Here is a 72,089-nt window from a genome sequence, read left to right on the forward strand (position 1 = left end):
TATTATCTGCATATATGCTCACACAAAGTTGTGAATTCATTGGTTTAAGTTACACACTTAATGTTATTTTAACATAGGGATTTTTTTAATGTAATGATATTTAATTTGCATTAGCACAAGTGACATACAATGGATCATGCTATTATCATGATTTATATCAGATGAACTGGCATAAATTCAACATTATAAATTGAGCCTATAAATGAAACTATTATTTTACAGGCATTACTGTAATAGAAAGGCTAAGGACCCTCCAGTCAACCTTAGTCAAACCCACTCTTTAGAGTTCTATATTTTATGCCTGCAATAAATGCTTTTGTGAAAGCCCATAACCCACTAAAAAAAAGTCATTCGAAGTCTATTAATTATAATAATACTATCCAAAAAACTGTGAGGGCTTATTTTTGTGACATCACTCTGATTTCTTACTGCCTTAAATTATCCCTTTGTTGGCTTGCTGAGATTAACAGTCATACTTTTGTCATTAAATATAAGGAGTTTTAAAGCCTGATCCACCTTAGCTCTAATTGATATTGCTTTCATTTGGCAGATAGTGACCTGATTTATAATTTAAATATGCATCATTATATGCATCTCTTCTGTATAATGAAAAAGCAAAGTTACTCTCATCTTTTTCTGCAATGTTAACATCAAGGAAAAGTATCTTTCTTTTTTCCCTTTTATACTCTGAGCCTAATTGAAAACTGTTCATTGAATTTCAACATGATAGAAAAGTCTTTTTATCTCTCAATTTGTCCATTAGCTATTATAATTGAAGTATCTGCTACACAGCTGAATTGATATTGTTCTTGTTTAAATTCTGGATTTCTCTAAATCTTCCATGAGGCATCAACTAAAAAAAAATATGGGTTAGGAGACATTAGCTAGCAATAATGCCTAAATGGGACATTAGACTAGCACTCCACATGTATAAAGCTTCAGAAAGTAGGAAGTCATCTAATTTTGCTGGGGAACGTGTTGCATAATAATCTTAACAGCATGACCGTAAGGATTGCTAATTGCCACATCTGTTTAACATCTGTCAGATGTTTGCCATATGTTGCCATCAATATTCCAACTGAGTACATTACAGGGAGTTTGATTGTCTTCAACTGTTATTTATTTGCCACAGACATTACGAAAGCCAGTGAGTCTATTTATGTTAGATCACTAATTATATTTTAAAAGCTTAATGCAATGTCCAGTTTTTCAGGTTCTCTAGACCCCATTTTTGGGATGTAACCATTAACTTTACTTTTCTGCAACTTTCTGAACTGATTATGAAACTTCAACTTTATGATAGTAAATAATTTTTCCACAAAATAGCTTATTCATGTTATTTTATGCTTTAATAGTGAAGTTTTTAAGATTTGTTAAATATACCACTCATTTACAAAACCCTCTTAATAAAAAAAAGAATAATAATTAACATACTACCTAGATCTTATGTAGTGCTGTTCAGCAGTAGATGTCAAAGGGCTTTACAAAGGAGGTCAGTATTACTATCCTTTGCTGATTTATTAGCTATCATGTCCATAGTTCAGGGATGGAGATAGTTTCATTGTCAAAAAAGAGGGTTTGGTGGTTGGACTCCTGAGTTCTATTCCCATCCCTGAAACTGACTTGTTCTTCTGGAAAGCCTCACAATGACCTTGGATAAATCATGTAACCTCAATTTACCCATCTTTAGGAAAAGTTAACACCTACCTACTCCACAGATGTGACATCAGGACTAATTCATTAATGCTTAACCAGATCCTTGAGTAAAGGGTAACATGGTGCAAAGTGTTATTCATATATTTATATAAAAAGACCAATATGCTTGGTCTTTTAGTGATAATTTAAATTTTTTAAATCTATATATTTTACTGGACTATGCTAAGCAACACAGTACTTTTTTGTTAAATGTTACTATTAACTAGAAAGCAGAGATTGACAGACTGCAAACGAGGCAAAATATGTATGATCTGATTTAATATGAGTTGATAGATGTCACTGATCTTCATTATAAACAGTGTGTGTAAATTCCATATGATGTATTATTTATCCAGAGTAGCTGCCTTTTTGTTTCATTAATAAACCTGGAAATCAGAGATATACAGTTCTGATGATGAGATTTTGGCAATACGAGACATTCTGGTATTTGTCTGCAATTGCTCAATTATTTGCTGATTTTTTTCTTTCTATATAAATTATTTAAAAATGGGATATTTGTTCAAGACTCTTTTGATTTTAGCTCATTTGTCCAGCTGAATTCTTTTTTCTTCTTTAATGAAAAAAGATAGTGCAGTGTAAGGATTTCCACTTTGACCTAAACCATAGCTCCTTTTAAAATTTCCATTCTATTGCACCACATGGGCTATGTTAAACTTGTTTGCATTAGGCTATGAAAGGTCTGATAATCTTAACCAAAGCTCACAGTACAATGAGTCGTCAGCTGAAAATAAATCATCTTTTGGTCAAAAGCACCCAGATGCTACTATACTACCCATAATTAGAAATAGGTAGTAGGATTCCACTAAGGCAGTGTTTACTGATATGCACATTTTGTCCTGTCTGAGGATATTAAAAAAGATACAGATGTCAAACTCTAGAGGGCACCAACAGTAGCAAATGGACATAGTGCACTATCTTAAATCTCATTTTGAAAACTAATAGTTAAACCTAATCTCTGATCTTCACATTTTTAACCCAAATTAATCTGAGAGGAAAGTGTGTCTAATATGTTAAAACGTTAAGGGAAATCTTAATAAAGTTGACATAACTGGAGTAACAAAAGCTTTGGATAAAGTCCCTGATTAGATGGATCACTTGATGATTACCTGTTCTGTTCATTCCCTCTGGGGCACCTGGCATTAGCCTCTGTCAGAAGACAGGATACTGGAATAGATGGATCTTTGGTCTGGCCCAGTATGGCCGTTCTTATGTACTAATCCTATGGGAACTTGCCACTTTCCAGGTGGATATTACCTGGGAGACAGTATATTTCTAAGCTTTTTAATGGGCATTGTTCTGGACTCTGGAAATCTGACAGACATGAATTATTGGAATTTCCTTCCCTTGAAGGAAAACAATTTTGGGAGGGGGGGCGGGTTTATGATAAATAGCTCAGTAAAGTTGTCTGTCCAGTCACAATGTCTGTCCAGCACACCAGTAGTTTAAAAAGTTAATAGGATGCTTGCATGCATTAAAAAAAGGATAGAGTAAAATAACATTTTTAAGTGAATGCAGTGGCATAATACTGAAAATAGGAGGCCTTCTTCTTGAGTTCTCTGGCCATTTTGTGGCTGCCCCACTTAAGGAAGAAACAGTAGACACTGACCGAAAGAAGGCCATTGAAGATGGTTAAGGATATATTGGGGTTTTCTTATGACAAGATATTTAAAATACTCGGGCCAAGATTTTCATAGTAACCTCCCAGTTCCCAAGTCAGTGGGAGCTGTGGGGGTGCTCAACACCTCTGAAAATCCTGCCGCTTTTCATGAGCTGTTGAAGAACCTGATTTTTAGAAGCACTGACTACCAGAAGCGGCTGTTGGGAGTTAATGGCAGTCGTGGATCTTGAGTACCTCTGAAAATCAGGCTTTCTGTATACTTAACTCTTTGCCTCCAAGTGAGAAAATTTTGGCCTAAGTTTATTCAACTGACTGAGGTTTTCAAACGTAAAAAGTGATCAGTACCTTCCATTTAGCCCTTCCCATAAAAGGCAAGCAAAGGAACCCTTGAAGAAATGAAAGGGCAAAACATTTAGAAAAGGCAGGGATGAGACTGCTTTAGGAGCCATCTCATCAAGCTATGTAATCCAATGACCTGGGTGAGGTGGTCAAGACTTTGCTTACACCAGTGAGTTCAGGCAGACCTTTAAAGGGAAAATTTCAAAGACACAGAGAAGAGTTAGGTGCCGACCTGCCATTGAAATCCTCTGGGAACTGGGTACCAAGCTTTCCTGTGTGCCTTTGGAAATCTTCAATCTTAATCATTTAAAATTGATCCATGTTCTCCAGCCAATCTCTTTATTTTCTTCTTACGTGCATTTCTAATGCTGTTTCTAGACAATTCAATTGTGATTTTCTTATCTGTATACCACGGAGAATACCATACAAGACTTTATAAATAGCCATTAAGTTTATCTGCCTGTCACTTGGTTTTCATTATGCCAGATGACAAATGTTCTTGTCAAGGTTCCTTCCCCACTCTGAACTCTAAGGTACAGATGTGGGGACCTGCATGAAAGACCCCCTAAGCTTATTCTTACCAGCTTAGGTTAAAAACTTCCCCAAGGTACAAACTTTGCCTTGTCCTTGAACCCTATGCTGCCACCACCAAGCGTGTTAAACAAAGAACAGGGAAAGAGCCCACTTGGAGACGTCTTCCCCCAAAATATCCCCCCAAGCCCTACACCCCGTTTCCTGGGGAAGGCTTGATAAAAATCCTCACCAATTTGTACAGGTGAACACAGACCCAAACCCTTGGATCCTAAGAACAATGAAAAATCAATCAGATTCTTAAAAGAAGAATTTTAATTAAAGAAAGGGTAAAAGAATCACCTCTGTAAAATCAGGATGGTAAATACCTTACAGGGTAATCAGATTCAAAACACAGAGAATCCCTCTAGGCAAAACCTTAAGTTACAAAAAGACACAAAAACAGGAATATATATTCCATTCCGCACAACTTATTTTACCAGCCATTAAACAAAAGGAAATCTAACGCATTTCTAGCTAGATTACTTACAGACTTTACAGAAGTTTTTGAGACTGCATTCCTGATCTGTTCCCAGCAAAAGCATCACACAGACAGACAGATACCCCCCCAGCTTTGAAAGTATCTTGTCTCCTCATTGGTCATTTTGGTCAGGTGCCAGCCAAGTTATCTTAGCTTCTTAACCCTTTACAGGTGAAAGGGTTCTGCCTCTGTCCAGGAGGGATTTTATAGCACTGTATACAGACAGGTGGTTACCCTTCCCTTTATACTTATGACAGTTCTCATATAGTATGAGAAGACATCATGTGATTGTTTCAAAAAAGGAAAAAAAATACTTGTCAGCATTGTACTTAGCCTTGTAGTGGGTATAACCTCAATAATGCCAGCACAATCTCCATCCTTTTTCCTCCCTGAGGTCCAGGAAGAATGATCTCTATAGCTTTTGGGTGCTTCTTGCTATCCATTCTATTGTGGACAGTGGTGAGCTCCTTATCTGGATTATGGTTATGTGGCCAAAGCATTGCCTCATCTTCAGTTTGATCATTCCTAACCATTCCATGGAGCTTATACACTGAAAAGAGGGATGAGAGGCAATTGTCAACAGTTTGCTCTTTTAAATATGGATAGATATTACTCATGTAATTTGACAGTTCTTGACTCTCAGCTGTATAATGTCAGTGAAATGGTAGGAATTTCAGCAGCCTAACTTCTGTCTTACTTCAAGATAAGTTTATCAACTGTAGCCCGAATCCATGCAACGCATGAGCAAATCAAAACTCATGTCATGTTGAACTGCTGTACTGATGCCTGCTTCTTACTGTTGCTTGACATGTCCGTATGGTCTTAGTTGTGTGGCGGTTTGTAAGTTCATAATTACATTGTAAAGCTTTTGGGGCAGGGATTGGCTCTGATTATGTGTTTATACAATGCATCGTGCAATGAAGCCTTGATCCTGACTAGGGTCTCTGAGTGCTAACGTAGTACACATAGTGTGTAATAAACATGATGACAGGTGATGGTCAATCTTCATAGTCCTTCTACTTTCATCAGTTATGCACTTTGTCTACAATGTGGAGACTCTTTGTAGCATTAAAAGGCTTGTCAAATAATGTGAAAATGATAACTGACATTTATATTATGCTTTTCATTACAGAGATTCTCAAAGAGATATACAAGAATCACTTCACCTTGCCCACATAGGCAACCACCTCTGGAGACTGCTGTGGCAGCTGTTTTCCAGTGTATAGCAACACTACAAAACTGTTTAAGGTAAGTTATGTGTCATTGACCACATTTTCATACATTTTAGTTGCTTGACTGAATGTCTAATTTGTGCATCTGATGTGATGATTGCTATTGCACATCCAATTTGAGGAATGTTATGCAAAAATTACTGATTTTTCTGTTTAATTTTAAAAAATAACATTCGGAGGAAGAAAACACTTAATATTCTAAGACAGTGGTTCCCAGACTTGTTCCGCCGCTTGTGCAGGGAAAGCCCCTGGCGGCGCAGGCCGGTTTGTTTATGTGCCGCTTCCGCAGGTTTGGCCGATCGCGGCTCCCAGTGGCCACGGTTTGCTGCTCCAGGCCAATGGGAGCTGCTGGAAGCAGCAGCCAGTACATCCCTCGGCCTGCGCTGCTTCCAGCAACTCCCATTGGCCTGGAGCAGCAAACCACGGCCACTGGGAGCTGCGATCGGCCGAACCTGTGGACGCGGCAGGTAAACAAACCGGCCCGGCCCGCCAGGGGCTTTCCCTGAACAAGCAGCAGAACAAGTTTGGGAACCACTGTTCTAAGCTGACACCTCTTCTTGGGGTCTCCAAATTCATCTGATCTGTGTCTATCTTGTAAACTCCTCAAAGAGTTTTGTGTCTGTCCAGTGATAAGCACATTGTTGGCACTTAGCAAATAATAATAAATATTAATTAATAAAATGTGTGTACATAAATCAGGTGTGCAGTTGTGTCTTAACAATATGAAAATCTGGACCTATATTCCTTTTCATCATGTATCATTTTCAATATAAATACAAATAATTTTAGATTTCAAGAATATGAAATGTGTACATAAGCTTGTATTATTACCCTGTGTATAAATTTTGATGTAGGTATTTATCGAGTTAAATAAATGTAATTAGGGCCATATTCTCTTAATTGGCAGAGCTGTGCTTGGTACAGGACCAAGTGGGTGGAAGGCAACAGTAGCTTTCAACTATCCTTTTGCCACAATCTTGGGGACAATCTGGGCGTTGCCTGGCCTCCAACATGGGTTTAAACTTACACTAGGCTGCCCAAGACTCCATGGGTTTGTTCTGAGAGCTGGAGATTGCTGGGGCTTAGGCAAGGAGTGGTGCAAAATAAGGTTGAGAATCAGCTTCTTATTTTTTAAAGTGCAGTAATTATATATCCAAGGGCAGAGTTTGATCCAAAATGTATGATGTGTACTAGCGAAATCTCTTTTTTGATTGTTTTGCCATCTTTAGAGTTGGTCAGAAAATGGGCTTTTTCAATAGAAAACTTCAATGTTTCATCAAAAAACTAAAAAAAACCCCCCAAACCTAACACTTTTCAGTTTTCAAGAACCAAAAACTGTAAACATTCACAGAAAACCTGAAAGTGTTTGGCTGAAACCTGCCAAAAACTGAAAAAAATTCTGCTGAAAACTAAAGCTTTTTCAGTTTTTGGCCAAAAAAAAATTGATGTTTAGATTTTCAGTTTTCCAACAAGAAATAAAAAATTTCGGAGTAAAGCAGACTCTTTTCGTAAACATTTTTCTTTTGTTGAAAATGCAGTTTTACAACAGAAACAAATTTCAGTGGAAAATTTTCAGCCAGCCCTTACCACCATCGAATGCCAGGATACAAATAGCTTTGCAGCCTCTGACATTTGGCCTCCAAACTTCTGATACTTTTCAACAAGACAGAACTGGCATCACAGAAATGGCAATTTTAATTAAAACTTTCTCATTCACATACAGTACTGCATATCAGCAACATACCTGAGAAAACAAATACTTCTCAGCATATACAAGTTCAGCAGTTTTGCTGAATACAAATAGGTGATGCTTTATAATAAAGGTGAGTTCCACATAGATCCATTTACCCCCAACAAATTCTAGCAAATTTTGATTGCTTCTCAGCTTTTTCCTATGGTAGCAAAGAATTTCCTGGTGCATTCCAAGACATGATTTTCAAAGTGTGTGAGGTGAGGAAAAAAATCAAATTAATTTTTCCTCACAAGTAAAAGACCTCCGACTACTACCTTCAGTAGCTCAGGTACATGTGCTGCTGGGCTATGCTGTTTCTCATGTGTCAGTGCTATGTACAATTAAATAAATAATCCACAGAGATTACTGAAACTAATTCAGTAATAGCAAATTATAAACACAGGTCTGGAGACCAGGCTTTCCAAGTACAATAATACTCGTAAGGTGGGCAAGAGCAATCTACAAAAACTCTTCCTAATCCTGGTCCAAATTTGGGGCTGAGATTTTTAAAGATGCTGAAGGAATTTAGATGTCTAGTTCTTATTTAATTTTAATGGAATTTCTAGTCTTAATTATTTTAGGAGATTTTTTAAATTTAACTGTAAGCTTTTTGTTTAAAATTATTGTTTTCTTATTATTTTTAAAGCTGTCTTTGCTACCTCTTCTAATGCCCATAAAAATACCTTGTATTTCAATAGCACCTTCCATCTGATGATCTTCAAGTTCCTTACATATTAGTAACTAAGACCTGTGTGAAAAGATACATTATTATCCCTGTTTTACAAATAGGGAAACTGAGGCACAAAAAGCTGCATATAAAATCTATACCTCTTAACTCCCACTCCTATCCCTAAGCCACAAGACCATCCCATCTGCCATTTATTATGGCCATCTACTGATTTCCCAACTGCTCTTTTTTCTACTTCACCTCTCTATTGGACACTTAACCCTACATTTCCAAAGTGGTGCCTGTAGTCTTTCAACTCCCATTTATATCAATCGGAGTTAAGATGCTAACTCCAGTGCACAATTCACCCTTGTACAGAGAGGGGCCAGCACAAGAAGTGGTGCACTATGTTGGCCCGCTACACAGGGTGAAATTTCACCCTCAGTTCATGACAATTTGAAAATGTAAGACATGGGCTGAGTCTGTCTAGATGTGTATGATGTAACTGATGCAGAAGTACTGGCATCTTCCGCAGTAAAGAAATGCATGTGTCATGCTGAAAATGTGTTTCCTGTGGCAAATCTTTGGAAGACCCTAATCTGCTGTAGTCTTTGAGTCTCAAGACACTTCTTAGAATTATCTGAGTAATTTACTAGGGAAGGCATGGCATTAGTGGCATGAGCAGAGAACTGGGAACCTGATATACCTTTCCTTCAAAATTTGACAGTGACTCCCACTGTGGTCGTGAGCAAGTCCCCTTAACCTCTCTCCCTCATTTTCCGCCAATCTGTGACATGGAGATAAAAAAATATTCACCTCCTATGGATCCTATGGGTGCTATGAGGACCAATTAGTTAATGTTTGTCTAGTTCTTTTGAAAATAAAAACGGCTAAGTATGATTATTTGTAGCATATTCTTATTTCTTTGTTTGATTTGGGGGCGGGGAGGAGAGAGGTGCAGTCACAGAAACAGCCTCATGAGACGTACACCTTATTTTCATGAGAGTCCCCAGAGATAGCAGTTATATTACTCAAAAGTTAGCTTTATGTTGTAAAATACAGGTAGCAACCAGTCAAAAGACACAAAGTGTCTCTGGAATTTAAACTTGAGTGTTTTGCTTAATACAGCTGAGCAGAAATTTGTGCTGTCAGTGAAGTTTTCAGAGTCGGGCTATGCTATTTAAAATGGAATTTCACACTAATGAGACTAAAATAAAATAATGTCTGGAAGGAGATTTCAAAGTACACTCAATTGTATCAGTCACCGCATATAAACAGAGAAAATTGCATCCGTAACCAAACAGCATCCTCTGCTGGACAATAACATTTATTCAAATGGCTTTTACCAAAATGTTGACATTTTGTTTTGAAGACAATGTTTGGAGTCATACTGGTCCTGAAGGAAAAGGGGAGAAAGTACGGTGCTATAGATTATACATTTGGCATAAAGAACTACTCTAAACATTAGTCTTTAAAATGGTGCTTCATGTTAAATCTCTAAATCTGGATAGAAAGTTAGACTCCATTTACTCCAAGAGTAGATCTTAGAAGCACAGAATCGTAGGACTGGAAGGGACCTCGAGAAGTCTTCTAGTCCAGTCCCCGGCACTCAAGGAAGGACTAAGTATTCTCTAGACCATCCCTGACAGGTGTTTGTCTAATCTGCTCTTAAAAATCTCTAATGACTGAGATTTCACAGCTGCCCGAGACAATTTATTCCAGGGCTTAACTACCCTGACAGGAAGTTTTTCCCAACGTCCAGCCTAAACTGCCCTTGCTGCAATTTAAGCCCACTGCTTCTTGTCCTATTCATTTTTAGCACATTTTGACTTTATCCTTTCATGTTTTATCATTAATATAATTCCTTTGTGTGCGTGGAGGGGGGGATATTTATCAGACCTGGGTTAATAATTTGTAACAAATAACATTCAACAAATGCACTCGCTCTCTCTGAATAGACTGTAAACAATTTACAATTTTCTCCACTGTATTTTTTTATATAAAAATTTTTGGGAAGGAATTTCTGTAGCTAATTTTTAGTCCATGGTTCTTTTATAAGCAGTTTGTTGCCAGTATTTGATACTCCGTCTGTTCTGAGTAGAGACACTTGGTATGTTTCTGTTCCTTGGATAAACCTAACTCTCATAATCAGGTTTCCAGTGCAAATCTGAAATTAGCTATCAATGTCTATTCTACAATATTCCCTTAAAATTCACTGTTCTTGCCAGTAAACTCATTTGCTACAAGGTTCACAGAAAGCAAACACCGAAGGGAGTGTGACCACAGTCAGAAAGAATTAGAATAAAGAATAAAGTTCAATTAGAATAAAGAATAAAATTCAAATTAATATTAGCTGCATTTTTGCATAGTATTTGCCCAGCTCTAATATTTAACCACAGAAATTGCTCTAAAGGAACATAAGACATTACCCTGCCATATTTGCTATCCTTTAACAATTTCATGCTCCTTTCAACACCTGGACAAATAGACTACTGACAATTTCTTGTGACATGATGTAAACCTTTAGGAAGGATTATTAACTTCGGAGTGCATGGGTGATGCAGAGTTCAAGAACATCCCTGGTGCGGTGCAAAAGCAAAAGAGGCCTTAGGTTAGGACTGAATAAACCAAATGCCCCAGTAATTTAGAGGTTTGTAGTTGAAATTGCTCAGCATGAATGTCAGCTGGGTGTTTTGTAAAACAATCACTATAAACAATTAAAAATGTGTTATCAATAGGGCTCTTTGCAAACCAAACCTGGCAAAAAAGATTTGTACATTGTACAAAAAGGGGCCATAAGACCCCTGTGTAAAAGGGACCATAAGACCTCCTGTGTAAAAGGCCAAAATTAGGATCCCATGCAAACAAGGCTTAGCCTAAATGGCCAGTATGGGATCAAACCTTTGACCTCAGTGTTAGTAGCACTACAGTTTAACCAAATAAGCGAGCCAGCCCACAACAAAAAGCTTTCTCAAAACAAGAGAATGAATGAGAGGCCTTTATATAGTCAGTCTAATGCTCTCCCAGCTGACCTATTTTTTTGTCAGGTGAGTAGGGTCAGTCTATACTGGGATTTATTTCTTAAGGGTTATATTGAGTTTTTAAATTCAGTCCTGGAGGCTGGGGCAGTGCATAGCTGCACTGTTCCTTCCAACTCTGAGACACAATTCCTTCGCTGCTCCACACTTGCTCCAAGGATGAAATGTGCTACTGCAGCCTTTAAAAGAGTCCTGCTTCCTTCACCCCTTGCAGTCAGTCAGCACCACTGGCTGTCACACTGGGAAAATGGGAAGAACCATCATTGCACCAATTTTCTTGTCCATTAAATGTCCATTCTTGTCTGTCATATTAAACATCACAGGTACTAATAACATATAAAAGAGCCTTTACACACATGAATCATCCTATTGAACTCAGTGGGAGCATTTGTATGATTAAGGAATATGGGCATGTGGTTAGGATTTGCAGGTCCAGGCGCTAAGAATGCAGTATACTCCCCACTAGTTTCATAAATGCTTCAAAATTATACAACACAAAATGCATTTTTCCCCAGTCTTATCCATCATCACTATGTCAAGTTGAAGACATCTTTTAATTAAAAAGGTGGGAAGGCTTGATCTCCTATGGCTAATATAGAAGCAGTGATAATTTTTACAGTCATCACACATAGTGAAACACTCTTAATTCCTTTTATTTCTATTTGCACAAATTGGGGTTGGAAGGGGGGCGGAGGAGCCAGAGAGAGTTTTTATTTTATTTTATTTTATATATTTTGTGGAGAGATCAATAGGCATTACCAGTACTTAAATTATGTGGCCTTATCTAAATGCTTGGACTTTATGAAAGATGATAAGATTTGTAGAGAAAAACCTCAAAGAAGAATATTATTCTTGGTAAGCTTTGGTGTGCATGAGTTAATAAATTATAGTTGTTCTGGTCCTTACGAATTCTGTTCTGTCTAAATTTCAGTTTTGGTTTCCACTTTCCCTCCCTGGCGGAGTTGAACCTGGGAATAGCATCACTCAATGGCTCATTAGTTTGATAAACTGGCATAAGTGACTATAGCTACAATAGGTACCTCTAGAACAGAAGCATTTATGGGGCTCACGGGAATTCTGAAAAACACCAGAAAGTCTTTAGGTACTGAATCACAGCCAAGTATTCTGAATCTTTAATTTTTTTATTTTTTTTCTGCAAGAATGTCAGCACTAAAATATGGAATATGCTTTTCCCACTTGGTTTCTATTACTTGTAAAGCATTCAAAAGCTTCTAGAATAGAATTATCTCTGTACCATGCTAGAGAGCAAGCAAAACTCCTCCGAGTATTAAAGGAGTCCCTCTGCTGGGGTTGCTTTCCATTTTCGACCCAATAATATCATAAAAATGACTAAATATTAGTCTTGAGCTGTGCAATTTTGAATCCATCATATATTTGTTAGTTATCATGTTTATCCTAGCAGTGTTTCACCATGCTGCTTTATTTATACAACACATGGCTAAATAAATTTCACAAGATAACTAGTTTATTTTCAGAAGTGACATATCCATCAAAATAACCTGTTAATTATGACATAGCAAACCTTCAGTATAAATTGTTTGTTTTAAAGGTTGTTCAGGTTATGATAGCAGCCAACCAGTATCTAGGAAAAAAAGAGAATTTTAAAAAGAAGCACAAAGCAATAAGAAAAGAAAGAAGGAGTGACAACCACAACAGAGACAGGGCTGGCAAAGATGAAAAGTAAGATGCAGATGCCTTTTTTTAAAAAATCCAACCACTTTAGAATTCTTTGTTGTGGCTCTGAGGAAGCACATACTAAGCTTAAGCATGAATGGGAGTTATGTATGTATTTAAAGTTAGGCATGCAAGTATGTGTTTTGCTGAATAGAGATATATTTAAGCGTATGCTTAAAACTAAGCCTGTGCTTAAATGATTGCTGAATCAGGGCCTGACTGTCCCAAATAGCAAGAGGGAAATTAGCATTCAGTGCATCACTAGTAGGACTCTGGGTTTTCCCAAAGCTACAGACAGCAGATCTAGGCTGCAGAACCAGGGCCGGCTCTTGGAGTTGCCAGGTTTTTTGCCACTCCAAGAGCGCAACTGCCCAAGCAAAAAAAAAAAAAAAAAAAGGGTGGTCGGAATGCTTACTTTGCTGGTGCCTAGAGCCGGTCCTGTGCAGAACCTGTTGAAGAAAATATTGTGAGGATCAATTAATTTGAAGTTTTAGGACCCAGTTTAACTCCCACTGAAGTTGCTGACCACAAGATGCTAGGTACTCAGCACTTTGGAAAACAGGCCACTCATTGAAGTACCTAAATATGAATTTCACCATTTCATTTTACAAAGCTTGACCTGTATCCTGTAAATGCACAATATTTTTCCAAGTTAAATGAAGGTATAAATGGTTTGATATTAGGCCTAGATCTTCAGAATTATATGTTTGTGCACTTAAAACCTAAATCAGGTTGTGCATTTACCACAGCTCTGCATACAATTGGTGCATATGCAAACAGACAGCATATGTGCACGCAAATGATGCAGCTGGTCATTTGTTTGTTCAGCTTCACACACACTGTAATTTAACATGTAAATTCCAAAAAGTGAGGCTGATGAACATTAGTAATAAATCATTGATGTGTGGAAATAAATACGTATAATCAGAAGCTTACCTGGAAACTGAGTTTAATCCAGGATACTTACCCCTAAAATTTCCTAATCATGGCCCTGCATTTTTTATTTTGTGATGGACAACAAAGCTTGATTGCTGCACAAAACCCTGAAAATTTACCCAGCATAGTTTTTAAACCAACTTTCTGACAATGAATAATTAGATATATTACAAGGAAACAAATTGTTATTTGGTTATATTATTCATTTGAGGTATATTCTCTGTTGTCAGTGTGTTATGTGTTAGCACAGTGAATAATATTCACACCGAATTATTTTAGGGTTCATAGAGCAGTAAGAGATATCTTCATTTAATCCGATCGCTTAATCTGAGAAGCACACTTATATTGAAAATATTGTATAAATAGAGAATGTATTTGATGTCAAACTACCTACCTTGCATTATGAATTGAAATGACATTATTTTAAAACATTTGAAAAAGAATTATCGTAATTATACGTTATCATCATGGAGACAGATTACCTATTCTTTTAACATAATTAATTTGATGCACAATGAATTTATGTTGCTGCATATGTCATTATCCATCAATATAATGATGAATTACTAAGAATTATTTTCTAGAATCTTTATTTTAATTGCCCTGTTTATTTTTCTATAAATCCATCCTTCATTTGTCTCTTTCTCCTATCTCTGAAAATTTTAATTACGATTTACATTTATTTTCCTTTTCCCGCACCCACTGGACCTGATTCTCATTTCACATGCAGTGGTTTTACCCCACTGTAAATACACTGGGTACAGGGGAATAAATCCTGATTTACATCAGTGCCTGCAAACTTAGAATGAGGCCATATGCCTTTTTTAATTCCAATAATTTTTACCTTTGTACTTTTCGTAATATTTCTCTTCTCCTACACCCATTCCTTTAATCTGATTTTTTTTCTCTTCCCTGTTAAACCTTTCCCACTCTATCTGGTTTGCAAGACAAATACAACAATAAAAGGTATAATATTTTAGGAGTTTGTCTCACTTTTAGAGCTTTATCTATAGTTCATATAAATTAAAAGGTATCTTTCGGTTTACTTCAGGGGATTTTGGATCAGCTCTCTGGTTTTTCTACGATGGCAAGCTTGGATAACACTGCCCCTGTGTGATCTCAAATGACATAAGGATGTCTGGAATTTTTGTATAAAGGTAATAGTATATGCAGTTCTTGCTGTGCATAAATCCCTTTCCTTGGGAAACGAGTTAGGCCATGATTGTCCAATGCAGTGCTCTGAAATGGCTGTTTAGAATTTCCTGGTTAGGGAACTGTTTACACCCGTATGTTTTTTAAATTCTTCTTTCATGATTGACATTTGTCTTTTTGGGGCCTAGTTCACTTGCACAGCACTTGGAGAGGGTCTGCAGCAGTGTGATATTTTCATTTCAGTCAGGTTAAGGGTGAAAAAGATTACACATGCATACTGATTTATGCCTTATAGATTGGAAATAGCGTCAGGTGTGAGCTCCACAGAGTCTGCTCGGCGGTTCAAGCTCTCAGTCTAGTATTATACTGGCAAAAGTCAATCCTCGTAAAGCAAGGTGCTTTATTTATTATTTATGTAGCGCCAAATGTTCAGTAGGCCCTATAAAGTCAGATATGAAAACCCGGTCTCTGTCCAAAACAGCTTTCAATTTAAATAAAGCCCTAATCCTGCAAACATGATGCACTTGATAAAATTTACTTCTGTGAGTCAAGTTATGCTATGCTTAGTGTTTATAAGAATATTTCTGTAGAAACATCTCATGAACTGGGTGATTCTTTTGAAAGTTAAACATTGTTTAGTGTGGTTAAATATGGAAGTTCGCTGAATTGATCTTCAGCAGTGCTGTAACTCAGAACTGCTTTCTAACATTGCGTGTGAAGTTCCACAGATTAAAGAGTACAAGAGTGCAGCTTCACCCCTTTTTCATTTCAGGAGGTGTTGGCAAATGTCTTTCCTCAGAGTGCCCTCCGTTCTTTCCTTGCAAGCATAGGGAGCTAAGAAGCTCAGGCTGCTATTGACATGCTGGACTGGCCCCAAAATGCTTGTTAGTAGAGAAATGGCAGGAATAAGGGGAAATAAATTCCTTTATGAACTGCCAGCTGTAGGAGTGATGTTTGCCTGCATCTAATGCTATGTCTACACTATGAGTTAGGGATATAGTTCCCAGCTCACATACACATAGTTGCACTAGTCTGATGAGAGCTACCACAAGTATAAATATAGTAGCGTAGCCACGGTAGCATAGCTTAGCCGTGACAAGTACAAACCTGCCTGAACCCCATAAGTAAGTACTCGACAGCTGCACTATTTTATACTTGTACTTCCTATGAGTTAATGTAAGTCTTCTTTTTAATCCTATTCAGCTGACTGAGTATCAAGAGTAAGAGTGATTGTTGGGGAACTGGATGGTTCCAAAGACTGGTAATGCATTGGCTACTGTGCCTTTCACCTCTGTCCACTGGCACTGGAACAGTTTTTCTAGTGGGGGTTCTGAAAGTCATTGAACAAAACCGTAAACCCTGTATATGATGGAAACCACTTCAAGCCACGGGGCGCTGCTGCATCCCCAGCACCCCTAGTTCCAGCGCCTTGGTCTCATTGGTTCAACTCCAGTCTTCACTGGTATCAATTAAAAGTTGTTACCCAAGTGTCTCTGGACATCCAGTCCAAAGGAGAAGGCAGATTAGTGAGTAAATTTTCAATTCTGTTGCCCATGCTGTATCTATTGTGTGGATAAAGGAAGGACTTCAGTCTTCCTGGGTGTCATTCTAGCCCCTTCCACAGGTAATAAATTCAGTGAAAACAAACAAAAACCCAAAACAAATAATGTCTGAGATCTGTAGTATTTTCTAATTGGGTCAGGCTGATGTTCTGATGGAAGGGCAATAACACAGTGAAAACTTATGAAAACAAATTATTCTACACTCCAAAATACAACTGTAGCTGAAATGAATGTACTATTGCAGAAAAAAACAATTTGGTTATATCTACCTTGGATAAAAGTAAATATGCTGGAAAAAATAGTAAAAAGGGTGAGAGCTGATGTTTCAATGATGAAGCCTTCTCTAAACTGTGGAAAAATAGATTAAGGTTGATTGTTATAACTATCCTAACCATGATATATTTTGGACACACTCCAAAGAAAGCGTCATTAGCACTTACCATATTTTCTACTTCTAGGTTGTTTTCATAAACCCATTTTATAGGCAATAACTATATATTTATGCTGACACAATAGAAGGTGTGTTTCCAGAGTTTCAATGGAAATTCTGTAAGTCTAATCTAGTGTGATTTGAGAATCCCAAATGCATTTCTAAAACCATATCAATGTTCAGGATATAATAACCACTGTGGTTTAATTCAACTTTGGGGATTATTCTAAATCATTTTATGGTATTATTTAGACATCATATCTAGAACTGGGATTAAAATGTACCTGTAGTTTCAAAGGGGGATATATGTAGTGTTTTCAATCATCATCCTCCTGTACCTACCATGTGTTATTCAACACATTTGTTCAGCAGGCTCTGCTCTGGAGACCAGAAGTAGGATTTTCCCCTCCTGCATCCTCGTCGGTCCTATGTCTGTAGCATATTGTTTTGGCAAAATAAATCACCAGAGATATCATATAGATGCCACTTTCCCAGGGGAGTAAAACTCTAGTTGTAACATGAACTGTAATTTGAAACTATCCGTTTAGCGTATACACTAAACTGCCAGCATTTATAATTAACTACACACAAAGGACTAGGTGAAAAGAATATTCAGAGTGCAAAGTCAAGCACTCAAAAGTGAGGAAATATCAGAATTAAATTTGCCTGTTCAACCTTAATTTGCCCCCTTTGTGCAACTGCATTAGGATATAGTCTTTAATCACATAATACTTTTCCAATCTGCTCCCTCTATGGTCTTCTCCCCTCTGCATTTGAGGGAAACTGTTTTCCCTTCTATTCTGCCTCGGAACTAGCAGAGGAATCAGTGAGAGCACAGCAAAGAGATTATTCCTCTTTTTACAGTTGATACCTAGTACGCAGTAGCCTACGGAGTAGAGGCACTTAAAAACGAGGAGTCCGGTGGCACCTTAAAGACTAACATTTATTTGGGCATAAGCTTTAGAGGGTAAAAAGACTCCATGCATCTGAAGAAGTGGGTTTGTTACCCATGAAAGCTTATGCCCAAATAAATGTCAGTCTTTAAAGTGCCACCGGATTCCTCGTTGTTTTTGTAGACACAGACTAACAGGGCTACCCCTCTGATACTTGGAGGCACTTAATTTGCCTTGCTGTGCTTGTAAATATCCGAGCTGTGGGAGCAGTCCCGGGTGCGCCGTGTGTGGGATGGGTAAACACGAGCACCCTCTTGTGCAGAGCTGGGGAGAGACAGGCAACAAGCAGCGTGGAGCTGTATGAATAATAACCAGCAAGCCCCAGCCTGCAGACACACACACAGCACCAGCCTGCACCGAGTGCCTATAGAATCCGCAGCAGGCTGCCTGGCGCTGTACAGAGACCCGGCTGCAGCCTGCCCAGCGTAGAGAGACTCTAAACAGGCACCTGCCGAGAGCCGCCCAGAGAGGCGAGGGGCAGCAGCCGCCCCGCTCCCCTGTGTCCCCACGTGCCGCCCCAGAACTAGCAGGTGGGTTCCGGGCCCCGTGAGGGCAGCGGCCTCCGCGGCTGTCACTGAGCATGCTCACAGCGCGCGGGCACGCTCGGCTTGGGCTTCTCCACGTCCGTCCCTGCCCGGGGCGCGGGGGTCCCCGCCGCCGCCAGTGAGCCTCTTGCCCGGGGGGTGGAGCTCCCGGGCCAGGCCGTGCCGCGCGCCATGAACCCGGGCGGCGGGAGGGCGCCGGGCTTCCCGGGCCCCGTGCCGTGTAAGTGCCGAGCGGGCAATGCGCGCTCCGGGGCCCGCGCTGGGGAAGCCGAGCCGAGCCGGGGCCCGGGCAGGCCCCGAAACCTGAGTAGCGCAAGAAGCGGGCGGGAGCCAAGCCCGGGAACGTGGCTCGGGGAGGAACGCGGGGGAGAGCAGCCAGCGGGCTGGGCGGGCTGCCCCGCCGCGCAGCGGGGGCTGGGGGCGGCCGCGGAGAGAGGCTCCCCGGGCGGCCCCGCTTCGGAGTTCCCCCGTCGGGCCGGGGCCTGGGCGAGCAGCAGGTGCCGCCGCCCCAGGCGGGGAGCCGGGGCGCAGCGAGGGGCCGGTCCTCGGAGAGAAGGCGGGCGGCGGCCAGAGCCATCAGCCGCCGCTCAGCGCGGGAGGGCGGACCGCAGCGGGTCCCGGGCTCCGACGCCCCGCCCAGGAAGAAGCCCCTTCTTCCCGGCAGCGGGCGAGAGGCGCTGCCCGGCGGAGATCGACTCTGGTCTGCTGCCGCCCGTCCCCAGCTCTCCTCCTCCGGCCACAGGCTCGCGGAGGAGACGGGCAAGGGGGGTGGAGATCGGGGGTCAGGGAGAAAGAGGGATCTGGGGGGTGAGGGGCGGGAACCGTTCTAGCCCCCCCCTGGGGAGGGGGCGTGAGACGCTTGGGGGGCATTGGGGGCGGGCAGAAGGCTGGGGGCGGCAGGAGTAGGGCACAGAGGTGTGGGGGCAGACAGGGCTGTTAAGGAACAGTAACGGTAAGAAGGAGGAGCTGTGAGTGGGGGAGAAGGCAGGGGAACAGGTCGGGGACTTAGGGATAGGCCACATGGGGCAGTTAGGGATAGGGGAGGCAGGGGAAGAAGTTGGATGTTAAGCAGTAAGGGCAAGGGAGGAGGCGGGGCAGAAGGCGGTGGGAGGAAAGGGCAGAGGGGAAAAGGCCGTCTTGCTGCTTGGGCTCTGCTGGGCAGCACAGAGGATGCCTGCAGGGGAGCCAAGCAAGAGTTACCCTGACACCTCACTCCATTCTGCTTCCAGGACTATCCATGTTCATTAAGGACCCATCCACCCACAATTGGAGCACTGGGCAAGGGGCTACATTTTCTGGGAAAGCTCCCCAGGTGCATAGGGCAAGCCCCCGAGCTTAATGCAAGGAGCAATGGTGTAGGTCCGTTGGTCCAGTTCACAAAGGCATTTTGCAGTAGTGCAAGCCTCCTGGCTGTGAGAGTGTCACTGCGCAGCATGCAAAGATGCAAGTTCCCAGAGCGCAACTGTCATGTAAGCCCCTATAGCCTAGTGAGTAACATGGAAACAGAATGTAACATTATCAGCAACCTAAGGTTCAGCATTGCAGGCATGCAAGTTTCACGAATCAAGTTTCCCAGGAATCTTAGAGTAACTTTTTTTTTTAGGTTAACTATGATCGAATGGCTTTGCACTTCAGGCTGCTCAGCATACTCTGCTCCTACTGAAGTCAGTGCCCAGAAGCTTCATATACCACTAAATATGTTTAGTTTTTCATTGGTTGTAATACCCATGTGCTGTCATCTGCTGAATGCTATGCCTCTTCACATAAAAGACAGTATTTATAGAAAGAAAAGGAGTACTTGTGGCACCTTAGAGACTAACCAATTTATTTGAGCATAAGCTTTCGTGAGCTACAAGCTTATGCTCAAATAAATTGGTTAGTCTCTAAGGTGCCACAAGTACTCCTTTTCTTTTTGCGAAGACAGACTAACACGGCTGTTACTCTGAAACCTGTTAGTATTTACAGAGTTCAGCATCTTGGTTTCACAGTTCCTATTATAGCTCTCCCAATAGTAGGTGAAAGGGAAATGTTGCAGTTATTCAATGAGAAACTGGAATGCATGATATTCTAATTGAGGTGTTGATCCATTTGATAATCTTATTGGAGTCTCTCTTTGCTTTTGTGTAGGAATGTTTTATGTTTTGATTTCATCAGTGTAAATTATTTGATCTCCTTCCATTTTTGTAGTTCCAGGAGGCACCACTGTCCTAGTGGAGCTCACCCCAGATATCCACATTTGTGGCATTTGCAAGCAGCAGTTCAATAACCTCGATGCCTTCGTTGCTCACAAGCAGAGCGGCTGCCAGCTGATCAGTGCAAATGGAACTACTAGTACAGTCCAGTTTGTTTCAGAAGAAACTGTGCCATCAACACAGACTCAAACCACAACCAGAACAATCACTTCAGAGACTCAGACCATCACAGGTATTGCATAGGAATTTGAAAGCACACATCCTATAGAAAATAGAAATGTAAATCCATGTACCCCAGCACATTACGTTAAAACACCAATTTGCACACAAGTATTCACATATGATTTGGTGAGGGAAGGAGAAGCAGTCTGACTACTTTGTTAGCTTTGGTATAACACTATGCACTTAATTTGACAATTAAAACTGTGAATCTGTTTATAGACTGATACAACATGCAGCCAACACTTAATGAAAGGGAAACTGTAATCAGTGGCAGTATTCATGAAAAATACTTAAATTACAGGACATTTTTAGTGGTGCCCTTGTTAACAAACACAGGCTTAGAGTTTTTTTGGTCTTCAGTCCAGGTCCTTCTTATAAGAGAACACTGCACTGGAACAACTGCTCTCACAATTAGTTAGCTAGAAGTATTTACTCAGTATTCCTACCTCTGCAGAGGTTTAAGTTAGGCTGAAGCATATGCAGACCTTTACTTGCATAAAGTTACATGCATGCATGTTTTCAGGCTCAGGGCCTCATTTAGTTTGAATTAATTTGAACAGACACATTAATTTTCAGAGAGATTTGCAGAAACGTTTTGGGATAAAGAATCTGGTATACAAAAGCCTTAAAACTAGTGAAAAGATAGGATAGTCAAGTGGACTGAATTCAGGGCTGGCTGCCAGGAATTTTTGAGTTCTAATCCCTGCCTGTGATTCACTGGATTTTGGATGAATTTCTTAAATTATCTGCCTCTTATTTACTCACCTGTAAAACAAAGGCAATAATACCAATCTATTTGATGTTAGGAAAGCGGTGAGATTTAATCAACTTAAAAGCCATTAATTAGTCTGCGTTAAAATGTTTTTTCTTACTCTGTTTACAGTTGACACCTAAAATTCCTATAACTGAAAGAGATTAGATATTTAAAAAAAAAAAAACCTATATTTTCAGTTTGTTTACTTCATACTTTTGACAGCATTTTGTATAAAGCCAGTTTTGCTGTTTCCCCTGAATACTGATTTAGGGCTTCGATCCTGCTAACATTTAACAACATGTATAACTGTATTTATATAAGTAATCCGTCCCCACACAAACAGCAGAAGAAACTGACTCAGCCCTGAGTCCTGTAATTGGATCCACACCATCACACCCTTGTGCTTGTGTAAAATCCCACGGGTTTCAGTGCAATTTTGTACTGGTGCAAAGGACTTGCAGGATAGGGGCCTTCGTCAGTTTCTTTTTTTGTTTACCTGGGGCTTTCACTTGTAATAGGTGGAGAAAAACATTTTATAAAAGAATAGGCAAATGTGATTGTAAAACTAGAACTAGGTACGGGTGGTGCTTAATAGAATTTGATACGAACTGGAGATGTTTATACTAAGAAAGTGGGCCATTTTTATGTTTTTAGTTTCTGCTCCAGAGTTTGTTTTTGAGCATGGCTACCAAACGTATCTGCCCAGTGAGAGCCGTGAACCTCAGACTGCTGCTGTTGTCTCTCCATCATCAAAAACGCGTTCCAGAAAATCCACTACTGCAGTTGTCCAAAAGAAATTGAACTGCTGCTATCCAGGTTAGGTATTGGCTACGTCGTCCTTTTTTTCTTTCATTTTTGCAATTGGTGGGCTTAAGATAGTTATAAATATGCTAGGCTTGCCTAATTTCATGAAATTAATCTGCACAGAATCTAGAAGACAGCATGATATGCTCCTTTAGGCCTGATCCTACACAATTAAAGTCAGTGGGAGTTTTGCCATTGACTTCAGTGAGTGTTGAATCCAGCCCTCAGACTCTGATCTTGCTCTAATGATGTGTGCTGGCCAGGGTCACTGGGGCTCTACCTGGCTTCCAGGTGTGCTGACACACATCGCTGTAAAAGTATGTCCTGATTTGTATCTTCCTAACTGTGTTCCCAATCTTGCAACTCATGTGAAGAATCCTGAAAGTTATTTGCACTGTATCCACAGCTCTGATGAACCAAAATGTTTGCAAGGATGTACTGATTTTAAATATTGTCAATATTTAAATCATATTAATCAGTGAAGTTACTGTATAAATTCCTGCAAAACAGATGCTTAATTCTTTCATATAGGATTCAGTTCTGCAAGCCTTGGAAGTTAAACTTTCCTCACATGAGTAGTCTTGTTTATTTAAATAGAGTTTACAGTATTGTTTCAAGTCTTTCCTTTACCTGAGAATCTTATTTCACACGCACAGTCTTAGTTTGCACACACACAAACTTTCAGGGCCCTACCCAATATTCTGATCTCAGGCAAAACTCCTGAGAATGAAGGCCCCAATGTGTTAGCTAGGCGCCCACTATCTCTAATCTGAGACTATATATGAAATTAATTAGTCTCCCTGTGTCCCCTGTGTACTGTAGAGTGCATCTCAAAACCCAGGCAGAGATTCCACACAATTTGTTTTAGAGATTACCACGAAAAATTCCAGAATGAGTTAATGCAGAGAATGAATTATCTTCTAGGGAAGCACTAGAAGACTAAAGTTTATAGGTAAGTATAGCTACTTACTTATTGTAAGTAAGTATATGCAAACAAGATGTGGACTTCATTTTCCGGCAATGTTGAATGCCGTCTCTTTATTTTTATACAAACACAGAGCCTTGATATATTTGACAAAGAAATGTTACAGATACATGCCGAGAAAGGCAACATCCTGAATCTGTCAAAGTACATGTCCCCTGTCCCGTTGTCTTGTTAGTTTCTCTTAAATTTAAAAATCTAATTTTTTGTTTGTGGTATCTAATTTATTTTCAGGTTGCCAATTCAAGACATCCTATGGTATGAAAGATGTGGAACGTCATTTAAGAACACACACAGGTAAAATCTAAAGCCATCACCTTCTATTTTTCCTTCTTGTTATTGTCAGTAGATTTTCCAGCAAAATAAGCATCTAGTTTTAAGTGGTACAACCTACATGTTCAAGAGGCACAATCCCTCCCCTAGCTTCTTGGAATGCAAGGACTGTCCTTTTGCATGCCAACTCTCTCATTATGGTACAAACTACTTTAGTGTAGGCCAGTTTGTAACTTAGTCATCTGGCCTTCAGAGTTCAGAACATTAAAAATGATGTATGCTTCACTCATCACTGACACACGAGAACCTCTGTGGCATGAATGGGAAGCTGTTTTTCAGTGCATCACCACATTGTACTATAGATTAGGACAAGAAGTTAAAGAAAATCTAGTTTGACACACTAATTCTAAAAAAATATACAAATCATTTTCAAATGAACTTTCAAAAGCTAGTGTAAGGGGACAATTTTTTCAACGGGTCTTCTGAATTGTAGTTGCAGTGTTTGCATTCCTTACCATCTTTTCTGTGCAGATTAGGAGGAATGGTTAATCTGGAGGTGTTTGAAGGCATAAACATTGGAGTTTAATTAAAGGAGGCCTTTGGAAAATTCAGGCTATTGCGATTTGAAAATTCTATATAGTTTCTTTTTGTTTTGTTAAGTTCCAAGATTGTGTCATTACAAAAATTGTTATTTTGACACTCTTTTGATGGTTTTCAGGAGATAAGCCCCATAAATGTGAGGTGTGTAGCAAGTGCTTCAGTCGCAAAGATAAGCTGAAGATGCACATGCGTTCCCATACTGGGGTGAAACCTTACAAGTGTAAACACTGTGACTATGCAGCTGCTGACAACAGCAGTCTCAACAAGCACCAGCGCATCCACTCAAATGAGCGTCCTTTTAAATGCCAGATCTGTCCTTATGCGAGCCGCAACTCTAGCCAGCTTACTGTCCATCTCAGATCCCATACTGGTAAGTCTAGACTGTAAGACTTCAAAACGTGTTGGGCCATATTTGAGGTATTTTAATGCTAAAAATGTAGATAGGTGCCCAGTGGGATTTTCAGAAGTGCAGAGGTGTCTGACTCCCAATCTGGAGTCAGTTATAGAACAGTTGCAACAGTTTAACTAAATTGATTGAGATATTGAATTAGTTAAACCAGTACAAACTCCAAATGTAGACACCCTAGAACTATTTTAATTTCTCCATAATTCATCTAGTTTACATCTGCAAATGACCAAATTCAGCTAAACCTCCAGAGACCACTGCTGGTGGGTCCCCTCCAGATCAAGGCTGAGGCATGTTAGCAAGACAATAAGAGGAAACTGGCCTTGCTGCTGCCCATGCTATACTTGTTCTGTGAATGGATGATTTCAGTCTCCAGGGTTGTCAGCCCACACACCTTTTGCAAACACTAAACCATAAGTTCTTATAGTTAAATTATTTTCCTAAATTCTCTTTTAATCAGATTTTCTCTTGTAGTTTGTATGCAATTTGCTGTAAAGATAACTGATCTTTTTTGTGACAGTACAGTTATCTCTGACATATGATGCTTTTCACTTATTCTGTCGTATTAGATTGGTTTCCATGCTTTTTACAGGTTTGATAAATTCTGTGAATGTTAGCTGCAAAGCGATTACTATTCAGGGTTTACTATATTAGCTTTGAACCTGCTCTAGGTTCTGATTTTGAATTGAGGTATTACACTGTACATTAGTTCAGATGTAGGCAGTGTGGAATTTATTTCCAGCAGATAAAAGAAATAAATCACATGTGAAATGTGGAGGAGCGGCGGGTCAGACCAATCTGTCCTGAGCAGAGGAGTCTTTTATGCTTCACAAATCTGCTGTGATGCCACAGGCAGGACAACTAGGGAGTTGTTTTACAAGGTTCACCTGTTTCTGCTGCTACATAACAGGATGTGATGGGCAGTAGCAATTGTACATGGGGGAGTCAGATAGTAATGATAGATAGAGTCCAGAGAACACCTGATGTAGATTTACCTCCTCTAATGCAAGTGTGCGCAGGTACATATATGTAAGCTGTAGCAGTTGTGCCTCTTGAAGGATTAATCCATGGAAGAAGGAAAACAGTAGTTTTGTTTTATTCTTCTCCGCTTTTCCACCAGAGTATGGTAGATTTTTCACTGCCACCTGTGAAGACTGGTTTCAGAGTAACAGCCGTGTTAGTCTGTATTCGCATAAAGAAAAGGAGTACTTGTGGCATCTTAGAGACTAACCAATTTATTTGAGCATAAGCTTTCATGAGCTACAGCTCACTTCATCGGATCGGATGCATCCGATGAAGTGAGCTGTGAAGACTGATGAGTTGGCACTTACATATTTTCTGCCACTGGGAGGCCAAGTGGCCCTGATTCGGAAGGGTTCAGCCAGTGAAGAACAAGGAGTGAATAAGCCCTTTGTGATTTTTAGCAGATAAATAGGGTGACATGGGCATGAGAACACAGGCTTGCTTTGCCAGTTTAAAATCACAGCCTTTGTGTCAAGTTACCCTTTCAGGGCCACATGCTCCCCTCTTCCAAATAAATAATTTGACTTGTTATACTAGAACTTGTGGAATTAAAGTGGTCTCTTCCCTGCTGTTCCAGGGTGGATGAGGGAAAGAGGCATGTGCCAGGAGCAGATTCTCTAGGGTCTGCTGAGAAGTCAGCATAGTTCCCAGTTTATCCACATAGAAAAGTTACCCTTCACTTTAGGTTTCATGACTCTTCACTTCATTAGTAGCACAACTCCCTTTGAAACCATGCTGCATTTGCCTTTGCCCTTCCAGGCTTGAAACTAAGATGAATTGCAAACAAAGAGGGGAGTTCTTCAAGTAAGTCTTGTATGGATTACCTCTGGGAACACCTCATTCTGTAGTGGGGATCAGATTTCGTCCCTCCCTCCTATCTATCTCTGGAATGCCTATTCTTGTCCATGGTGGCTAGGAGGCAAGAGGGAATGTGTGTAAGTGTGAGCTGTGTTCCTGTTTCCACAGATTTGAGGTCTTTTCTGACCCCATTACTACTTCCCTTCACTGCTCAGTATGCGATGTCAAGTCTTTAGAGTTTAGTTTCTTGCTCTATCTTTCCCAAGTAAATCTTTTTAGATATGAAGAACTTGTAGGTGTAATTTGTGGCATATAAATACAAAGCTTTAAAAAATGATTACATCCCTATTATTGTTCACTAAGAAATTAAATGGACTGGATTGGGTTAAAAGAAAAATTCAGACAGGTATTCAGGATGCAGGTCCTAATGGTACTGCTCAACCATTCTTTGTACTGCAGGAAATCTGTTAGAAATTCATAGAGGTAAATGTCTTTGTGACCTACAGTAGAACCTCAGTTACGAAAATTTTAGGAATGGAGGTTATTCATAACTCTGAAATGTTTATAACTGAACAAAACCTTATGGTTGTTCTTTCAAAAGTTTACAACTGAACATTGACTTAACACAGTTTTGAAACTTTACTATACAGAAGAAAAATGCTGCTTTCCCTTTATTTTTTTTAGTAGTTTACGTTTAACACTACTGTACTGTATTGGCTTTATTTTTATTTATTTATTTATTCTCTGCTGCTGCCTGATTGCATACTCCTGGTTCCAAATGAAGTGTGTGGTTGACTGGTCAGTTCGTAACTCTGAGGTTCTACTGTGTATAATTTGGAGTCAGATTTTATAAACCCTTGCTAATTTGATTAATTCTTTCATTCTCTTAATTTCAGTGGAACAATTCACATGAGTATTAGTTTTCAGGATCAAGGCCCTGAAGTTCTTTGGTACCTCTGCCAGTGTCAAATTATGCAAGGCCAGTAGTGTAAATATGTATAATAGATCAATCTGCAATTTAAAAAACACATGTATTGCAGAATTTGAGTACAAAAGTAACACTGTCAGTCCATTATATGAAAATTGAGCTATTGAAATATGCACTATGCCTTCATCAGTAAAGTAGGTAAAAATTCAATAACGGAATCTTACAATTCAACTAGAAGAGTATGCAGCTGTGACTGTAAAATAAATAAGCTACACCAGCAACCAGTGTATCTTTGTTAATAAAAATCTTTATCACAAACATAATACGCTATATATCTCAATTATTAAACAGATGTGAGATTTGCACAGTATGCCACAACTTGATTTGAAAAATAAGCAGCTAAATCAATGACATGTAGCTGGATAAACAAATTATGCAAAATTATACAAATATCACAAAGATCTATAAAATATTAACTATTAAAATAAATTAGCCATATGCAGTTTGATTATTAATGAACAAAGCATTGACTGAACTTAGTACATTCCTGCATTTTATTTGTCTTACATAGCACCCTATAGTTCTTTCACTTTTCTCCTTCCATGGCGTGACAGAGTAATAACAAAATGATGTCTTACTGTTCAAGTGGATCAGAGAAGAACTGTTAAGAATGAATAGTATTGTTTTGAAAATGCTATTTACTACAGTCTGCTTCTTCTTTTGTTTTTTAAATCATATTCGGAACGGAGTCATTGTCTTGTAAGTCCATGCCCTGGATTTGATCCACTGATTATGAGTTAAATATATGTGGTTATTTTGGCTGCACATATTGTGACAACCCTACAAATGCAAGAAAATGCAAAGAACAGAGGTTTAGGCCCTGAAGATGCAAATGCTTATACATGTAACTAACTTTACCCATGTGAGTAGTTCCCTTGAAGGAAATGGATTATTCCTGAGGTTAAAGTTGAGTAAATACAAAAACGTTTGCAAGATTTAGCATTTGAATCCTTTGACACAGATTTTCAGCTGCAGCTGTTTCTAGTCTTCATGTGTGTGCCCATAAAAAATTGTGCATGTACATGTACTGTGCAGGCACACATCTCTACGTGCATACTAATTTTAAAAAAATCTTTTAACTGTAGTTTGTGGAAAGTTGGTTGGTAACATCATGCAGAATCCTCCATTTCCAACAGTTGAATTGCATTACAAATTGCAAGACAAAACTATTCACTAAATAGTTCCCTAATGTTACATTTCTATATAAGTAAACTCATATGAACCCACACATCATTATTTATCTTTTGCATGTTTCACTCTTTTTAATTTTTCTTTTCCAATTATTGTGCCCCACTACAATTAAATTTTCCCCATACAAACTGTAGGAAAATCCTATAAATCTGGAGTAACCACTGTATTTTCTGTGCATCCAAGTACATGATAATAAGTGTTGTCCTTCCCTATCACCTTCCCTCTTTGCTTTTTCAACATTTGCTTCAAAAACTGAAAATCTAGCTCAGGGATCGGCAACCTTTGGCACGTGGCTTTGGCAGTTCTCACTGGCCACAGTTCGCTGCTCCAGGCCAATGGGGGCTGCGGGAAGCAGCGGCCAGCACATCCCTCGGCCCGTGTCATTTCCATTGGCCTGGAGTGGTGAACCGCGGCCAATGGGGGCTGCGAGCAGCCGAACCTGCAGACACGGAAGGTAAACAAACCGGTCCGGCCCGCCAGGGGGCTTATTTGAAAAATAAAGGTGCAGATTCTACAAATGTAAGAAATTTGAGCCAAATATCCTAGGGCAAATGTGGCATAGAAGAATAGGAATAGACATGTGTACATTATTTTGGAGGATGATTTTTAATTTGGGTCTTCAGTGGTAAATATTTTATGATCAAAATATTTTAAAAAGATGATTAGCTAGTAATTTAATTCCACATAGTTTGGAACTGATTTAATACTCCATCATGCTTAAGTTCTCAGCATGACTACAGTTATGTGTATATGCTAACGTATATGTTTAGGAAAGGTTTATAATGCATCAAAATCTAGCAAAGAGACAACTTTTTTGTTTTTTAATGTTTATCTCAATTGGTTAAAAGCATTAGTTGAGACGTTCAATCTTATTAATGAAGGAGGATTGAGAATCTTCAGTAGCTTGTTTTGGAACAGTGTTCCACCATTTATACCACTAAAATGAACTAGAAATGGAGAACATCTGGAATACAAATACCAAGAAACTGCAGGGCCTGCAAGCATGCCCACATATTCTCTCTACCCACAAGCACTCTGCGCCAGGAGTGGCTACTATGTTTCCCACACAAAAATGTCTCTGATCAGCTACAGATGAAACAAGAGAATGCAACGTTTGAATTTCAGCTCATTAAAGAATTTAGTGCATTGTGGAAGTATGATGGGAAATTTTAACTGGAACAAATTGAGTTTACGTACCAGTTTAAGTTTATACAGTTAATTGCAACTTTCAGTCTATCCCGGAAGTACTGTAGATTCATGGCTTGACTCCTCTAATTTAAATGCGTGTTTTGTTGACAGGAGATGCTCCGTTTCAGTGTCGGATGTGTAGTGCTAAATTTAAAATCAACTCGGACTTGAAGAGGCACATGCGTGTGCACTCTGGAGAGAAGCCATACAAATGTGAGTTCTGTGATGTCCGCTGTGCCATGAAAGGGAACCTGAAATCGCACATCCGTATCAAGCACAGCATGGAGAACACACTCAAGTGTCCAGAGTGCGAGTTCCAGTGCGGAAACAAAACAACCCTTCGGCATCACTTAAGAGCCCATCAGCCTGAGCAGCCAGTGAAGTGCTCAAAATGCAACTACTCTTGCTCTAACAAGGCAGCTCTCAAGGTGCACGAGAGAATTCACTGCGAGGATCGCCCTTTCAAATGTGACTTTTGTAGCTTTGATACCAAGCAGCGGAGCAATCTGACCACGCACGTGAAGAAAGCCCATGGAGACAAAGTCAAGATCAAAAAGCAAACTACTGAGAAGAAAGAGGGAGATAAGTTAAAGCAGGGCAGCTCCAGGCAAGTAGCCAAATTGGATGCTAAGAAAGCATTTAAATGTGGCCTGTGTGAGGCTTCCTTTGTCCGAGAAGATTCTCTTAGGAGCCATAAGAAACAGCACAGAGAGTATAATGGGACCAAAAGTACTGAACTGGCTGTATTGCAGTTGCACATGGACCCCAGTAGGCAGACCAGTGCCCCAATCACTGTAAGTCACCTTCAAGTCCCCATTCAAGCCACTCAGGTTTCTCCTTACAATGAAGGAAGGGTCAAGATCATTGCTGGCCATCAAGTGCCTCAAGCTAATGGAACAGTTCAGGCTGCTTCAGTGAATGTTATGCCTCCCACATTAGTTGGCCAGAATCAGGAGGACCTATCTGCGAGTAGCCAGTTGCAAATACTGCGCCAAGTCAGTCTACTGGCACCGCCTCATCCCCCTATTTCTCAAAGCGAAGCTGTGTCAGTGGGGCAGCCGGCCGTTCTTCTCACTGCCCAGGACCAAAGTGACAGCAATGCTCTCCACCAGACTTTGATTTCTGCTGCTTCAGTCAGTAGTCACAGGGCTTCAGCAAGCCAGACTTTCATCAATGATTCTGGAATCAGCTGCTCTGACTTGGAAGGGCTCAATGCTTTGATTCAGGAAGGGGCAACGGAAGTGGCTGTGGTTAGTGATGAAGGTCAGAGTATCTCTGTGTCCACTTCAGCTCCCCCTCCTCCCATCTTTTCCTCATCCTCTCACACACAAGCACCTAAGCAGACCTACTCCATCATTCAAAGTGAAGCCCATACAGCTTCGCTGTGTCCTGCAGACTCCATACCAGATTAGTTTTAAAAAACTAGCGCAAATTCCACCCTGGATTGCCTTGTGAAGCCTTGGAGTCAGTGGGATTTTCATGACACTTAGTGAGGGCCAGTTTTTCAGGAGTCCTAAGATTGGCCTCTAAAGTTCCATTTGCACCACTTTGCACATGTAGTCGTATGTTGCATTCTCACATACTCATACAGTGGCTTGCACATGAGGGTGTGCACAATTACATGTATTGGAAACTAGAGGCTTCAGTCTTTGAAAAATGTGAACCTGAATATCAAAGCAACTGTTTAAAATTTCACTTTTAAAAAAACTTCCCAGAGCAGGATTTACTTTGCGCAGCAAATGTCTTATTTAAACAAAATAGCTTTTTTTTAATCAGATGCAAAGAACATCTCGCTTTAAGATACCATCCCCTGTGGAAAAATTTGAGGGCAGGTCTATATTACAGGGGAAAGTCGATCTAAGCTATGCAATTTGAGTTACGTTAGTAGCGTAACTCAAGTCGACACGTAGCTTAGATCTGCTTTCACAGGGTGGGGGTCCAAACTACGCTATGTCAACAGGAGACGCTCTCCTGTAGACTTCCCCTACTCTTTCCCATCTGGTGCAGTACTGGAGTCGACAGGAGAGCAATCTGCGGTCAATTTAGCGGGTCTTCATGAGACCCGCTAAATTGACCCCTGATGTATCGATTGCCACAGCGTGGATCCACTGGTAAGTGGAGACAAGCCCTGAGCAAGGTGGCTTTGTACAACGAACCAAAACAGTTGTTCAGAGACCCATTAACACCTAGCCAGCCTGTCCCAAACCTCCTCTTGCAGGTTACTATAGGACCTACCCTGTAGCTGTGCTCTACTGCATATAAGCCCTGATCAGGCAAAGTATTTAAACATATGAGTAGCCCCATTGTTTTAAGTGGAACTACTCTCATGCTTAAAATTGAACACGTGCTTAGGTTCTTTGCTGGATTGGGGCTGTGATGGGAGCACCCTCTGTGGTTAATCTGTCTGTTGCTAACATAGTACAGCAGTGGTTCTACTTTTTGGACTTTGTACATGGTACCAATAATTTCCCCAAAACAAACTTCTGTTCATTTTTTTATTACTTGTTAGACAATTCAAACTACTGGACATAATTCTAATAGAATTTCGTATTATCTAGGTGCTACTATTTAGATGATAAAAAATTAACAGTATATTAAACAACATTAAGAATTAAGGGCCCTAGTCCTTCAACTGCTTATGGATTTGCTTAACTTCACTTGAATAGCCCCACTGAAGTGTTTGCAGGATTGGGGTCTAAATTTGTAAATGTTGATTTTTTTTTTCATTTAGATTCAGAACCAGACTAATCAGGATGAATTGGAGCCAGATTTTCAAAAGTGCTCAGCACACGGCAGCTCCTAATGTGACAGTTCTCACCAAACTTTTCCAAAATGCTCAGAGCCCTTCTGGCTGAGTTTTTTTAAAAAAAAAAAAAATCTGGTCACTGATTTCTAATTACAGGAAAAGTCTATTGAAGTCAGTAGGAATTGGGGGCACTTAGCACTGTGGTTGAGACGCTCATGCAGAATCAGGCCCCAAAGTATTTCTGTTAAAATAATAGGCTGTTGTCTGTGTGTTGGTGATATTTTGTGTCATAACAGACTTTTTATGCAAATCATGTATACAGCACGATGCTCTGTATCAGAAGGGTCCTTAAAAAAAAAATACAATATATTTTTCCAAATACAGTGCTGTAATTTTATGTCATTTGTTTTGGTTTTGAATTATTTGTTTTCAGTTGTGTGATTGAAAACAAATGTATTTTGCATTTCCATCTCTGTTCTTTATATGTAAGAATGCAGCATAAAGAGAGGAAAAAGAAAATGTCCTCAACCTGTTGCAGTACAAAACCTAATTATAGATTCTGTTTTGGGAATCAAAAAGCTAGTTAATTTAAAAAAATATAACTACATTAATATTAGTACAGAACAAGATAGAGGTGGTTATTTGTGTGCTTAACATCACCATGCAATGAATGTGTATTTATATAAAGAAGAAATATGTACATGTCAGTATTTGGCTTCAGCCATAAAAAATCAGTGGATCTGATTAACAGTTTAGTTAGGTCAGTGGTTCCCAAACTTGTTCCGCCGCTTGTGCAGGGAAAGCCCCTGGCGGGCCAGGCTGGTTTGTTTACTTGCCGCGTCCGCAGGTTAGGCCGATCGTGGCTCCCAGTGGCCGCGGTTCGCTGTTAAAGGCCAATGGGAGCTGCTGGAAGCGGCGCGGGCTGAGGGACGTACTGGCCGCCACTTCCAGCAGCTCCCATTGGCCTGGAACAGCGAACCGCGGCCACTGGGAGCCGCGTTTGGCCTAACCTGCGGACGCAGCAGGTAAACAAACCAGCCCGGCCCGCCAGGGGCTTTCCCTGCACGAGCGGCGGAACAGGTTTGGGAACCACTGAGTTAGGTATATAATATGTGCCTTTTTAGAGAGAGAGAGAGAGAGTGTGTGTTTCTCCATGGGTATGAAAACATGTTTTGATAGGATACATAAGTAGGGCCATATTTGAAATTAGTTTTATAGTATCTCTTTAAAAAAAAGTCCGTTTGCACATGCATTTTCTTCCAGCCATACTTATGTTTGCTTTCACAAATCTGAATCATATCCTTAAAAATGACATGGGAAAATGCAGACACAAATTATAGGTACAGTTTTAGAACCCTTCACTTTTGTTGACAGAGGAGTTGATTAGATGCGTTCTGTATGCATAAATCCACCAGCAATGCCAACTTATTCCATGAAAGCCCTCAATGTAGTTTTTGTTTAGGCCTTAAAATCATGTTCCTTTTAAGAAAGCAGTTCAGAATAATCATCTTGATGCCTGAATCCTGGCTTTGGTTTGATTAGAACAAATTAGCAATATATACCCTCCAACCTTCTGGACAGGAGAAAAGGCTATTGTTTAGTTATAAAATAAATTTTGAGAATGTTAAACAGGGAACTAATTTATTAGTAAAGAAGATGGCTTCTTAGCTCCCAAGCTACACTGCTGTTTAAAGGAGAAATTTGTGGATATCTACATTAAAAATATTATCAACAGTCCATACTCTAATATAGTGATTCTTGTTCTCAGCCTTCCATATGATGGTTCCATTTGCAGCTGCTTCTCTTCATAGCTGTCTGAGAGTCATCTGTGCCAATTCCTAAAGTGCTATGGATAGAGGCATGCTGATTTATGGTGAGCTCGCATCTGAGGAGGACTAGTTGCAAGTCATTGAGCAAACCCGCTGTAATGTAAGATCAGAAACGGAATGGGAAGGGAGGTTGCTGTACGCAAAGCGAAGAAGAGGAAAAGTATAGTCTGAGCAATTAATTGGGAGCCTGGAAATTTTGAGTTACAATCCTGACATACTTGGGTTCCCCAACTGTAGAATGGACATAATACTTACCCTCTCAAGCATGTTGAAAACTTAATGATGTTTGTAAAGCACTTTGAAGATGAAATAGCACTTCGTGCTCATATTATTTATGGTCACTGATCTTCAGGGTGTGAACTATTGCTTTAGCTGATAGCATAATATTTTACCTATGTTTGAATTAAAGTGCACAGTAAAATATATGATGATGTAGTAGATCAAGATACATTGGGACTTTTACCGCACTCGAGCAGTATCGCATGTGTCCTTATTGTGTGGCAAACTGGGGTGCTGTAGATTCATGCCCTGGGTTGGCGAGTAGTCAGTTGTCAGGTAGACAGACCCTTAGTGTTCTCTGTTCCTCCCAGTCAAACCATCTATAAATGCTTCCGGGTATGTAGTCAGTGTGCACATTCTAACTTGTGAGATTGAGACTGGGGAAATGGTATGTAGTTTGAATATAGTTACATTGGGCAGGCTGTAGGGAAGAGCAAGCAATAGGTAAAAGAAGACATTAAACAAAACAAGCAAACATTTTAAATCTTTTAACAGCAAACAACATTTTCTCCCCTCTCAAGGCAAAACTTCATTGAGCTTCTAAAACCCTAATGCTGTAAGGGAGGGTATTCGGTTTGATCCCTCATTAGTGGAACGACATGGCAAAGCCCTTATTGACTTCTGTGTTAAAGGAACCAGCCCCTTTGTCGTACGCAATGATAGGCAATTGGAGAACAACATTGAAAGCAAACTCAATAAACCAAGCACCAAAGGCTTATGCCCACTTTAGGCAAATATATATTTTCAAAATAAACGGGAGAAAAAAGACAAAAGAACAAAAAAAGTAAAGGAATGGGAGAGGAAAGGAGAATGACATCGTGGTTTCCATCTGCTAGAGAAAAATAATCAAAGGTTTCTAAAAAGTTAGACCCAATCTTTTCAAATTTGACAGAGGTCCCCCTTTTCCAAAAGGTACTTGCTCTTTAGCTGCCAGGTGAGCCAACTTGCTATGCCAAGCTTCTGTTCCTGGAGGCAGTCTGTTCTTCCACCTAAGCAATATAAGTCATTTGGATACAAGCACTGCTTTAGAGAATGAAGTTTTCTATGAGTTGGAGAGGTTAAGATGATGGGAGGTATCTGTTATCATATTAATCCTCCTACCTACTTCTAGCCAAAAGTATTATTGCATGGGATAGTCCCAAAACATGTGAGCCAGTTTGGTCTGGGAGACCCACATTTCCAGCAGCAGTCTGTTTTGGCAAGGTCAATGCACTGCAATCTATGTGGGGACCAGTGTCAACAAAAACAGCAGAAGATCATTGTTTATCCTTGCAACGTTCTTGTGTCTAAACCTGAAAATCTTGCTCCTACTCTATTTAAATAATGCATTTGGACACCTCTTGACTATAAAATCAACGAGCAAAGTCAAATTCTGGGCATAAAAGCAAATTTGCTCATAGGGGAATCTATGATAATTGGAATTTTAGGTGGCAACCCAAACATATGAAATATTTAGGAATCCTCAGCCCCAGTGAGCTGGAGAATCTGTTCAAAATTAATTTAGAGCCCATTTTAGTTCATTGAGATATTTGGGCAGAGGGCGAATCCTTACTCTTAGCCTTTGGGCCAAAATTTATATTATCAAAATGAATATGCTTCCCAAAATGTATACCCTGTGAGTTCTCCCAGTTACTATTCCTCCATTTTATTTTAGGAAAATTAACAATTTTTTTAAAACACTTCTCTGTGGGTGGATAGGAGGCCAAGACTGGCTTTATTTGACTATAACAGGGTTCAAAAAAGAACTAAAGTTCATGGAGGATAGGTCCATCAATGGCTATTAACCAGGATGTACAGGGATGGTGTCCCTACCTTGTGTTTGTCAGAAGCTGGGAATGGGCGACGGGATGGATCACTTGATGATGTTCTATTCATTCCCTGTGGGGCACCTGACATTGGCCACTGTCCACTGAATGCATCCGATGAAGTGAGCTATAGCTCACGAAAGCTTATGCTCAGATAAATTAGTTAGTCTCTAAGGTGCCACAAGTCCTCCTATCGGAAGACAGGATACCAAGCTAGATGGACCTTTGGTCTGAACCAGTATGACCATTCTTATGTTCTTAAGTAAATTACAATTCCCAATCACAGCTGGAGGCTTCTGTTTCCCCAACTTTCAGCATTATCATGCAGACTTTATCATCAGCTAGACAGCCCTCTGGCTCCAGAGCATAATAGTGCTGCCTAGCTGCTAGTGGAAGAAGAGTTGGTCCACCCCCTCCAGTTGGCAGGAATGCTGGGTTCAATTTATTATGGTTTTGATTTTAGAATGTCTTCTACAGCATTGGCTACCAGAGACTCACGGGCTAGTTTGGCTAGAAAATTTAAATTCCATCTCATCTCACACGTTGATGCTGTACTTCGAGGCAACCATTTGTTGAAAATTGACAAGATACCATTTAGTGTGGAAAGTAGAAGGATAAGAGGATAATCTGGTCTGTTTATTACAGTTTTTCCAATATAAATGCACAAACCTTTAGTTGCTGGAAAGCAAGATTCGGTAGTTTTCATATCTCTGTATGCAGCTATTACTGTATATTGGATTTCAGATTTCTTTAAAGTGATGATGAAATATTTTATATCATCTGTAGGTGGTGCCAGAGATTCAGATAAAATTTGAGCTTAGCCAGTTACTTGAAGTACATATATTTCCTGTGAAACAGAAACTTTGTGATTTTCTGTCTTCAACTCTTTGCTAGTTACAAATGAAAAAACATCTCTATAGCTACTTCCATAAGAAGTTGCAGGACACTTAACAGCAAAAATTGTCAGCATGTTAAGAGCAATTAAAAGAACAAACTATGACAATCAGTAAAGATCTGTGTTGTCCCACTCAAAGCAGATTTCTAGATAGAACCAATTTAATGTAAGTGTACAGAGAATTAATTTTAAAAACTCCCTTTCAGTTTAGTTTTAATCTGTAAACAGTTTGCAGCCTGTAGTAGAGCAGCTGAGTAAGTTGCGTAAAATAAGCAAAGTCAGCACAAGTGTTATTGGTCAAAATTGGCTGAATTTACACTTGTGCAGCTCCTCTGTGTGTGCACTACTGTATCAGAGTTCCCAGGAGCCTTATATTAACTCCAGTGTCACCATTAGACAATTCTGTTATCTGCATTTCACTTTCTCGAAACAGAGTTGTTTACCTTTTAAAATAGGAAACCAGTAGATTGATGTATTATGAAGGCTAGCCCTTTATGCTAGTCCTATGTATAGTTGTAAGATAAACAGGAAAGATAAAAAGGTGAGAATGAATAGACAATGGCATAGTACTGCTGTCTTCAACAGTTCAGCGGTTTGCATTACACTCGAGGAAATAATCTATAGAGTTAGGTTTTTTCCCCCCTCCATACTACAAAAATAGGGTAGCCTGAAATAAAGTTGATTTTTTTTCTTCCACAGAACACTAACACAAACATGCAGTGCTGACCATTGTGTATTAGAGCTGATAGAGCGTGTTGCTTTAATATCTGATACTTGTTTAGTATGTTCATGCTGCTATCAACTGAATTATTGTTTCCTTGTTAATTCATAACAAGTCCCTCTCTCTTATGGAGCTTGTTTGTTTTTCTTGAGTGCCATGGAATTCATAGATCCTCCTGGAATTCCGCCACGGTCATCAGGTTCTTAAGCAATTTGTCTTTTCCGGTGAAAATAATATGTGTACATATATAGTGTACATTTATAGTGTCCATCATCTGAGGATTTGAAATATGAGGATCCTCGAAGTTTGAGTGCAGATATTTACATAAGCCTCACAACATCCCTGTGGTAAGTATTTACAGCTATTTTACAGTTGGGTAAACTAAGGCATAGAGTTGTGGTTTGGCCAAAATGTAACCTTATCAGTTAGTGGCAGAGTCCAGAACAGAATTCAGGAGTCCTGGCTACTAGACAGAAGTACCTTCCACTCTACACAAAATAGATCATGCTTAGTTTCCGCTGCAGTAAATTCTGCTCACCGTAAGAGGAACATATCAAATATAGGGTAAATTTTTCAACAGTGCTTAAACGGTGTATGAGACTAACTTCCATTGACTTTCTTTGGGACTTAGAAGCATAAGTCACATAGGCATTTATGAACATTTTACCCACTGAGCCCAAGGCATGAGTGCTATATCAGTTACAGTCCTGACTTTTTAATAATGATGTTTTCATCCTGGACTATTTTCAGTAATAATAACAATAACTCACTAGCTATTAGCAACAACACTAAGAAATCATTGATTCTTAGTATACATATTTCAAGTAAAATATTTTCCCCACACTTAAGGCTTTTGTTTACTATGTGACATTGATTGTAAAAATAGGCCTTGGTTTCATAGACGATGAACTGTCATTTGTAAGAGTGACTGTACTATATTATTAGTCTTAATGTTTTATGTAATTTTTCCTGTGTTTTCTTGTAATGTAACAGATGGAAGCACACAAAACCAAAAGAGGAAAATGCCTGTAACATGTTTCATTTTGTGTCAGTATTGCAGTTATCTGTGTGATCTCAAGTGTCATGTGCCGCAGTGTCTATGCGAGCACAGTGGGGTGGATTATGGGCTTAGCTTCAGGGCCGTATGCTATTTTCCTCAATCAGTGACACTACTCTCCCCGTCTCTGGGGGACTTAGTCTGTGACTTATACCAATACAGTTTACCTGTGCATAAAACCACCGTAAACACTAATGCACATTGAAGCTTGATTTATCAACTCTGCCAGAGGTTGGCACTGGTGGAGCTACACCAGTCGTCACTTACACTGGCTGAAATCAGGCCAAATCCCCACTGTAGATGAGCCCTTAAGATGAGTATGATTTTGCCCAAAGTTAAGTCACGGCTGGTCTAGGCTTGGAAATATGAGTTGAAACCCTAGCCCCACTTGAAGTCGATGGGACTTTGACCCATGGAAGTATCACATTTTGGCCTTCATTCCACATACAGTCTCAGTGACTCTGGCAGAACCAATAGTAGTGTAGGGTACCATTCAGTGTGAATAAGAATATCACACTCTGAGCCGTAGGGTTTTTTTAATTATTAATCTTTATGAGGAAAAGATGAAAATGTTAGAAAAATGCAGAGACACTTTCTCTGAGTTACAAGCAATTATAAAATGCCTTTTTGTGTTTTAAAAAAGAAATGTTGCACAATATTTTTCTGTAGCTCTCTCTCATCTGACCTTTTTCCATGTTGGCAGCCAGCTTGCATTCAGTGTCTGTCCTTGCAATTGATGTTCTACTATCAATACAATATTTGATATGTCCTCTGTGGAGAGGCCTGCATCCTGTAATTTCAGTGGTATTGATTTGATGATCTAATAGCCTTTTGCATCTCCAGTTAGAAAATCTTTAATCTTTTTTATTTAAATTTTAAGACAAGAAACCAACTTTACAAGTAACTAATGTCCTTCATCAATTATCCAGCTAACCTTTCATAAGATAATGGTTTCTATAGTGACCTCTAGGAAATAATGTCTCAGATATAATTGTGAATTAGAAGTCTTTAATAGGGAAAGACTTATTTTCTCTCCCAGATATCTAGTTCTGCCTTGGCATTAAGTGTGGTTTGGCTGAAATTTTTCTTGGTTAATGGCAAAAGAAAGGTGAATTTTATGGAAAAAAGAATCAAGTGAATAGGATAAAGTAGTATTTTAAAGTTTTTTACAAAAGAAATTAGATTTTCTTTCAGTATATTCTTGCATCTGTTTGCCCACCTAACTGAAAGACTCTGTTCTTAAACATCTTTCATTCTACCAGGACCCCAGAAGGATAGAGAAATGAGGGACACAAAACCATTATTCCTTCACTGTAGACTGGAGAACTCTTTCTGCAACCTCAGATGCAGGATTCTCTATTTCTGATGTAAATTTTCAACAGTGAAAGAGAGGGATCTTTGCAACTAAAATGACTGATAGTCTTCAGAATGAGGGACATTTAAGAAGTATTTACAAAGTTTAGCTCCACTAGGATAAGCAGCATTGCAGGCATAGGCCAGGTCTCTGCTACAATCTTTTGCCATCATAGCTATGTTGGTCAAGAGCGTGATGAAGTATGATATGCAAGTGACATACCTCTGCAGGCTAAGGCCTTGTCTACGCTGCCACTTTACAGCACTGCAACTTTCTTGCTCAGAGATATGAAAAAACACACCCCTGAGCGCTGCAAGTTTCAGCGCTGTAAAATGCTGTAGACAGTGCACCAGCACTGGTAGTTACCCCCCTCGCAGGGGTGGTTTTTTTTACAGTGCTGGGAGAGCTCTCTCCCAGTGCTGGTGCCACAGCAGAGCTTTAACGTTACTAGTGAAGACATACCCTAAAGCTCCTGATGTAGGTGCGCTTATACCAGCAAAAAAATGAGCTTTGGGGATTATAGCTTATTTCACTTATGGAAGGGCCAAAATAAGCTATTCCAGCAAAAGCACTCCCTTGGTCAGACTGAGGTCACATCTTCAATGTTTTCTTCGCAGGCAGGAGAGCTAGAAGCTTAGGCCAGTATTCTCTAATCCACTAAGGCTACTTTGCATCACATCATATAATCAGTACAGAGTGACAATAAAATGGCTAGAGACAGCCTGTGGAAATTCCCTTGTGTAAAAGAGCTCTCCATTGGCCAAGGTAGGTTGTTGTCCAGCCACACCCCGTTTCTTGAAAAGTGGCGGGGAAGGGGCATGACAGGCATATGGTGGAACACAGCTGCACTACATCTGCTCGTCCACTGGAGTAAGCTCTGTTATATCAGCAGTAAAAGTTAAAACTGGCCCCTTACTGCTCCACCTTTCACTGTGGCCCAAACAGCCAAGAATCAGGGACTGCTACTTCTCCATCACCTTTTTGCTTGTAGTGTATCCTTAGGTAACTCACTCGCAGATTTCAGTTTTTAAAACGTAAAATATTCCCAGTTCCTTTTGAGAATAGACCAGGGCAGGAGTGTTGCAACATTAAGTCCCTCTGAACTAAGTTGCCATATTATAAATGTGAAGTATTAATATAGGCCAAGATTTTTTATTTTTTTTTTAAAGACTCTAAAGTTAGGTTGCTAAAATCCTATTCAGGCATCTAGATCAGTGGCTTGATTTCCAGAAGTGCTGCTGACCCTGTAACACTTCTGGAAATCAAGCCACTGATGTAAGTTTCTAATTTCATAATTGACACCTATTTTCTTCTAAATCTTCGCCTTAGTGCTACTGGAAACCCTCTTTAAGTGGGTCACAAAAAATATACTTGCTGCTGGATGAGATACTACAGTGATGAGCAAGGTATAAATACCTAGATAGATACTCTAGATAATCACATTTGAGGGCTGCATAATGGCCTGAAGGAGAATGTGAAAGAACAGGAATGTATAAACCTTAAACTGTATAATGCATAGCAGGCAAATAATTCAAGTTCTCTGGGAAATGCCTTTCCTTAACATTCATGGAGGGTTTTTTGTCTGTCCTTTTGCTAAAACTGTACAGCAACATGAGATGCCTCTGCAGAGAGATGTAAAATGAAATGGGTAAATAGCGGGTTTTTAAAATTTTATAAGCCTGATTTAAAGCCTGTTAATGTCAATAGAAAACTTTCCATTGACCTCCCAGGACTTTGGATCAGACTCTGCATACAGTGTGGCTAGGAGAAAATGAACAAGTTGCAAACTTTTGCTTTTTTCCCTTCCTTTAAAAGTGTTCAAAATTTATCATACAAAAATCAATTTTTAAACAATATTAAATGCTGCCTGCTTTGTAAATCCATGTAGATCAGCAGACGGTATTACTTTTAATAGTGATATTCATGATGGGGGGAAGGGGATTGCCAGCAAAATTGCTTTTTGGTTGACTCTGCTTGAGAAGTGCTCTGCAGGGACCCATTCCCAATTGATTATCTTTCACTGCTAATAGCTTCAAAGACTATGCGGTGGACAGTCCACTTTTACATTTAAATATAAATCATGATAGCCTTGACAGACTGATGATCAAGGAAAAAAAGGGAAGAAAAAACAGTAAAATAGATGTACATCTGATATAACTTTCACCACCTCCTCCAGGGCAGTTGTAATAAAACTAAGATGTTTACAGTTTGATAAAGCTCTTTATAATGGATTGTGAGTGAAGGCTCTCCCCAAAAGATCTACAATTGATGGTCTCCAAATAGCATGTCAGCATTAAAAGTTCAGTACAGTGTCAATGACTCCCATTTATACCTTGTTTGAAACTGAGAATAAAGTTCTAAGCACTGAAACAACTAGTGTGGGCTGGTCTCAGCTAAGTGTATATAATTCAGTACTTTGATGAAACTAAAGCAAAAGAGAGATCTGGTAAATCAGCAAGGAGTCTGGTGGCACCTTAAAGACTAATAGATTTATTTGAGCATAAGCTTTCGTGGATAAAAATCCCACTTCTTCAGATGCACGGAGTGAAAATTACAGATGCAGACATAAATATACTGACACATGAAGAGAAGGGAGTTAATCTGGTAAATCATCTGGTAAATCAGATTGTTTGCAGTGGAATCATACTAATAAACCCAACCTACTAATATTGTCTTTGATGTGGCATCATCTACAAAACACATGTTTAGAAATATGTAGCTGCATATATAACACACAAGATCCTTATACGGGGCCTGATCTAAAGCTCCTTGAAGTCAATAGGATTCTTGCCATGGACTTCAGTGGGCTCTGGATCAGGCTCCATGTCAGAATGCACCCAGTGATATTCCTCGTTACAAAAAATTGCATAACTTTTCCATAGGTTGAACTTAATTAGGAAAAGACCAAATAAAGCAAATCAGTTTGTGCTACTTGCCCGTTTATCTTTCTGACATGTCAATAATCTATTAATATTCTGTGCCAGATGTTTAACTATTTTACATTGGATAGTTGCATACCTATATTGCTGCATTTGCATATTTAAATCCAATAATTACATGCACAAAATTCATAATTTAGCCATTTAGCTACACAATTATACAAGTTCTGTGTGACATCCAAGTATTTACATGCACAATTAGCCTGTTCTTTAAGAAAACCATGAGTTTTACATGACATAGTGAAGACTGACTAGGAAACAATAAAACCTAAAGAAAAAAAGGTTGCCAGGCAAACACAATGCAGCATCAATATGAAGTGTCTAGTACATCAAACAAAAAGTTGATTCCTTCTAGATCACAGGAGATCAGAGCTGTTTTTAAAGTTAAAATATTAAATATAATTATACAAATATAAGTAGAGAAAGAACTTTGATTTGAACAAACCCAAAGCATATTGCTTGAGGGAACCCTCACAACTGAGCCCCCTGTCTTCCTAATTTAAAGCTATGCTGCTTTAAAACTGTTACTAACAGCAGACGTATTTTGCTGTGGTTCATTCTTCTTGGTGAAGTAGGGAATTCAGCAGTGGAAAACTTTCAGTGAAACCTGTCATGCTTACCCTTCCAGCTGACTTATCTGATGTAAGTAGGTATCACTATCATAATACAAAATAGTTTGGTAGCAAGGAGGTAGTTAGAATGGCTGATGAGCTGAGCCATCGGTAGCAAATGGATTTCTATTAGATAAATGCAACCCTGAGGCATAATGAAGCACAAGTTATGGCCAAGTGTCAGTGATCATCTTATAGTAATACCCTTGGAGTTGTTTTTTTCATGATCATGAATAATTTATTGCAGTTTAAGAAAGAGGGCAAAGTTAGAAATGCAGAACAATTATATCCGCTAAATTCTGCAATCCAGGAATTGACCTAATTTAATATTTTAGAAAGCTGGTTAATCACAGTTAAATGAGTCCAAGGAATTTTAAAACAAATTGTTTGGTAGAGAAGCAAATAAAGTGTTGCTGCAATTGCTGAAACAGAGGTCAAAGCCCCTACATGAACATACTCACTTTATACCTACAACCTGTTGATAATGATATCAATGCAAAGTTGCCTGTTAAAGCTGCATTTAAAAGCAAGTCTCCTTTCTACTCCATGGAAATCTGCTATAAATACCCACTTTATAACAATGGCCCAATATATAAGTTACTTAGTTCAAAAGAAGAGCTTTCGGTGGGAGGGGGAGGAGTAGAGTAACAGTAATGTGTTGTAAAAGCTAAGTGGTTTTATTGGCACTTTAAAATACCCTTTTATGCTGAACACTGTTGGCTCTGCATATATACAACAGTAGTTATGTATTAAAAATGTGTGTCAATAGTTCCACTGGCATTGGGTACTTTGGGTGCCAGATGTTCCCGGAAAGCTTGATTCACTACCCAGGCTGGATTTTACCAAATACTGGAGAATCCTGGTCATCCTCAGTTAAAGCACTTCATCTATCAACCACAAAAAGCATTTTACAAATTGTGCACAGTCATACACGCAATGCAACTGTTTGGGAATGTCCAGGTGTACATCATAACAGTGGAATATCTAGTCTGGAAACCTCAGGTGGTTCAGAACAAGTTCTAAAGACACCATAATGGATAATTATAGAATACGCTACCCATTGAGTAGGTCTCTCCCTAGCAGATGGCACAGAGTGTGACATAATATCCAAGATACTAAATATGTAAACCTTAAAGGGACAGATTTTCATACAGATTAGCCAGGTAACTGTTCCCACAATCACCATAACTGTGCATGTAAATTGGGTAATCTGTTTAAGATATTTCTAGAGTGATCACTGTAGTGTGATTAGCTGTTTTCATGTGCAGTTAGCACGTTTGCCTTTGCAAAGGCAGTAACTGCACATGGAGTTGTGCACACATTTGAACTATATGAAAATCTGATTTAATCTAACAAAAATAGCATTATAAACTGTGGTGCTCTTCAGCAAATAGGATCCAATCGTTCTTCTCTAGCATCTTCCACCTGAAGATCTCAAAGCACTCTACAGATACTACTGAACTACACCCCACTATACCTCTAAGCTAGGTAAGTAATATCTCATTTTACAAACTGAGATTTTCTAGAATTTGAGGTCAGAAGGGACCATTAGAAAAATTTTGTATCACCTGTCCATCACAGGCCATTAAATTTCAACCAGTTACCCCAGTATGAGGTTCAATTTGTATTGACTAAAGCATGATTTGTTTAGCTAAAGCATAGCTTCCAGAAAGGTATTCAGTCTTAATTTGAAGACATCAAGAGATGGAGAATTCACCAGTTCTGTTGGTAGTTTGTTCCAATGGTTAATCACCCTCATTGCTAAATATTTGTGCCTTAATTCTAATCTGAATTTGTCAGGTTTCACCCATTCTTGCTATGTGTTAATAAAAAGCCCTTTAGTACCTGTGTTTGCTCCTACTGAAGGCATTTATATACTAATCAAATCTGTCTTTTTTTATAAGCTAAATAGACTTGGCTCCTTAAATATCTCACTGTAATGCATTTTCTCCAACTCCTCTAATCATTTGTGGCTCTTTACTGCATCCTCTCCTATTTTTAAGATGTGGACACCAAACCTGATGCAGTATTCCAATATGGTCTCACTACTGCTATATACAGAGGCATGGGCAGCACGTCTAATAGGCAAGGGAAGGCTGTGCCTCCCCAAACAGCCCCATGTGGCCCCACCCATGTTGTAGCTGGAGGCCCCTTCCCTTCTTGCTGCTTTTTGGCCCCAGCTCAGGCAGGCCGCTCCTCTTCCAGGAAGGGAAGCTGGCTGGGGCTAGGGCAGCTGTCTCTGCCAGATTGGAAGGTTAACTGGAGAAGGTGATCAGCTGACCAGAACTGGCAAAACCCTTACAGCTGATTATTCTGAGGCAAGAGACCTGAGACACAAACCAGCTCCAGGAGAGTGGTCCCCTTCTCCCAACTCCTTCCCAGTTGATTGGGTGAGAGGGGAACCTTGCCCTACCCTCTCTTCAAGGCTTTGGGGCCTTAAACGTATAGTGTCAGGATTCTTTCCCCCAAGTACCATTCATTGCTGGGACCCTTGCGTCTCTCTCTATATCTGTTCAACTCTTCCAGACCCTTAAAGGGCCATGCTAGAAGGTAATGTGTGCTGACGGCTAGATGCTACTGCCTTCCATGCACACTACCTCATCACAGTATATTTAAACCATTACTGCACATGAAGTTATGGAATAAAGTTTCATTGTATTTGTCAAAAATTCAGCCATCCTCATGCGGCATGTAGAGAGGCTGTTTTGTTGCCAGAGAGCAACCTTTTTTTTTTATAAGCTTTTTTCATTGTGGATGTGTAACAGGCTGTGAAATAAAATACTCTCAGAGCAGCACTCTTTGAATCCTCTTCTTCCGCTACACTGTATGTGAATCATTGTCTGAAGATGGAAGAGGCAGCTTACTGCTGGGGGGCGGTTCAACAGTTTTCTTTTATGGAGACAAGTACAGCAATGACTTTACACTGAAATTAATATTAGGAAAGTATTTCTAGCTGTCTTTTAGTGAGTTTTGCCAGCTAAAAACCAGGAGGAGCCAACCCCGCAGAACCAGCCAGCTCTTTACGCCACCAGCAAATGCTTTGGACACCACAGCTGGACTGTGTCTGGTTTAGTGGTCTATAAGTATTCTAAGTATAGTGGTCTTTGAAATAGCTTCGTGGAGCCACATTTTCAAGTCCCAGCCAGGTCTACTCATGTAGCTTAAGTTGGAAGGATGAAAAACTAAGTTAAGTACCAAGTAGTTTACTGCGTGTAAGTCAAAAGAGAGTTTAACAGCTACTGTCTGGACATTACAGGCAATTAACATTAATGAGACTACCTGTGTGAAAATGTTTCAGAGTAGCAGCCGTGTTAGTCTGTATTCGCAAAAAGAAAAGGAGTACTTGTGGCACCTTAGAGACTAACCAATTTATTTGAGCATAAGCTTTCGTGAGCTACAGCTCACTTCATTGGATGCAACTGATGATGTGAGCTGTAGCTCACAAAAGCTTATGCTCAAATAAATTGGTTAGTCTCTAAGGTGCCACAAGTACTCCTTTTCTTTTTGAGTGAGTAAAGTTTGCAGGATTAGGCCTTTAATATTGTAAACTCCTTGGAGTAGAGTGGACCTTGTTCTCTTATTTGTTTGTGAAAAACCTAACATGCTTTTGGTGGCATATAAGTCATTAATAACAGATAAAATGATTTCAAAATATTTTGTTTTTAGATTGTATTTGTAACTTTTAAGCTTCCCCTATCTAATCTAATCATGACTTGAGATCATAAACAGTGGTTCCCTTCCTCCATCCATAATTATTTTAAAGCATTTCTGTTCACTTTTACAGTGAGAAGCATTTTAATTAAAATGTCAATTTTAATTTCTTTTAAAATAGCTGAATTCTCTTTTTACAAGCTGCATGCATCAATTATCAGCTCAGTGGAGACCATGCATTATTCTAATGATGTTCAGATACATCAGATTGGAAATACTCTTTTCCAGTATTTTAATATACTTGGCTCTGCTACTGTGTACAAAGTGTGTTAACAAAATTATCCTGCCAGTTCTGTTATTAGCCTTAAGATGTCACTAACTGACTTGGTCTTGGCTTTCTCTGCTGGTTTGTAGTACAGCTGGGAGGTTGGGACAGGGAAAGCGGAAATGGCCTGTTGTTCTTAACACATCTCCTACTTCCTACAGTGACTGACAGACAAGGTGCTGATGTCAATTGTCTGGCCTTACAGGCATTCATTAAACTTACTTATTTCACCATCCTTTTAGTTTCTTTTTCTTCCTTCGGGTGCAGTTAAACTAAAGAAATGTGAAGTATGTTACTAACTAACTGCTTTTTCCTCATCCTGGCTTGCCCCAACCCACCTCAACTTTTGGGCACGCACTCATTTTATCATGTCTGAACTAGGGCCTCGTCTACACGGTTTTGGTATTGGTATAATAATTTTGATTAGAGGGTGTAGGGGTTTTTTTTTAACTGAAATATTTATACTGGTACAACTCCTAGTCCTTGTCTACACTGGCAAGTTTCTCCGCAGTAAAGCAGCTTTCTGAGTTGTAACTCCCGAGGTGTACACACTGCCAAACCACTTAGTGCGCAGAAACTGCGCAGTTGCAGCGCTATAAAAATAACCATCCCGACGAGAGGCGTAGAGCTTTCTGTACCGGGGGTACAGCGCCCAGGTGCCAGTGTAGACACCCTGGTCAGTTATGGCACTACAGTTGGCCTCCGGAGGGTGTCCCACAATGCCTGTTCTTGCCTCTCTGGTCTTTGGTTTGAACTCTACTGTCCTGCCCTCAGGTGACCAACCGTCATCCTCACCCTATAAATTCCTTTGGAATTTTGAAAGTTCTCTTCCTGTTTGCTCAGTGATGCGTGAAGTGGTCTCAGTGCATCTTTCCAGGTGGCCAGCCCTGCTCCATGCACCAGGCGATGCCCCCACTTGGAGCAATGCCGAGCTGCTGGACCTCATCGCCATTTGGGGAGAGGAGGCTGTCCAGTCCCAGCTGCGCTCCAGCTATAGGAATTATACCACCTACGGACAGATTTCACAATGCATGATAGAAAAGGGCCATGAGCAGGACACACTGCAGTGCAGGGTCAAAGTGAAGGAGCTGTGGAACATCTACAACAAGGCACTGGTCCAGTGCTGTGCCCACGAGCTGCCAGTTCTACAGAGAGCTGGATTGATACTCCGCAGTGACCCCACTTCCACTGCGAAGGCCACTGTGGATATTTCGGTGGCTCGCATGCCAGTTGAGAGTGGGCCGAACCATGAGGAGGAAATCTTGGATGAGGAGGAGAAGCGGGACCCAGAGGCAGAGGATGACCCGGAGGAGGCTAGCCAGTCACAGCTGTCAGATCTTGGCAAAGCACAAACAGGAGAGGAGGCCCCTGGTAAGTGGCTTTGATTTTGGGAATCACTGAAGCAAGTTGTTGGGGGAAGGAGGCTTGTGTCTGTATGATGCGTGTACCACCACAGGCCGAATCTGAGCGGCGGAACAGGGTGTTGATTGACTCCCTCACTTCACGGGAATCTGCCTCAGAAATCTCCAGGAAACTCTCATGGAGATACTGGGCAATCCTCTGCCACAGGTTCTTTGGCAGAGCTGTTTTGTTTCTTGCCCCATTAGGGGTAACTTTCCCGCGTCACTCTGCCTTCACTGGGGAGGGGCGGGGAGATCATTGCAGCACCTGCCCTGACCCCTATGGGGCTCATCTGTAACCCACAGGCTTGCAGGATTCCCTACTCACCCTCAGCAGCAAGATATCTTCCATAATGAACACAGCCTGTGGAAAATGTGGGGACAGTAGGGTCCGGGAACACGGATTTCCCCTACCCCTGCAGCTACTCACCATTTTGGGGGTCTTGTGGCTCATGTGTGCTTGCCTGTGGTCAGCCAGTTAGTGACAGGTATGTGAATAGTGGCTGTGTTTTAAATCACTGAATCAGTTTTCTCTGTGTTGCAAACAATACTGCTTCTGTAAAACGTTGCGTTTTGGCTTCTCAGAGATGACCTTGGGAGCCCAGCCTCCCTCTTTGTTATCGCCGGCTGAATGGTTGCGCAGAATTAGAAAACAGCCATGAAAAACTAAGGAGGACTTTCTGCTTGAGGTTATGGTGCACTCCACAGCCGAAAAACAGGAATTGAAGGAGTGGAGGGACAGTGAGAAGAGGGACCGAAAGGAGAATGCGGCGCACCAGAAAGAAGCCACGGAGTGGCTCTTAAACATTATGGAGCACCAAGCAGACACGCTCCAGGTGATACTACCTCTTCAAACGGAGCAGCTCTGTGCCCGCCCTCCTCTGCAGCTGCTGTCGCAAAACTCATTCCCATGTACCCCTCAGACACTGCCAACACACTCTTATCAACCTCCTAGCTCCAGTCTGTACCCCCAGCATTCCACTCCTTCCCCCGTCACAGTCCTGCACTGCGGACTCCCAGTACACACTGCACTCAACACCTATCCCTTTGCGGTTTAGTCCTGCTGAAGTATAGTACCCGCTGCACTGAACTCCAAAGGAGAAGCTTGGATATGATCCCTGGACATACACAAATCTTTAACCGTCCTGGGACTCCACCTCCTCCTGGGACCCTGCCTTCCCCCATCCCCTCACTGCTGATGTGTTGTTGTTATTTGTCTCTCTGTCTCCCCCGTTTGTTTTCAAACCAACACAATTCTTTTCTTAAAAAATAACAATCTTTATTCTATTAATTGAAAGTAAACAGAGCTCTGCAAAGAAACAGACAGTTATCTTGAACCTTCATAGTGCATCATTTGCACCAATCACAATCACCTCCTGGCATTACAAGCACTGCACTCTCGAACATAGCAACAAATATTAGTGGCTTTCAGCTTCAAATTGCTGCCTCAAGGCATCCCTAATACTTATGGCCCCGCGCTGCGCCCCTCTAATAGCCCTGGTCTCTGGCTGTTCAAATTAAGCCTCCAGGCACTGAGCTTCAGCGGTCCAGCCCTGAGTGAAGCTTTTACCCTTCCCTTCACAAATATTATGGAGTGTACAGTATGCGGCTATAAGCATAGGAATATTGTCATCAGCCAGGTCCAGCTTCCCATATAGGCAGCGCCAGTGGGCCTTTAAATACCCAAAAGCCCACTCAACAGTCATTCTACACTTGCTCAGCCGGTTGTTGAACCGCTCCTTGCTGCTGTCAAGGTGCCCCGTGTGTGGCTTCATAAGTCACAGCATTAAGGGGTAAGCAGGGTCTCCCAGAATCACAAGGGGCATTTCGACTTCTTCTACGGTGATCTTCTGGTCTGGGAAGAAAGTCCCTGCTTGCAGCTTCCTGAACAGGTCAGTGTTCCAAAACATGCGTGCGTCATGCACCATTCCAGACCAGCCTGCATTAATGTCCATGAAACGCCCATGGTGATCCACAAGCGCCTGGAGATCCAAAGAGAAATACTCCTTCCGATTAATGTACTTGGTGGCTAGATGGTCTGGTTCCAGAATTGAATATATGTGCCATCTATTGCCCCTCCGCAGTTAGGGAACCCCATTTGTGCAAAGCCATCCACAATGTCAGGCATGTTGCCCAGAGTCATGGTATTTCGGAGCAGGATGCGATTAATGGCCCTGCACACTTTCATCTACACGAGTCCAACGGATGACTTTCCCACTCAAAACTGGTTAGCCACCGATCTGAAGCAGTCTGGAGTAGCCAGCTTCCACAGTGCAATCGCCACGTGCTTCTCCAACGGCAGGGCAACTCTCATCCTCGTGTCCTTGTGCCACAGGGCTGTGGCGAGCTCATCACACAGTCCCATGAATGTGGCTTTCCTCATCCAAAAGTTCTGCAGCCACTGCTCGTCATCCCAGACATGCATGACGATGTGATCCCACCAGTCAATGCTTGTTTCCTGAGCCCAAAAGCAGTGTTCCATTGTGGTCAGCACCTCCGTGAACGCCACAAGCAATCTTGGGTCGTAGCTACTACGCATGACAAGATCAATGTTGCACTCCTCTTGCCTTCATGGTTTAAGGAATAACTCGACTACCACTCGTGATGTGTTAGTGAGAGCGAGCAGCATATTGGTCAATAGTGCAGGATCCATTCCTGCAGACCGAAGAGGCAGAGTGCGCAGTACACAAACCGTTGAAAAATGGCGCCAAATGCGGATGGAAGCACAAGGATTGCTGGGATGCAAAGTAATGCATCACGGAGCATTGGGACAGGACCCTGGATGCCCCGTGACCTCCTCCGCCTTCCCACAACTCTTAGCGGCAGAAGAGGAGAGATGCTCGCTGGGATAGCTGCCCAGAGTGCACCGCTCTGAATAGCGTTGCAAGTGTGAACATGCTATTGCGCACGCAGCTGACAGCGTGAACACACAACAGCGGTTTCCCTTCAGCGCTCTCTAAGCGGCGCTGTAACTGCCAGTGCTATAAGTCTGCCATTGTAGACATACCCCTAGTATGAGCACATTTATACCAGTATTAAGGTATCTTATATTGGTACAGTTTATTCTCCTCCCCATGCAAGAATAAGCTATAGGTATAACTGCATCCACAATGGGGGGAGATAATACAACTTTTGAGTGTAGGCAAGACCCAGATTATGCTTTCTTTGGTGTTATCCTGTTCAGTTTAGGTTTGTATAGGGTTTGATCCAAAGCCCATTATAATCAAAGATTCCTGTTGACTTCACTGGACTTTAAAGCAGACCTATACAGCACCCATCACCTTGGTATCTGTACATCTGGGATCCGGATCAGTGACCATGTCTTTCTTTGTCTTCTGTGAAGCATCTCTTTGAGCACTACAAAATAATGACAATAGCAAGGGGCCTCTTAGCCCAGTGTTGAAACAAGACTGCAATATTTACAATAGATAACTAGTGTGGATTCCAAACAATTTAGTTTGACATCACATTTACAGATTCAGTCACCTTACAAAGACCTATATAGCACCTCTTCTCAGCATTTTGCCAGGATCAAGGATCAGACTGGCAAAAATGTTGTGACATTCTCATTTATGCACACATCAGCCATTTTAACCATATTTACATTTTCTAAACAGATCTAATATCATTGTTTTTATATGATTACTGGTTTTTAATTAGGGCTAAAATGTAGCATCAGACTTTTATTCATAGATCTTTATTGCTTGAGCAACCACCTCAACACAATGTCACTAATTGTATATCTATCTTTGTTTCACACCTACAAATCAAATTGCAGCACTGTCCTAGATTATAGGGCTTTTTCCCACTTATTTCATTTGTTTCTCTGTTTTGTCTCACAGAAACATATTCCTGATCTTATTTTCAATTCACACTGTAGATGTTTTCCTAGCTCTGGCCTGGTCTACAAAGAGGTTTTTTACTGATATAATTATAGTAAAAAGAAAAGGAGTACTTGTAGCACCTTAGAGACTAACCAATTTATTTGAGCATGAGCTTCCGTGAGCTACAGCTCACTTCATCAGATGAATGATGAAGTGAGCTGTAGCTCACGAAAGCTCATGCTCAAATAAATTGGTTAGTCTCTAAGGTGCCACAAGTACTCCTTTTCTTTTTGTGAATACAGACTAACACGGCTGTTCCTCTGAAATCTACTAAAACAGTTATAGCAGTCACTACTGGTACCATACCAGTATAGCTTATTCCCCTTCCCTGGTGGGAATAAGGTATACCTATATAACTGTGTCCACGCTAAGTGTGTTTTACCATTTTAACTGTACCCATATAAAGTGATACAGCTTGTGTGTGTAGACAAGGCCTTAGTTTTAGACCTCAGGCCTTGCCTGCCCTGTCATTCACTGACAATTGCACAGCTGTGCTTGTGTACATATGTCAACACGGGAAAATATGAGGGTCTTTAAAAGCATATTGACAGTCAGCAGAGAAAATCAGTATCCTGTAAATCAGGAAAGACTTTTTTTTGTAATATCACTCATTAATTTAAGGGACTAATTAAATACAATGAGAATCATCTGGTTACCAGCATTAGTTAAATGATGTTAAATGTTTAGTTTCAATTCTATGGGGAACAATGAATTTTCAGCCTTCTGTGGTTCACTGATGTCAAAAATAAAAGAAGCAATAAATTGTAAAGCAGTAGACTATACTGAGCTATGCCGTAAGAGAACAAAATCTAGTGCTTAGATCATCGGTCTGTTTGCCACTGCTCTACCCTGCATTCAAACTCCCTTTCTGACCTTGGGCAACTCCATCTCTCTGTTCCTCAATTTCCTCTTCTGTAAAATGAGGATAATACTTATGCAGCTGCACAAGCGTGTTGTGTGGGACTAAATGAATGTTTGTAAAGCTCTTATGGAGATTCTTAATTGGAAGGTACAAAATGATTCCAGTTCTTCTGACTGTTTAGTCTAATGTTGACATAGGAGGTATTGTTTTTTTAACAGTCTTTTACATTGGATGTCCCTTCCAGTTGTACAAAATGCAACAGTTTAAGTTCTTATGAGTTTTGGCAATTCATTTTTATTTTTATTTTTTTTTAGTTCTCATTAAATTTTGCTTTGATTTCAAATGACCTAAAATACTCAAAATGAAGTCATAGAAAGCCATTGACATGTGGGTCACCATGATTCAACTCTGTCTCTGACAGCTGTGACAAATAAAACCTGGCATATGTGCAATTGAAAGCTTTGTCAGTATCTCACTTTAGTCAATATCTGGCTTGAGTTTTGGAATCACAGTAAAACCTGATCTCACACTTCGTTCTGAATGATTAGCAGAGCTCTACAGCTCCCCTACTGAGGGATTCCTATTGCTGTCACTAGAGCTGATTGGTACATTTCAAAACATTAGAAATATCAATGTCCACAAATTTTTTTGCTGAAAATTTGCCATTGTTTTCCAGCTATAGCTGTCACTTTCCACAAGATGGCTGTTGCCAGCAATAACAATAGGAGCATGATAGACCCTAACATTGCCCCCTTTTCCTGGCCAAAAGAAAATGAATAAGCTTTACATAAATAAAAATCAGGAGAGATTTTTTTTTTTTTAATCCTGGTTTAGTTTAAACCATCAGGGTCTGGTTTTCAGAAAATTAGGCTTGGAAATGCATGTTCAAAATGTGAATTCAATTTGCATGAACAATCAATAGGTCTGTGTGTGAAAACTTTGCAACTGTGAGTGCAAACTGGGCAATTTCAAGTGCAAAGATCGTTAATTGGCCATTTTGTGCACTATGGCCTCAATCCAGCGATGCACTCAAAACCACTGGGAGTATTCATGTGGTTAAAGTTATGCCCATACCTAAATGTTGCGCTGAATCAGGACTCGGTGACTGGAGTTGCATGCCTCAGAGTTTGGGAGTCTCATTTTAAAATTACTGCTACACTCCCATAAACAAAAAATAGTCATTCTCAGTCATTGTAATAAAAACCTTGATAAATTTTCATAGAAAAGTGGATCTTTCAGTAAATAAAAGCAGAATAGAAGTAACTTCAAAAAGTTCTCTGAAATCTTCATCAATAGAGAAAGCTCCAAGAAGCTCTCCAAAAGCTAAGCACTTGATGTTTTTATTTTCTTCTGGATTCATATTCACCTTCCTGCCAGATCAAAGAACCTGAATCTTCAGATATGAATATTGCCCATTTTCAGATTTGCACTTAATTCTTCTAATGCATGACTTGCAGTGAGTTTTTATGAGGAAGTTTTATAGGCCAGGTCTTATATTCACCACAGTTTGTATCTGTAGCTGTTGAATAATAGCTGACTGCGTCTCCAAATATAATAAGTATGTAGGCAATGAGTCAGACTTAATAGTCTTCATTGGATTCTGATATTTATTGCAAAGTTGAACTAAGTGCTTTGACAAAGCAGTTTTTACAAGCACTAGTATGAATTGAAGCTAGCAGTTACATTAATTTAATCTCTGTTCTGTGGATATGATGAAAAGCTTGGCAAGAATTTAGACAGTAGCCATGGCAAACGTTACAGAACACCATTGTGGTTAAGGGATTATATAGCTATTGCCAGTGGCTGTACAAAAGAAATGATGTTTTAACAGTTAGCCAGTGAGAAACCATAGTATTTCCATTATTATACAAACAGGTCTTAAAGTCATTGCCTTTCTTCCTGATGTGTTAAAAGCAATTACATTGGTTAATAAAATTCAAAGACCAGTTTTGTTTTTCCTATTCACAAAGTGTAAAGGACAGATCCTCTTTAGAATGCTTGGTGATATAGTCTTGCCATTATCTCTCCAGCTATTTTTCTAAGTAAAATAAGTTACATATTTAACCCTGTCTGAGACAGAGAGACAGATTAACATTAATAGATAATATAGGCTTTAAAAATAGAACTATAAACTGGAGAAAATGAGGCAAAAATAGGAAGGAAAGGTAGAGGAGAGGATTTTGCTCGGGGAACAACAGCTATTATTTAGAACATACGGACAGGCAACTGGCAAATATTTCATTTTCTCCTACTTAGGCTTGGGCTATACTTAAAAGTTAGAGCAATGTAGCTGCAGTGCATGCCAACCTAACCCCTGATGTAAACAAGGCTAGTTCAATGGAAGGCTTTAATTTGATTCCGTCATCTCCCATTTACTCCCAAGCCAAATCTGCATCTCCTGCTCATGATATCAACTGCAGAAGAAATAGATTACCAATGGGAGTCAGTGTGATGAGACAAGCAGTGCTGAAAGTGGTGGGATTTATGGGTAGTCATGATAGGCAGATATATTGCACCATAGGCAACTACACTGCACACATTGCTGTTTCTATACCAATCATAGGCTGGGAACATGGATGACTATAATGTAACTATGGTCTCAAAACAATTAGGGAGAGATTCTCACAGTCATTTTTGTTCTTACTCCTTGGATTTCTTGAGTTATAGAAATTGCAGAAATTATCACCTACTGTCATATGTCCCTGCAATATGAATAAGTGTGTGTGTTTGAAAACAATCCTCATACACTTCAACAAAGAGCCTATTTTTAGAGCTGTGCAAAATGTCCTCAATGAAACACAAACCCATGCCAAATTTTTCTGGATTTGGATTCCAAAATACAAGCTCAAACCCAATTCTGAGAGGTTTGCTAAAATTCACAAACCTTCTGGCTGAACCTGGGTCTAGTTTCAAATGAACCTGGGCCTATTTTCTGTTTTTGCATCAGCACTACAAGATATTTTGTTTAGCAACACAGCACCAAGTGAAACTCTATAGTTTCCACTGAATTTCTGTTTGAGATTTTGGCTTCATTCATATGTGTAATTGAGGCTGTTCCTATCCCACACATGTTGAAGCTAAAGAAAATATTCACAAGATCTCTGAATCAAAATTGCAAAGTTTCATGCAGCACTTGCAATAACAACCTGCTTCTTTCAATTTATTTATGACTTGAGACTATCCTGAGCTCTGGATGCATGCAAGAGCCTCAAAGGGATGATTGTCTGTTCTTTAATTCACCTATAAAATTCAGTAAAATTAGCTGATATATTAGATGTGGCTGCTCATTTGGAAAGTCCAATTCAAAACCTAGCCCTGATCTTCAGATCCAGCTTCTGTCACAATTTTGCACTGTTAGGTGCTGGAGCCTAATCCCTGCTCATGATATTAGAATTTGCAGTGTCATAACCTACATTCTAATACCTACTTGCTTATGTGTTTGACCTTTCAGAAATAGGTACTGTACATATGTATTCATGCAAAAATTGTGCCAACTTAGGGCTGCAGTGAAAAATCAGGTTCTCAAAATTTGTTTATCTTATTTCACTTACACAGACAAAGATGTATTTTACAGTTGTTTACAATTGAATTATAAGTTCAGAGTTGTTCAGAACTGCTACAAACTGAAGTTACATTTTTACAATCCTTATTCATAATTATATGTAAATTGGGAACATGTTTTTCAAAGGTAGGTGCAATGACTGTGTTGCCCAGTGCTTGTATCTGTACTATGGGTAATTATATGCCGAAAGGACCATTTTGGGACTTTCATTCAGATTTTTTCAGATGCATTAAGTGTATTTGCATTTTTGCGGATCCACTAACTGGGCCAAGATTTTGAAATTTTGTCTTTAATGTGTGCTTTTAGTTGCTCACATTAAATGTTTTTACTGTATTTCCCCTACCACCTATTGTGTTCCCAGTAACTTTTCTTCTGTGGAGGGAGGTGGGTGACAGGCAAAATGCTGTCTTTGCCCCTCAAGGATTGCTTCTTGGTTAATTGGAATATTTGGCTCTTTACCCTGATGATTAAATGCACAGCTGACTGGAATTCAGAATTAATTTACATACCTGAGCCACCCAATTCATGATATTTTGCAGATAGCCAGCTGAGCATGACAATGCTTTTAAAACCCCATTTATGGTTTAAAGGTTTTTCTGCAAAATAGCAGTTTGTGATAGAGTATCTAGATTGTATGAAATGAAAAAATATAATTTAAGGAAGCTGACTTTATATTGGGATAAGAGGAAAAACATCAGTTACTGATTACATGCTTCAATCAAGGTAAGCATGTTTGTCTAAAGTATTACTACAACTTGAGTTTCAAACACTTCAGGATTGTTTGCCATTTTTCCATGTATCGGCTAGCCTACGGCATTTCCTTTATCAAAACTTTGGCAAATCTTTAACCCAATCAGAGAATCTTGCCTAATTTATGCAACTATCTATTTTTTTCCAGTGGCTCACTCAATAATATGTTTACCTCTTAGGTCTGTGAAGACCTAGAATTAAAACTGAAGAGTTTGTTTTATGCCTATAGTTGCTCGGGAGAAAAAAAGATGGTTTCAACATCCTGTAAATTATACCAGTTTTAAGCAATAGAAATTTGCATGCAACAGAAGATATATTGACATTTTGTTTTATTGTTTATTTTTAGAAGCTACTTTTAATGGTCACACACACACACCCTGGGAAATCAAATAATTACAATTGAACCAACCAACACCTCAGTTATTTGAATTGATACCACGTTGGGGACGCTGTCCATACTTCAAAACCAGACTGAAGAGATCAACCATTGATAATTTAAATCTTCACTACTTTATCTCTTTGTTTGCTGCTTGGAATGCTATTGATATCTTCTTTGTCTCTGTAATTGTTTTAATTAGCCACCCAGCATGGGCCCCTGACAGTGCTTGTGATAGAGTATTATGGTCAACACAGCAGGATAGTGCAGCCTGTTAACATGAAACACAGACTTTATGGCAGGCTTAATTTCTTTTATTTGTGGCAATTTTATTTTTTCTGTGTTCTTCCTTTTTGTGTGTGTGCATTATTCCTTGAGGGATGAAAATAACTTCCCAAGAAGCTTTGTTTTTAAAGACTGAAAAGTGTGAAAGCCTTTATCACAAATATTTATCAGGGAAACTCCAAGTGCTCTGATTAGCATGCCACAGCTCAAGAAGCAAATTAAAAATATAGGCTGGCTGAATTACCTAACATTATTGTGCCTAACTGTTACAAGAGAATAAAAGCCCTTGTGAATGTGGGTGGAGGGGAAATATTCACATACCAAACATCATCATGTCTTCAGCCATTAGGCTGAAATTTCTGTCAGTGACTGTACTTTTTTTGTTGGCGCTTCTTTGTTTGGCCCTACGTTTTGTTTGTTCTTATTGAGCACATCCTTCTTTTGTAAATGGAAATCTGGATGTTCAATTATGATGCAGAGCTGCAACTCATTAGCAGTACATTTTCGTACTGTTGCCATTTCCAGACAATTCTGTCACCGAATGTGGGGGCTTTTGGGAATGTTTGTATTTTTTTGACAGGTTTCAGAGTAGCAGCCCTGTTAGTCTGTATTCGCAAAAAGAAAAGGAGTACTTGTGGCACCTTAGAGACTAACAAATTTATTTGAGCATAAGCTTTCGTGAGCTACAGCTCTTTGTTAGTCTCTAAGGTGCCACAAGTACTCCTTTTCTTTTTGTATTCTTTTGGATTTTTTTAAAGTGTTTTTGCTAATGTGAAAAATAAACCTGATTGCAGATACAGTATTTCTGTGTCTATGAACAGAGGTGCGTGGAGAGGTGCTTCGTAAACGTAAAGGGTTTCCTTTGAGTCTGGATTGTTCAAATTAGCCCAAGGTCAGTCCCTGCCAATTATTACCTCACTTCAGCTGTTCTCTGGACATTAATAAAAGCATTTGCTTTATTAATGTGGAATCCAGTTAACTGTTTAGCACTTACAAAGCAAAGTATGTTGTTTTTCATTGTGCTGAGCATATTTGCTTCATTTTCTTGGACTTTTAGAGGATGGCTTATGATGTAAATATTAGTTTCATAATTTGATAATGGATTGAAATTGCTGTCTTTCATAGTTCAATACAAAGTCAGAATCTCTATTTTACGTTTCCAGTCCATCAGTAGTTAAAAGTAACTTATGCTTAAATGTTCAGTGTTGCCAATTCTGTTGACTTTTATAATAACTTACATGATATTTGGTATCTGCAATGTAGTTGTAGCCATATCAGTGCCAGGATATTAGAGAGACAAGGTGAGTGAGGTAGTATCTTTTTATATGACCAATATCTGTTGGGAGAGAGACAAGCTTTCAAGCCACACAGATCTCTTCTTCAGATCTGGGAAAGGTACTATTTGGTGTCTTTCTTAAAGCTCTAGCTCCAGGAGTCAAGTGATAATGTGAGAATCTCAGTGTCCATTTATTTTAAAAGTATGTTTAGAATCCTTATGATTGTGGAGGAAAACTTGAAAATGTGATTGTTCAAAAGGACAATAAAAGACTTGGGGGCTTTTAAAAAGAAATTGGCTTAAAAATAAATCTCATGATTGGGGGTGGGGGAGTGTCTAAATCATGATTTTGAATGGTTGGGTTTGGCAGCACTGTTACTTTCAGCATAGAATTGATAAATGCATCCCTGCAGAAAGGACTATAACCCATATTATAAAAAGAATAAAGAAGAAATAGAAAAGATGTAATTTTAATGATTGTTAGAAAGGAAAACCAAGTCACGCTTTCATACCTTACTAAATTTAAAAACTGACTTCTTCCCATCAATAGAAAACAAAAAGTATTCTTACTGATAGAATATTTAAGGGGTAAAAGTATGCTCTGCATTGGACAAAACAAGCACAGTGTTCGGGAAAATGAATTTCTAGTGTTCTGACACATTTCAGTGTTTCAGGTGGATCAAATTTTGGCTCTGTGCCAGTGCCTCCTTAAATGTATTTTAAAATGTAATTATTTTATTATGTATTTATTTATATAGTGCCCACATTGCGTAAGCAGCTTAACCGTCATGAAAGGGCAGGGATCAATATTTTCATTAGCACAAAGGGTGTGGAAATTGCCCTTATATTTCCTACTGAGGATTCTACTGTCATATTAGTATTCCTCAGCAGGCAAAGGGCTGGCATACCTACACTCGGGTGCCACCCCCCTCCCATCCCCATGGTGGAGGGTTCATTGGCGGTAGCAAAGGGGCATGGCAGAAATACAATTCTCAGCTGGTGAACAGTCCTTTGGGGACCAGCTAGTTGAGTGAAGAGAAGCCCTCAGGTGCAGAACCAGCCCCAGAATCAGGGAGTTATAACTAGGTACCTGAAAGCTCCCCCCGCCCCCCCGTGCTGAACTGAGTGTATCTTGGCCATTGCAGAGAATCTGGCCCATAATCCCTTCTCCAAGCATCTGACTTTAGGCCCCCTGAAGTCAATGGGTAGGGCTCAGTCTTATGCATGGTGGCTGCATCCTGCAAGGTGCTCAGGGCTAGATCTGCAATGGGGAATTAGATGGAGTGTTGCAACTAATGTTACGGCCCCAAGTTCGGTGCCCAGGCAGTCTATACAATGCATGGGGAGAGTTAAGTGCCTCAGAAGGGGATTCACAAAAATAAGCAAACTGAGCAGGGAGCTGTCTAAGCTAACCAATAGGAAATGTCGAGGAGAAGGGTGAGACCTAAGCCCCACCCCTCAACCGGTGCCTCCCTCTGCTCAGGATTCATAGCTGTGAACCCTTTTATGGAGTTTGGCACCTAAGCCCTTTCTTACATAAAGGTGGTGGGATAACCTTTATCCCAACGATTAGAGCACTCACCCACAGTTGTGGGAGACCCAGTTTCAAATCCCCTCCTCTGCTTGCTGTGGAGCAGGGATTTGAACTCCCAGGTATGCCCTTGCCTCTGTGCAATGGGGGTGGGTCTCGCCCAATCTCTCCTTTTGAAGCTGTTCCACTTTGTATAAATAATCTAATAGTCATTGGGCCAAAGGGAATACAAGTGATTCTATAGCTCCAGGGTCAGGCAGCTCACCTGGGATGTGGGAGGTTCAAGTCCCTGTACCTGATCCAATGACCTATTTAATTATTCACCTGCCAATGGTATTTATACATATAGTTTGAGTACATACATGCTTACATATGCAAATGACAGAATTTTCATGGGCAGATTAATGTGTCCAAATATTAGTGCACCTAACATACACACACACAATTAGAGTCTGTTTTTTTGTTTTGTTTTTGTTTTGGGGTTTTGTTTTTTTCAATTTGGTGCATAGATCTTAGCATTACAAGTATTTAATAATAGATATACCTAATAAAACTGCAAACAGTTATTCTTTCTACCAGAGGTTGCACTTTCAGTGAGCAATGACAACAAGGATCATACAGGAAAATAAAAACGTTAGGAAAAAAAACAGACTATGGCTAAATACTTACTCAGTTTTTATTCAGGAAAATCTCAGTGGCAATTTTTAGTGAGTAAGAGTTGAATGTATAAAATCTAACATGACAATAAACATGAGGAATTAATTTGTAATTCTTGAAGGAGATTTTTAAAGGTTATGAATGGCTGATATCTTTCATATAACATCTTTCATCTTCAAGAATCCCAAAATACTTTGCAAATTACAGGCAAAAACTTAATTGGGCACATCCAAAATTCCATGGATGCTTTTGTATGTGCACACATAAGCTGGGTGGATACATCAGTAACTAAACACATTTAGATTCCTAATTTGACTCTCAGAATGAACAAACTTTTTCACTAAGTTGAAAGGAAATTCATGAAAAACTTTCATATTACAAACAGTTAAAATCACTTCTTTGGGAAACTTTCACAATGTGTATCCTCTATCTGGCTCATGCTATTATTTGTATTATGGTTATGCCTAAGGGACAATTGAGAATGGAACCCTATTGTGCTAGGCACAGAGTAATGAACACTCCCTGCTCTGAACAGCTTGATTAGTTTTTACCTATATTTGGTGGGCAAATCTCAGACACCAAATGGTCCAATCCAACACCAGTTGAAGCCAATGGGAGTCTCCAACGGATGCTGGCTCAGGCTTCAAAAACTAAACAAGTTAGTTTTAGACAGGTAGAACTTTGCACATGGGAAGACTGGAGCAGGAAACCCGTCTAAGTTATCTGAGTCTTGCACGCGCTAGACTTCAGCGCAGGAAAAATAAGGGCTGCATCATCTCTGCTACTCCTTTTACCAGACAAAACCAAGTCTTTTAAAACTCGAAAAGTGCACTACTGTATTTGTTGCTTAGTAGCTACCATGGGTCAGAGTTAAAGTTCTGACTGGAATGCCTAATATGAAAGGGATACTAGAATCTTTTTTTCACCTTAGCTGATCAGTTCCATATTTTTTAATGCTTAAGTTTTTTTATTAGCTGTACCATTCTTCACATTTCTCTAAGTTGTGGCCCAGCATGCAGCCATTACCACGTTGTGGGAGTGCAGATGCAACCTTTGTACACGCATGTGTACACACACACCAAGCTGTGCTGGGAACTCCTCACCTGAGTGCATGGTGGAGGTGTGTGTACACACACATGTACTGTGATGTGTATGTGAAAAAAGGCAGTGCGCGTCTTCTCCCTACTCTTTAAAAGAAATGATTGACTTCATTTTATCACACAATACCTAGACAGTAAGTAATACAAGCGACAAACAAGAATGTGGCATAATGATGGGATAATTTAATTCACTGCTGTAGTTACAAATGTTTTATTTCCATTCTGGCTGTGAGAATGGGTGAGTTTCTGAAATGGAAGAATGCATAATGTGGCTTGAAAAACTATTAATTTGTTGCTCAAGACTTCCTGTAGTAATGCATTTACCAAAAGCCATCTGAGTGTAAACAACTAATTGTAAAGGTCGGGTGATTATTTTCTAGTTTTCATTTTGAACTAGATGGTGAAATGTTTACATTTCCTATAAATATGATTGATGCCAATAGCAAACAAGAAAAAAAATTTTACTGGGTCAATAGGTTACTCACAAATGTGTGGACAGGTTAATCCCAAAGCTCCTGTCCTTCTTAAGTGACCATTGTTATTTATGTATTCATAACCCTGGAAAAATCATAAAGACCTTTCCCCCCACTCCAGGAAGTTAAACAGATGCATTTACCTGTTACAAATGACTAACTAAAAGTAATCCTCAATTTTTATGACCTCTCACTGCACTTCCGAATGAGGTTTTTCTATCAAGGCACTGGAAAGTATTACTTTCTGCTCAGGTGTAACTGAAATCCTGAGTCATCTATTCAAGAATGTTGTTGCTTGAAAGATATTAATTGCTTCTCAAACCTTAGAACTAGTCTAACTTCCAGAGTTTAATGGAGCAGATAGATTTAGGTTCTTAATCACACTGATTATCCTCCCGTCCAGAAATATGACACTCTCTGGAATGGATCATTCATTTTTACTGTTTTAGGATGTAATGATGCATGGCATTTATCATCAACTAGTTGGGAGCATTTTATTGTTTGAAAAGGAGGAATCAACATGCAGCATTTTAACTGCACATCCATGCCTGTCTTTGTTCTTTTCCTTTAACAACTGTGACCACAAAGACCCACATTTTAGAGAGAGCACCTGCTCATCATTACAGTATAGCCCCAATCCATCCAACACTGGCTAACCAAAGCTCCCAACTGACTATGTATTTGGTTCCACCCTGGGATTTTTCTGAGTCTCTTCATTATTGCCTGGCTGCCTGACACTAACCAGCATCCATTCAACACAGTGCCAAGATTCACTGTGATATGCTAACCAGTCAGGTCTAAAGGGGCCATGATTCCTGGAGCACATAGTCCCAGATCCACAAAAGGATTGCTGACTTTTAGCTGCCTAGCAAGTCACTGGAATCTACAAACCCTGAGTTAGGTACCTAGGCTCCCTGTATAATGCACTGGGGGAGAGAGAGACATCTGAAAATGGGATTCACACAAGCCAGAACACCAGGTGCGGAGCTGCCCAAGCTAGCCAATGGGAGATGCTGACTTGAGAGGTGTGTCCAAAATCCCACTCCTCTCATAGAGTTGGGCACCTCCGTCTTGGCTGCAGGCAGGCACCTATCTCTGCTTATGATCCCCCTCTCCTGGAGTCAGGCACCTAACCCATTTTTCCAAGAATGGCGTTGGTGCCTGCTTAACTCCACACACAATGGCTGGGGAGGAGGGAGCTGTCCCTCATAACCTTTCACTAAGTGGTTAGGGTACTTACCCAGGAAGTGGGGGACACTTCTCTGGTGAGTGCGCTAAGCAGTGGGCAATAGAGTCATTCTCATTCCTTCTCTGTACAAATCAATATGTAATTATTTAATACAAAGTGGAACAGCTTCTCCAAAAGAGACTCAAAATATCCCATAGTCGGTGGCTAGGGCACTCATCTGGGAAGTGGAAAACCTCTGTTCAAATTCAGAATCATGAACTATCAGGCCCTGATAGTGAAATCTGAAACCTTTTCCTTTTTTTTGTTTTTGTTTTTTGTTGCCTGGCTTTTTTGTCTCCTCCACTGAGAGGATGAGGGGCCATTCTATTCCACCCAACGACTATCTAAATGGGTTTTGGTGTGTGTCCTGGCATGCTATGAGTTCTCCGAAATAAACCCCAACCCCACCCCCACCGCCCGAAGCATTGCTTATTCCACTAGGCTCAATCCATTTCCATAGCCCTCCCTCCAAAGGTGCCCTTTAAGGACATTTGTAAGGCAGCCACCTAGTCCTCCAGACACAAAGTCTCACAGCATAATGCCTCAGTACATACCTTCAGAGTAGATATGGCATTTGATTAAGCTGTTCTGTACTGAATTTGCTGCCTCCGCACCGTCCTCCACAGGGAGGTGGTACTAGGGAGCCTTCTCATGTGGAGCACCCATAGGGACAATAATTCAAAGGGGGCGATACTTACCTTGTACAATAACTGGTTTAGGTCCTCTCCTCTCTATGTGACCTTGTACTAAAGCATGAGGAGGTGTACAGTGCAGGTGAGGACCTGTGGGCACTGATAACAAAAAAGAAAATCTTTGGTCAAGAGTGCATGAGCCACGTACATCCTCACCTGGGGAACCATAAGGACAAGACACCGCAAAGAACTCCAGTTCCTCTACAAGGTAAGGAGCCTCTCCTTCTCATCAGACAGGAAGGAATTGAACAGACATTCTCTCTTGCTGAGTGAGAACCCTAACCACAGTACTAAAATGATATGGGAGGCCACCACCACTGCTACCTCCTCCCCTGGCGGTTTTCTGTGGAGTTAGGCGCGCTCTGAGCACGCCTACCAGATTGGGCCCCCAGGCAAGATAAGTGGGGTTTCATCTGTCATCACCTGGTTTGAAGATCACACTGGGGCTTAGGCCTGAGAGAGGCATCAGGACTAGGGTGACCACCTTTCAAAAGGCAAAAGCAGGACATATGCAGGAGTCCTGCCCCTTCCATGGCCCTGCTCCTCCTCCTCTTCCCCACAAGTCCTGCCTCCTGGCCAGACTGGAAGCCAGAGCCGTCCAGAGAGCCTGGGCTGCTATGGGGAACCTCGGATCCTCCACCTGTCCTGGGCGAAGAACCGGGATGCCCAAGAGCAGCCCCTGTCCCGGATCCCCATCCAACCGGGACTTGAACTCTTCATTTCAAGACTCTCCCATCCAACTGGGAAAGGGTGGTCACCCTAATCAGGACACCTGCCTGGGATAGCAGTGCACATGCTCAGAGGTAGTAACATAGGTGCCTAGGGAACTTTTTACAGTGAAAATGTAGGCACAGTGAGTTTAGACACCTACAAGGTTAGGCAGCTGCTAAATGCTGGGCTCTACAGATTGCAGTGGTGCTCAAATCTGGGACTTAGGTGCCTTTGTGAATCTGGACCATAGCCCCTATAAAGCCAGGTGATTTGCAAAGATAGCCAGCATTCCAGATGCTGGGCTTCTGATGCAGAGAACCCAGAAATAATAAAGGGAATAGTGCATGCAACCTGGCTGGCATCCTTTAAAATCAACTGGGTCAGCCCTGCAGGTTTAGAATATGGTGTTTCAGGGTTGAAGTTCTTAGAGCTTACTCCAAGTCTTTTTGGGCTAGCTCCTCCAATCATAAATCTTTCAGATGTTCCCTAACTGGCTTTGTCTGCATTTTGTTTCGAAGAAAACATGCTCACTTTCTTCTGATGTAAATACACTTGGCGCTGAAGTGTGAAGTGGAATCTTGGTTCTTTAAATCTTAGCAGGCCAAGAACCTTTTAATTCTGGGCCAACGTGGACTCTCAAAGTAACAATGTTAATTCCTCATGTGAACTTCATTAGTGGCCCTTAATTTTGAGAGGTTATCTAAATTTTATCTACAGTAAGCCCTCGGCAACACAAATGCTTGATTTTGATAAATACTTGTTAAGACTCAGGATTTACAAATAAGAATCATGAGGTTTTTTGCTCTGGAACTTTTAAAATATTCTTATTGGCTATGTGCGAGTTGGGTTTCTGAGCACATAGCCATCAATAGCTTAGGCATCTCCAGCTCCTTGTTGCTAATTTACACAAGCTTATGTAACAGTTCTGCTTGCAAATTACATAGTTAGCCACTGGATTCAGAGAGTGTAATTATTTTTGCATCTGTATAGAGAAGACGAGCTACATCCATTTACTCCAGCGCAGGATCCGGCCAAGTAATGTAAACCATGTTCTATATAGAAGAATGGAAACTTTTTTCTTGTCTTACATCTTGTCTCAGTAATACATTTTACTTTAATAGGTTAAAATGTTTTAAAGTAAATATTTTCAGCCTGATATTGTTCACGTAAATTTTTTTTGATGAACCGTGCTGAAGTAATAAAATGAAACTTTCTGAAAATATTTCTCAGCTGCACAGAAGAGAATTCTGAGTACTTCATGGTCCCAATCCTGCAAAAAGAACCTCATGGGAGGGGCCCTGCACCCACTTGGAATTCCACTGCAATCAGTGGGACTCTGTGCAGGTGCAGAGATCTACCTGCATGATTCTCTGTGTAGCTTCATTGACTTTATTCCATACAGCTAAATTCTGCCCCCAGCTATGCGCAGGGAGGAATTCCCACTGGTTTCCCTGGGAACTGAGGGCAAACTGTGGACTGATAGGCCTCGATTCTTCAAAAGAATCCACTGGGTAGACTTCCATGATTGCAGAACCCTCATGAAATCAGCAGGGCTGCATGCAGGCACAAAATGATAGTCGTTATTTGGGTTTTAATTTGTAAAGGTTTGTAAAAGTTACTAGGCATATTAAAAGACCCAACCCCATCACATTAAGTCAAAGTCTCTCTCTGTCTAAAGTAGACTAACTTTTGACCATAACAATCACATCATTTAGCCAAAAGCCTGAGAAAATAAGACCTTGCCCTGTAACCTAAAGAACAATAGACTTGTGTTCTGTTGGACTAGAGAAGGCCACCACCCATAGAAGCTATCACTCTGAACACTTCAGCTGATCTCCACTGAGAAAGGAAGTCCTTATTAGGCTTTACAGATCAATGACAACACCATCTTCATGTAAATTCACCATCAGAATGCAAAGTGAACACTGCACTATGAAAAATAAATCGGGTAAATCCAAATCAAACAACATTTAGGTGAGCCCTTTAAACAAATGTTCCTCCCAACATCATGATATTTGGGATGGAAGGATTTCAAAATCTGGAACAAATAGGGACTGGAAGGTCAGTAGGTGAAAAGATCAAGAATAACCCAAAGTCCAGCACATCACATTGTAGAGCCAGGAATATAGGGGAAGGGAGAAGAATGAGATGTTCACTAAATCCCTATATGCCAGCAGCTGCATTTGCAGCATCTTAGAATATAATCAAATCATCCTGGTAGTAGTGGGCCTGACATTTTACAAGAAGCCAATGTGTGGGTTGTAGTACTGGGTCAATGCATGGAGAACAGACAGAATCCTCACCACTGCATGTTGGATTGATTGAATCCTATGCAATGCCTTATCAGGAAGAGCTGTCAACAAAGAATTCCAATAATCCAATCGGGAGGTCACGAGTGCAAGAATAAGCACCTACAAATCGGATTGAGAGAGCAAAAGCTGAAGCCAAGCAATAGTTGAGAGATGACAGAATGGACTGTTTCCCCACGCTGCTAATATAATTAATCGAGATTGATTAGCTCATCATTATGCCCACTTTTGTTTGTTTTACTGTAGAAAGGAGACAAGCTAAGATCATGAGAAAAGTGCAGCCAAAGAAAGAGAGAAATAACAAATCAAACCCATCTCCACCATGCTCGTGGTTAACCATGGAATATTGTGAATCTCATAATAAAGAAAAAGAAAAACAGCTACAGCTTGGTCAACTCAATGGGAAATATAAAGCCATTTGCTATCAGTAGGGCAGTGTTGTCCCAATCCTGGAACATAGACTGTGAAGAACAAATTCTTGAAAACTATGGGCACTTTACACTTATTAAGGAAACCTGATTAAACTGGTAGTATTGACTACACCAAACAGATCCTCTGGTGAAAGAAAAGACTAGGGCTGAAGAATAAAAAAAAGACCTTTCAACAACAGGATAGTCCTAGGTAAGTTAGCTGAATCTGTGTGGTTCTTAAGTCTGTTTCAATGTGTTCCTCATTGTATCACATCTAACAGATAAGCCACTATGCCTAAACTATTTTCCTTAAAAATGATGTAATTCATAGAGGTGAATGAAAGCTAGAAGGGCACGGCTCTTGTCCTGGTTTGGCACATCTCTATGGCTAGTGCTGTTGAGGCTTTGAAGTAGGAGGGGGTTTTGTATTTAAAAAGAGAGTGCTGCTTTATGAGTTAAGGACTTTGGCCTTGATTCAGGAAAGCATAGCTATTTGAGACTGCATTTAAGCACATGCACAACTTTAAGCATGAAAACTACCTCTTATTTGTGCTTGTTCTTCCTTAAACTTTAAATCTTTCTTCTTGCTACCTTCATATTTAATCATTCTCTCTCATTACAAAGACAGGAGGGATCACTGCAATAACTTCAGCTTCATCAGGTACTGATCCACATGAACTCCATGCAGTCAGAATGCAACCACTTGTCTCCGTAAATTCTATGGGTACTTTGCACTTAGACAGCAGCTGCTGGTCTGTATAAATGCCACGAACATGTAATCAAATGGCTACTGAGGGCCCCATTAGCTAAATGGACCTCTTGGGCATGTCAGTTAACCTTCCTTCAGGGAAAGATATAATGTTTCCACCTAGTTGCAGCCATGGGACACCACACTTGACATGCGAAGTGCACCTCATCCAAAGTGGAGTCATGAGTATAACCATGGTGATTAGGCTTTTGACAAATACATGAAGGGTGTGGGGGTTGGTCTACCTCAATGTTTAAGAAGCCCCTGAGATTCCATAGAAATATTTGTAAAATATTGTGTAAAATCGCACCAAGATGGTATGATCAGTTGTGCTTATTCATCCATCCAATGAAAAAGGGGCCACTTGATGGAATTAAAAAGCAACCAAATTAAAATCCATAATAGAAAATAATCTTGGACGCAGTATATGATTAACCTGTGGAATTTACTGCAGCAGGATATTACTGAGACAAATAGTTTTGTAGGATTTAAGGATTAGACACATGAATAAGAATAGCATTTGCTGGTTACACTAGATAGTCCCTCCCCCAACCCCTCTTAATCCTATCAGTCCATCCGTGAGGTCATAAATTGATCACCAGCCCAGGGAGGAGGACAATCCTGCCTGCACTCCCCCAGCCTGTGATACAGTGTTGACCAGGTGCATTAGTCCATAGTTTCTCCTTCCCTGTGAAATATTGAGTATTGGTATAGACCACTTCAGCAGGCATAGCAGGTACCATACTGCATGAACCATTGCTCATCTCTGCTCTGGCAATACCTATGTCTATATGGGTTGAGCCACCATTATTAGCCTTCTACACTCACAGCTGTTTTTTAAATAATTTTAAAAAATCTGGCAGCATGGCCAAATGCCTCGAGACAACCTCTTTTAAGCAATAGAGATGATATTCTTGTTGCTGACTCTCTTAAATTAAAACACAGGGATGCTGGAACAAGGAGTACTGGGGGGTGCTGCAGCTTAAAGTGGTCCCCCTCCCTCCCACCCCCCAGCTTAAAGTGGTTTCCATCCTATACAGGGTTTAAAGTTTTGTTCAATGACTTTCAGCACCCCCAACACCACTGTTAAAGCACATCAATTTTTTTTTTTTTTCTATTGACTACAGAAAATCATTTTCACTCAGTAACCTGCCTGCGGGTAGAATTGCACGCTTAGAAACTTTTTTTAAAAAAAGGTATTGAGAAACCATTATTTTTAAGGCAGTATAAACCTCATAGGCCAGATCCTCGGCTAGTGTAAATTAGCATAGCTCTGATGTCAGGGGAGCTATGCTAGTTTACACTAGCTGAGGATCTGGCCCTTCATCTGTAAAGTAAGCTCAAATGAGCATTTCTACATTGGAGAATGATGTGCTATGAGTATGGACACCAGATGAATCAGTACACTTGTAGGACAAACAAACAACATTCAAGGGTCAATATTATGTAGAGAAAGCTTTTCTTTAAAAATCTTATTAAAGTGATTTATGATTCTTAGAAAACAAATGTCCAGGTGACAACTGACTGATGTATATC

General features: G+C 40.2%; 1 protein-coding gene across 4 annotated transcripts; it reads left to right on the forward strand.

The window, feature by feature from the left end:
• Window positions 1-18,722: 18,722 nt before the first annotated feature.
• On the forward strand, window positions 18,723-33,216 carry ZFP64 (ZFP64 zinc finger protein). Of its 4 annotated transcripts, XM_048819974.2 has the most exons (7): window positions 19,285-19,366; window positions 19,896-20,135; window positions 20,854-21,090; window positions 22,489-22,650; window positions 23,855-23,917; window positions 24,612-24,863; window positions 30,199-33,216. In XM_048819974.2, the coding sequence occupies exons 2-7, from the start codon at window positions 20,108-20,110 to the stop codon at window positions 31,497-31,499; spliced, it is 2,043 nt and encodes a 680-aa protein (XP_048675931.1). In that variant the 5' UTR covers window positions 19,285-19,366; window positions 19,896-20,107; the 3' UTR covers window positions 31,500-33,216. The 4 variants fall into 4 exon arrangements, with proteins under 4 accessions (XP_048675929.1, XP_048675933.1, XP_048675931.1 ...); XM_048819972.2 differs by lacking the exons at window positions 19,285-19,366; window positions 19,896-20,135 and adding an exon at window positions 18,723-18,886; XM_048819973.2 differs by lacking the exon at window positions 19,285-19,366 and having other exon boundaries at window positions 19,632-20,135.
• The last annotated feature ends 38,873 nt before the right edge of the window (window positions 33,217-72,089 follow it).

Source organism: Caretta caretta, chromosome 13, assembly GCF_965140235.1.
Source record: "Caretta caretta isolate rCarCar2 chromosome 13, rCarCar1.hap1, whole genome shotgun sequence".
In the NCBI taxonomy this organism is placed as follows: Eukaryota; Metazoa; Chordata; order Testudines; family Cheloniidae; genus Caretta; species Caretta caretta.

What these genes read in the sequence shown, in the direction of transcription:
- ZFP64 (XM_048819972.2), top strand. Translation starts at nt 18,838, where the DNA reads ATGAACCCGGGCGGCGGGAGGGCGCCGGGCTTCCCGGGCCCCGTGCCG. An exon ending in CTTCCCGGGCCCCGTGCCGT is followed by an intron (nt 18,887 to 20,853) that starts GTAAGTGCCGAG and finishes CCATTTTTGTAG; the next exon opens with TTCCAGGAGGCACCACTGTC. An exon ending in TCATTTAAGAACACACACAG is followed by an intron (nt 23,918 to 24,611) that starts GTAAAATCTAAA and finishes GATGGTTTTCAG; the next exon opens with GAGATAAGCCCCATAAATGT.